Raw genomic sequence first — 72089 nt, forward strand, 5'->3', positions numbered from 1 at the left:
ATTACTGTTCCCGTCGTCAGAGCAGACCCTATGGGACACTTTCCTCCCTCTTCTCGGGCCTGTACGCTGCCCGGCTTCGTAGCACCGGCCGCGCCCTGTGTGCTCCACCCTCTCTCTCTCTCCTCTTCCCGACAACGCTGCTCGGCCCCGTTGAAAAGCCACCCGATCGAGCTCTAGCCCGCCACAGCCCAGGAAGGATCAGTGTACTACCTGCCACCAGCCCGATTTGCTGGAACACCATAGACTGGAGAACCAAGCCCAGCTCTCGACAGCCTCTCCTGCAAATCTTTGAATTCGATGAATCAGAGGGCGGTTGCCCACGGTCGACGCCCGTTTCTTCTGTTTTTTTTTCTTTTTGGATTTCTTTCTTCTGGCCTCGACCTCTAACAACTTCGCTTCAGGGATGGATCCACGTGAGGTGGTGCAGAACTGTAGGTAAGTTCGGATCTGTTCGTCGCCAATGTAACGTCCGTGTGTAATTGAGACACGGACTGCTGAAGTTGGTTATAACAGGTGTTTACTGAATGGAGACAAAACTGGAACTACTATACAAAGTCACTACACAGGCTTATATACAGGGGTGGTCACTACTGGTACTGCAGTATACAGGGGCTGCAGAATATAGTTCCTTCTTCAAGGTACATACACTACAGAAGGGTGGGAAAGTAAGAGGTGCATGCTTATATCATGTGTAGCTTATACATCAGAAGATATTGTGGGATGTGAGAAGGAGGATAACATATGAGGATACCAGCATCTTGTATTCTTTAAGCCCTGCTGCTGGCCAAGAGCTCAGCCATGCCCCTGCCAAGGATGGCCAGCACCATCTCCTCCAAGGGGGTGTGGTGAAGCTAGGAATGTGAGGTGTGCTTCGTGTTTGGTAGAGATTGTTGTTAGGTGATTGATTGCGGGGGGTGGTGTCATTAATTGAGAAGTGTGTGAGGCTAGTGATTCAGTTGATAGGAGGTGGCTTTTGAAGATGCATTCACTGACCTTGACCACTCATCTGAGGTCATGAAACTTCTTTGGTCACTGGAACCAGGTCCTCAGGCAATACTGCTGGCAGTAACGGCCTTGGCAATCTGGTCACACATCCTTCTTTCTGGAGGGCCTCCTTGTCCCCTGTGGGTAGAGGATCTTTCTTCCAGTGTTGGTCCCCTGCACAAAGCTAGAGTGCTGCATCCAAGGCCCTGGATGCCCTTTCTCTGGCCCGTTGAACCATTTGTGTTAGTGCTGAAACACTTTTAGCATTTTTAATGTGCAGAAGGCAGTTCAGCTCTAAAAGCTGCAGACTGCCTAGTTATGAAGGATTTTTAATGTTTTTGAAGAAGGCAGTTCAGCTTTCAAAGCTGCAGATTGCCCATTTTTGAAGGATTTTTTTCAGAAGGCAGTTCAGCTTTAAGGGCTAGAGACTGCATTGAAAAGGAACAGGCTAACTTTAAGTAAAGGCAGCCTCACTCCAGCGACACAAACTTGGGCCCTCTGCTGAGTGCACAGCCTGTCAGAAGCGCTTTAGTCGCTAGGCTATGCACTACAATCATGTAAAGTACCAGGCAGCACCAAATTGACTTACTGCCTAAGCTTTCTAAATGGGCACGGGCATATTTCGCATCGTGGTGCCCACGCCCATTTTTTGGGCTTAATCGAATTTCACCCCCAATATCTTTAGTGTCACAGAGACATGATGGAATGATTCCACAATGGGATACATATCTGGAAGTATTTAAATTGTTTAGAAGAAACCGTATCAGGAGAAAAGTAGGCAGTGTGACAGTATATATAAACATCAGCGAAGAGCCCCACCTCTGACCTTATGATGGAGGAAAGGTCACTGATGAAACAGGCGAAGATAGTTGGGTCTAAGACGCTGCCCTGAGGAACTCCTGAAGGGATATCCAGGCAGTGAAATGAATGGTCTCCAATGACCAAAACCATCTTCCTTTGTGTTAGGTATGACTCCAGCTAGTGGAGAGTTTTCCCCCCGATTCCCATTGACTTCAATTTTACTAGGGCTCTTTAATGCCACACTCGGTAAAATGCTGTCTTGATGTCAAGGGCAGTCACTCTCACCACACCTCTGGAATTCAGCTCTTTTATCCATGTTTGGACCAAGGCTGAGTGATCCTGGCGGAACCCAAACTGAGCATCGGTGAGCTGGTTATTGGTAAGTGCCTCTTGATAGCACTGTCACCGACACCTTCCTTCACTTTGCTGGTGATTGAGAGTAGGCTGATGGGGCGGTAATTGGCTGAATTGGATTTGTCCTGCTTTTTGTGGACAGGATACACCTGGGTAATTTTCCACATTGTTGGGTAAATGCCAGTGTTTTTGCTGTACTGCAACATCTTGGCTAGAGGTACAGCTAGTTCTGGAGCACAAGTCTTCACCACGACAGCCAGGATATTGTCAATGCCCATAGCCTTTGCTGTATGCAGTGCGCTCAGCTGTTTCTTGATATCACGTGGAGTGAATCGAATTGGCTGAAGACTGGCTTCTGTGATGGTGGGGACCTCAGGAGGAGGCTGAGATGGATCATCCACTTGGCACTTCTGGCTGAAAATGGTTGCAAATGCTTCAGACTTGTCTTTTGCACTCATGTGCTGGGCTCTGCCATCATTGAGGATGAGGATGTTCATGGAGCCTCCTCCTCCAGTTAGTTGTTTAATTGTCCACCACCATTCACAACTGGATGTGGCAGGACTGCAGCGCATTGATCTGATCCGTTGATTGTGGGATCACTTAGCTCTGTCTACAGCACGCTATTTCCGCTGTTTAGCATGTATGTAGTCCTGTGTTGTAACTTCGCCAGGTCGACACTTCATTTTTAGGTACACCTGCTGGTGCTCCTGACATGATCTTCTAAACTCCTCATTGAACCAGGATTGGTCCCCTGGCTTGATGGTAATGGTAGACTGAGGGATATGCCGGGCCATGAGGTTACAGATTGTGGTGGAATACAACTCTGCTGCTGCTGATGGCCCACTGCACCTCATGGATGCCCAGTTTTGAGCTGCAATTAAATGAGGAAGAGGAAAGGGCCAAGGATTGCCCGTCGGGTGATTCCGGAGATCACGGTGCGGGGGCAGGAAGAGAACATATTGCTAAATTTGCTTTGTCTACAATCAGATAGGTGAGGGTAGAACCAAGTGAGGATAGTCAATGACAACAAGAAGTTGCATTTGTATAGCACCTTTATAAAAAATGTTCCAAGGTGCTTCACAGAGACATAATCAGAAATAAATGGATGCCAAGTCCCACTAAGCTGGACAATGGAGGAGAGTAATTGAAGAAAGATGGTGTGGTTAGAGCATATCAAAGGCTATAGAGAGGTCAAGGAGGAATAATGCATTATGGTAACACTCAGAGTATATCATTTGTGACTTTGATTAGGGGCATTTTGGTGTCTTGGCAGGGATGGAAACCTGATTAGAGAGATTCAAGCAGAGAGTTGTGGGAAAGATGGGAACAGATTTAGGAGACATCAACACATTTGAGGACTTTGGAGAGGAAATAAAAGTTGCAGATGGGGCAGTACTTTGTAAAGACAGAGGGACTGAGGATGCTGAACACAAAACTATCCACTATCATCATCAGTGAGGGACTGAGTAGTTGTTATGGATCTTTCTGTGGAACATTTTGTTCTTTGATCATCCTGTCAGATTTTGGGAAAGCCCAATCTTCATCTGCTGAAACATTGGAGACTTGCTGAGAAGCCACTGAGAGCTGGGATATCATGGTCAGTTTTACTTTAGAAACCACAATGGGCTGCCATCATTGGACAAAGATACTGCTCCGCTATGATTCAGGTAGCCTTCTGTAGATGTCGGATGGCAAAAAAAGATTTTTGTAGCATTGCTAAAAAATGTTATGTGCTGCTAAGACTTCAACTGGGATTTCTCATAATTCACTAGGAAAACAAACTCTTCAAATGTGATGATGGTTTGCTGGACTGCTGCCTGAACTTTCTCTTGACAGGGAACTCTAATGAGCCAACTGTGTAAATAAGAATGCACTTACAAGATCTGTAACCTAAGTGGGCTGGAATAATGAGCAGATATTTTGTGAATACACTGAAGGCTGATGAAAGGCCACAGAGAAGTATTCTGTACTGGCAATTGTGTACTTGGAAGACTATTGATGATTAGATCAAATGACTATATGAAAATAGTTTAACACTGAGATCTCCCCTGGCTAGTCAGTCTCACAGACAAATGCTTGATTAATCTGAGGACATGCTACCATTTTGAATTTCTCTTCTGATAAATTTGTTTGAAGGTTCTGGGTTGCAAGATAGGGTGGAAACCCTGATGGTAACTTTCCTCGGAGCTTCTCTTACTAGCTCCGTAACTTCCGTGGAAACCCCGTTTAAGCATGTAAAAAAATTTACCCTTTAAATGTAACTAAAATCCACTATTTCCTGATCAATGTAAACTTCCTCTATTGTTGTGACTTCCTCTGTAATAAGGATACCTACTTAGGACCTCTCAGAGTATAAAATTCCATTGAAGGGTTTAGTTGATGATTCCTGCTGTTGGTTTTCCTAATCAAAGCAATTGATGTGGTCTCCTCTCATTTTGCCATAAGAATAAAGAATGTGCTAACATCTGTTTTAGGTGGCCACCAGAGACGTATCTACAATGCTCAAAAGAATACCAATTTTCACAGGAGCTCGAGGATCCTAAGTGCAAGAACAGAATCCTGTAGCAGTTGCCAAGACACAGCAAAATTAATAATGCAGGTTTGGTTTGACCCATCCCAAAGACAGGATGATTTTTGTCTGTGTACCGTCTTATTCACATGGGGCAATAGGCAGATGAAATTTTAAAAAATAACCTACTGCCTAAGCCTGAGGCCCCCTGGCTCAATTTTTGTGCGGGCCTCAAAATCGTCAGCCAGCGCTCCTGCCTGAACAGCAGGGAGGCTTATAAAAATATTTAAATTGGGGTCCCACGTCGGTTGTAGAACCCCAATGCAATTTTCATGTTCCACCTAGACAGAGCGCTTGCTCTGCGCACTCTGCCCATGTGGGACTGAATGCTGAGCAGCCTAACCAGCACGTCTTAAAAGGACCATCGCAGGCCTCTCCATGAAAAAACTAAAGAGACACAGTCTGTGGCACTGATTTCTGTTGGGTCAGAAGGTGCATTCACGCTCCTCTTGGTACCACAAAAATCTTTCAGCCCACTTCCGATTCCAACCTCCCACCCCTCCTCACACTAGGATTTTTTCTTCCCCTCTTTAAGCGACAACTTCCACATTGTTTTCAAGGAGCTGTCGGATTTCCCGTCTCATTGAGCATTGGCAGCTTGCCCAATAAATGAGACCCAACCATGATTTATGTCATTGGGCAGGCATTGCTCTACCTACTGTACACCCAATGTGCACTATATCTGAAAATTGGCCTCAGTGTTTCATAGTTGAATCCTCAGGTTGTCCCAAAACATTTGACAATCAGTGAATTTCTTCGTTTTGTACGTGAACGCAGAAGCCAATTTGCATTCAAGATCCAACAAATAGCAAATGAAATGAATGGCTAGATAATCTAAGGCCAGAATTTTCCTATTGCCGAGCGTACGGGTTTGGGGGCGGATCGGCAGTTAAATTTGTGGAAATTGCCAATGCGTTGGGAACCCGGCAACTTCCGCATTTAACTCGGGCGCGTTTTGAGGTGCGCTACGGACCTGCTCGGGAGAGGCGGGAAACCTCATTCAAGTACTTAAATGCTTGTTGAGAGACCCTTAAGAGGGTTTTTAACAGCAGCTTTTGGCTTTAACTTTTGGAGCACGGGATTCATGCACCTCCGGAACCTCGCCTGTGAAGGGGAGGAGGAAGATCAGTGGCCATTGTGTGAGTACATTAATTGAGAGCTGGGAAAAACACAAGAATACTCCGACAATAAAACTGATTACTTGGCTAATGGAAAGGCTCTTGCTGACTCTATTTTGTGCAGAGATTTAGCAGTTAGCAGTTTACAGGTCATTTCTGCAACCTTGGAAGCCACTCTCACCGCATTGCTAGTCATTATCACAACATTGAGGAATTGGCCCTCTGATCTCCACTTTACCTGCTATCTATTGCATCAGCATGGGTGCCCCTTATGTTGTCTCACCTAGGACCTCAGAATCAGACCAAGATGAGCCACACCACCAACAACATCAGCCACACCAGCAGCAACCACAACAGCAGCCTTCTCCTCAACGACCTGATGCTCCACAGGAGAGGGGGTCAGCACAGGGCTGCATCGCGCCGGAAGTGATACTCCCAACACCAGGAATATAGGCAGAGGATGAGCTTCCTGGACATGGCTGAACTGCAATGCTTCAGGAGGCTCAGGCTATCGTACCAGGTCAGGCAGACATTTGTAGCTTGTTGGAACAAGACCTGCTGCCCAGAGGACCTGGTGGACATGCCTTACCAGTGGCTGTCAAAGTCACCACCACCCTCAACTTCTTCACCTCAGGCTCTTTCCAGGGATCTGCAGCAGACATTTGCAGGATCTTGCAGCTGGCCACCCACAGATGCATCACCCAGGTGACTGATGCCATGTTTGACAAGTCAGCCACTTATGTCAACTTTGCCACTGATGAAGCCAGTGTTACTGAGCGGACGCTGGGCTTTGCAGCTCTGGCTGGCTTCCAATAGGTGCAGGGTGTCATCGACTGCACACATGCGGCCATCAAGGTTTCCACTCTCTCAATGTGCTGCTCGTCTGCAACCATAAATAGATCATCATGCATGTGTGCGCCAGATTCCCTGGCAGCTGTCATGACTCTTTCGTGCTGCGTCAGTCCACCCTCCCTCAGCTCTTCCTCCAAACTACCTTATTGGCTGGCTGCTTGGAGATGAGGGCTATCCACTGAAGACGTGGCTCTTGACACCCTTGAGGATGCCAAGTACTGAGGCCCAGGAGTGTTATAATGAGAGCCACGTGTCCACCAGATGTGTCATAGAGCAAGCATAGGTATGCTGAAGATGCACTTCAGATGCCTTAACTGATCTGGAGGAGCCCTTCAGTATGCACCAGCCAGGGTCTCCAGAATCATCGGCATTTGCTGCGTGCTTCACGATATAGCACAGCAGCGAGGATTGGAGCTTCAGGAGGAGCAAAGCGCAGAACCTCTTCAGAGGAGGACGAACCTGATGTGAAGATAGCACCAGCAGCGGCGCACATTGCTGCCTGGGAGGCCCGGGATGGCCTCATAATGGCCAGATTTACTTAACTTGTTCCAGTGCACCATATAGCTACCACATGCTGTACTAAGTCCCCCCACCCAACAACACCATAAAGCAGCCCTACACTGACCAAGCCATTCTTGTCACCCAAACCCCCATTGCTCGAGGTTAAGTAACATCTTACCATTCATTCCAAATGACAAAGCCACTTCCCAGGTAGCAGGTAAAAATGGACAAGACTGGAAAGTGATGCAAAGAAATACATTTATCTGTGTCCTAAAAATAACTGAAACTTATAACTAACATTTGTTCATACACCCATGTGCATCTAGAATTGTGTCTTCTTTTCTTTTCCGAGTGCTTCTACAAGGTGCAACCCCTGTGGCTTCAGCAGGGGTAGAGGTAGGCTGCAAACTTCCCTGCTGCGACTGCTTCGATACATTTGGGGTCGTCCTCTGAATTTTGGAGCCAAAGACTGCTCCTCCTGCAACTGTGCAAGGGCAGATTTGGCGATCGGCATTTGAGGACGCATGTGGAGCTCTGACTGAGCGGGAGGCAAGGGAGGAGAAGTGGGAGTGCTTTGAGAAGAGCCCCACTTCCATGTCACCTCTCACCATCATCCCTCTCATGAGCCACCCGCACTTCCCTGATAGCAAGGAGCTGGAGAGCACCTTGCTGCAAAGCAGTGGGGCAATGAACGCCCAAGTCTACATTTATATCCCTCCTCGAGATGAGGTCTATAAGCGTCTGCCATCTGTTGTCCTCAGCAAGCATATGCTTGTGTGACTGGCACATTTACTGCTCCATGCGGGTGGCCATCCTTTCCATGGAACAGCACATCCTCACACAAAAGCTGCCTTAGCCTCATGCAATTGTTGCGGCCCCTCCAAGACCACCCTCTTTTTCGATGGCCCCCGAGGCTCAGCATCTGCTTCCTGCACCCTCCGCAAAGGAGTGTCCACTGATGTCCCACTCAACACCATCTGCCCTTGCTCACTTGTGATGTGAGAGACACTAGGTGACACTACTCTATGTTGCACAGGACCCACCGAGGTGTGCGTATCTGCGCTGGTGCTGGCTGCGCTTAGTTCTGGTGATGCTGCACCCACAGAGGCTGGGGCTTCCTCTGAGGAGTTGTCTTCCTCCCCCGGCTGGATGGCGGAGTGGGGGGGGGGGCGCGGGGTGGGCACTTGATGGACCTGTGGGAGAGTAAAGAGATGAATTAGAAGTGCTATATTAATAGGTAACGTTACCATTATGCACATGATGAAAATTCACTGGCTGCTGATGTCAGTCACCAAATGAGTGACTGCTGTATGCCATGTGACTGTATGAGATGTAATTCTGTCACCAGGTTGCTGGGATGTCCCCCTCGCTCTGTCTCTCACTGCCAGCAGCTCTGCAACTCCAGAGATCTCCAGGGCCTCCTCCTCTGCTGGTGTCAACTGAGTGAAGACTGGAGGGCCACCTCCGGTTCTCTGCCTCTCCCTATTGTCGTGGGCTTTCTTCTGCAAGGAGGGAAAGAAGAGAACTTTGAGTGAGATTGATGGAATTAGTGTAAGGAATGGATGGGCTACATCTGTAGAGTGTGACTATGAGGGAATGGCGTGACATTGCCAAATGGCCTCCTTCTGTGGAGTTCCTTGCTGTGATTGCATTAGCATGAGGGTAAGTGTCAGAGCTGGTAAGTCAGATGGGGATGAAAGTATGTACATAGACAGAGAGGGATGGGTGGACCTGCAAGGTATGTTGGTGCGAGGAATGATGTGCTGGAGTAGCCTTGGGAAGGCAGAGTGATGGGGTTGTGGTGACAGGCAAATCAGGATGTAGGCAAGTGTGGCATTGAACTCACCTTTCCTGACCTCATGAGATCATTGAATATTTCTCAGCACTGGATCCACAACCTCCTGACCTCATCCCTGCTGCTGACCTCCTCTGCGATCTCCAACCATGCCTTTTTTGTGTCTTTGGGTGGTCTTTTGCGCATATCGCCAGGGAAGAGGACCTCCCTGCGTGCTTTTACTGCCTGCACTCGAGGGAGGTATCGATAAATCTTGGTGCAGCCCTCTGCCTTTGTATAGCCATGACCCACGCTTTTATGTGGCCGCAGACGTGGCTCCAGGATGGTATGTTGCCTCCCTGGTGCCAGGGTCAAGGATGTCACAGAGCGGCTGCAGGACATTCTGAAGGGGGAGGGTAAACAGCCAGAGGTCATAGTCCATATCAGTACCAACGACATAGGTAGAAAGAGGGACGATGTTCTGCAAGCAGAATATAGGGAGCTAGGAAATAAATTAAAAAGCAGGATCTCAAAGGTAGCAATCTCAGGATTATTCCCAGTGCCACGTGCTGGTGAGAGCAGAAATAGGAGAATAGGCCAGATGAATGCATGGCTGGAGAGATGGTGTAGGAGGGAGGGATTTAAATTCCTGAGGCATTGGGACCGATTCTGAGGAAGGTGGGACCTGTACAAGCTGGACAGATTACACTCGGCAGAACCGGGACCAATATCCTCGCAGGGGGGTTTGCTGGTGCTGTTGGGAAGGATTTAAACTAGTTTGTCAGGGGGCTGGGAACCTAAGTGTGGGCCCAGAATGGAGAGAAACAAAGCTGGAAGTGCAAGTTAGAAAAGTAGTCAGCAAAACTAGTAGGGAGCAGAAACAAAGGCCAACAATAAAGAGGGTCAAAGTGCAGAAAAATATTAAACAGGCAAAGTTGAAGGCACTTTATCTAAATGCACATAGCATTCACAACAAGGTGGATGAATTAATGGCACAAATAGAAGTAAATGGGTATGATGTAATTGCCATTACAGAGACATGGTTGCAGGGTAACCAAAGCTGGGAACTGAATGTTCCAGGGTACTCAACATTTAGGAAGGACAGACAAAAAGGAAAAGGAGGTGGCATAGTGCTGTTAATAAGGGATGAGATCGGTACGGTAGAGATAAAAGATCTTGGCTTGGCAGATCGTGATGTAGAACTGGAATCAGTTTGGGTGGAGCTAAGAAACAGCAAAGGGCGGAAAACATTGGTCGGAGTTGTATATAGGCCATCAAACAGTAGTGGTAATGTAGGGCACAGTATCAATCAACAAATTAGAAGTGCATGTAACAAGGACAATACAGTAATCATGGGGGACTTTAATCTACATATTGACTGTGCAAATCAAATTACCACTAATTGTGTGGAGGACGAATTCTTGGAATGCATGCGAGATGGTTCCTGGATCAGTATGTGGAGGAACCACTAGGGAACAGACTATTCTGGATCTGGTACTGTGTAATGAGAAAGGGCTAATCAATAATCTTGTGGTAAAGGGGCCTTTAGGGACAAGTGACCATAATATGATTGAATTTTACATTAAGTTTGGAAGTGATGTAGTCCAATCTGAAACGAAAGTCTTCAATCTAAACAGAGGAAACTACAAGGTTATGAGGAACAAGTTGACCATGGTAGATTGGGAGACTACACTAAAAGGTATGAAGGTGGACATACAATGTCTAATATTCAAGGAAATAATGCATAATTTGCAATGAACATATATTCCTCTAGGGCATAAAAACACAAAAGGAAAGGTGATCCAACCATGGCTAACAAAAGAAATTAAAGCTAGTATTAAGTCAAAGGAGGAAGCTTATAAAGTTGCCAGAAAAAGCGGTCAGCCTGAGGATTAGGATCTTTTTAGAAATCAGCAAAGGGGGTCCAAGAAATTGATAAAGGGAAACTGGAATATGAGCACAAACTAGCGAAAAATATAAAAAAGGATTGTAAAAGCTTCCATAGGTATGTGAAAAGGAAAAGACTGGCAAAGGTAAATGTAGGTCCTTTAAAGTCAGAGACGAGAGAATTTATAATGGGGAATTAGGAAATGGCTGAGAAATTAAATAAATACTTTGTTTCTGTCTTTACGGAGGAAGGCACAATAAACCTCCAGGAAATACGAGAAAACCAAGGGTGTGGCGAGAATGAGGAACTTAAAGAAATTATTATTAGTAAAAAAACAGTACTAGCAAAATTAATGGGACTAAAAGTCGATAAATCCCAAGGACCGGATTACCTACATCCTAGGGTTTTGAAAGAGGTGGCCATTGGGATAGTGGACGCATTGGTTGTCATCTTCCAAAATTCTATAGATTCTGGAGCGGTTCCTGCAGATTGGAGGATAGTAAATGTAACCCCGCTATTTAAGAAAGGAGGGAGAGAGAAAACGGGAAACTACAGACCTGTTAGCCTCACATCAGTAGTTGGGAAAATGCTGGAATCTATTATAAAGGATGCAATAACTGGGCACTTAGAAACTAGTAGTAAGATTGGGCAGAGTCAACATGGATTTATGAAAGGGAAATCCTGTTTTGACAAACCTATTGGAGTTCTTTGAGGATGTAACTAGTGAAGTAGACAAAGGGGAACCGGTAGATGTGGTGTATTTGGATTTTCAGAAGGCCTTCGATAAGGTCCCACACAAGATGGCAGGATGTGACTAGTGGGGTACCACAAGGGTCAGTGCTTGGGCCCCAGCTATTCACAATCTATATCAATGATTTGGATGAGGGGACTAAATGTAACATTTCCAAATTTGCTGATGATACAAAGCTAGGTGGCAGTGTTAGTTGTGAAGAGGATGTGAAGAGGCTTCAAAGGGATCTCAACAGGCTCAGTGAGTGGGCGAGAACATGGCAGATAGAATATAATGTGGATAAATGTGAAGTTATCCACTTTGGTAGAAAAAACAGAAAGGCAGAGTATTTTCTAAATGGTGAAAGATTGGGGAATGCAAGTGCTCAAAGGGACCTGGGTGTCCCTGTACACGAGTCACTGAAAATGAATGTGCAGGTGCAGCAAGCCATTAGGAAGGCAAATGGTATGCTGGCCTTCATTACAAGAGGATTTGAGGACAGAAGTATAGAAGTCTTACTCCAATTATATAGGGCCTTGGTGAGACCACACCAATTTTGGTCTCCTTACCTAAGGAAGGATATACTTGCCATAGCGGGAGTGCAACAAAGGTACACGAGATTGATTCCTGGGATGGCGGGACTGTTGTATGAGAAGAGATTGAGTAAACTAGGCCTGTATTCTCTTTAATTCAGAAGAATGAGAGGGGATCTCATTGAAGCATACAAAATTATTACAGAGCTTGATAGGTGGATGCTGGGAGAATGTTTCCCTTGGCTGGGGAGTCTAGAACCAGGGGCCACAGCTTCAGGATAAAGGGTAGGCCATTCAGGACTGAGATGAGAAGAAATTTCCTCACACAGAGGGTGGTGAATCTTTGGAATTTTCTACCCCAGAAGGCTGTGGAGGCTCAGTCACTGGGTATATTCAAAACAAAAGTCGATAGGTTTCTGACTAGTAAGGGCATCAAGGGACATGGCGATAGGGCCGGTGAATGGAGCTGAGGCAGAAGATCAGCCATGATCTCATTGAATGGCGGAGAAGGCTCGAAGGGCCGAATGGCTTACTCCTGCTCCTATTTCTTATGTTCTTGTCAGCATTATAATGCTACTCAAACCTCTGGAAATCACCTTAAACACTCCTACAGTAACCCTCAAATGTGATGTGTGCAAAGCTGCTTTAAATATCTGTGCTGGAAATGAGTCATCGCTGACGTCATCAGACCCGCTCCATTTAATTGGGCCGGGAAATGCGCATGACTGCTTTAATTGGGGCCATTAAGTAAAAGTCGCACTGAAGAACGCGCTGCTCACAATATCGGGTACCCGACCCGCTATGCAGCCCGCACGCACGCAACCCAACTCCAAGGGAAAGATTCCGGCCAGGTGTTCCTAATTTTTTTTAATTCCCTCTTGGGATATGGGCACCGCTAGCAAGGTCAGCATTTATTGCCTATCCCTAGTTGCCCTTGAGAAGTTGGTGGTGAGCCACCTTCTTGAACCGCTGCAGTCCATAAGATGAAGATACTCCCACAGTGCTGTTAGGTTGGGAGTGCCAGGATTTTGACCCAGCGACGAAGGGACGGCGATACATGTCCAAGTCAGGATGGTGTGTGACTTGAAAGGGAATGTGTGGGTGATGGTGTTCCTATGCATCTACTGCCCTTGTCCTTCTAGTTGGTAGAGGTCGCAGATTTTGGGAGGGGATGTCGAAGAAGCCTTGGTGAGGTGCTGTAGTGCATTCTATAGATAGTGCACCCTGCAGCCATGGTGGAGGAAGTGGATGTTTAAGGTGGTGGTTGGGCTGTCGATCAAGCGGACCGCTTTGTCCTGATAGTGTTGTTTGAGGGTGGAACGTTGGCCAGGACAGCAGAAGAACTGTCTGAACTTGCTATGGGGTCAGAGTAAGGAAAAATGGTGAAAAGACAAAATTAAAAGCTCTATATCAGAATGCATGCAGCATTCGTAACAAGATAGATGAGTTTACAGCACAAATAGAAATAAATGGGTGTGATCTGGTAGCCATACAGAAACATGGTTGCAAGGTGATCAAGGCTGGGAACTGAATATTCAGGGGTATTTGGCATTTTGTAAGGATAGGCAGAAAGGAAAAGGAAGAGTTGTAGCTCTGTTAATAAGGGATGAGATCAGTGCAGTAATGAGAAATGATATTGGCCTAATAGATCAAGACATAGAATCAGTTTGGGTGGAAATAAGAAATAATAAGGGTAAAAAGTCACTGGTGGGAGTGGTCTACAGGCCCCCAAACAGTAGCCACACTGTAAGACAGGGAATAAATCAAGAAATAATGATCAAGTGTCTGTGTGGAGTTTGCACATTCTCCCTGTGTCTGCGTGGGTTTTCTCCGGGTGCTCCGGTTTCCTCCCACAGTCCAAAGATGTGCGGGTTAGGTTGATTTGGCTATGATAAATTGACCCTTAGTGTTAGGGGATTAAATACGTGGGGTTACGGGGATAGGGTGGGATATGTGTCGGTGCAGGCTCGATGGGCCGAAATGGCCTCTATCTGCACTGTGGGGATTCTGTGATTCTGTGATAATAGAGGCTTGTAAGAAAGGTACGGCTATAATCATGGGAGATTTTAATCTTCATATTGATTGGACAAAGCAAAGGTAGACTTGAGGAAGAGTTCTTAGAGTGTATACGGGATGGTTTCTTGGAACAATATTTTGTGGAACCAACCAGGAAGACGACTATTTTAGATCTGGTAATGTGTAATGAGGCTGGATTAATTAATGATCTCGAAGTGAAGGATCCTCTTGGGAAGAGTGATCATAGCATGGTAGAATTTCAAATTCAGTTTGAGGGTGAGAAAGCTTGGTCTCAAACTAGTGTCCTGAACTTAAACAAAGGTAATTACAAAGGTATGAAGGCAGACTTGGTTAAAGTGGACTGGGAAAATATATTAAAGGGTAAGACTAGAAAAGCAGTGGCAAACATTTAAGGAGATATTTCATAACTCTCAGCAAAGGTATATTCCAGTGAGAAAGAAAGACTCTAAGAGAAAGATAAACCATCCGTGGCTAACTAAGGAAGTAAAGGATGGTATCAAATTGAAAACAAAAGAATACAATGTTGCGAAGAATAGTGAAAGGCCAGAGGATTGGGAAATTATTAAAAACCAGCAAAGGACGACTAAAAAAAATGATAAAGGGAGAGAAGATAGCTTATGAGAGTAAGCTAGCAAGAAATATAAAAAACAGACAGTAAGAGCTTCTACAGGTATATAAAAAGGAATAGAGTAGCTAAAGTAAACGTTGGTCCCCTAGAGGATGAGTCTGGGGAATTAATAATGGGAAACGGAAATGGCGGAGACTTTGAACAAATATTTTGCATCAGTCTCCATGGTGGAAGACACTAAAAGCACCCCAATAATGGATAATCAAGGGGCTATTGGGGTGGGGGGAGGAACTTAAAACAATCACTATCACTAGAGAAAAAGTACTAGGCAAACTAATGGGACTAAAGGTGAACAAGTCCCCTGGACCCGATGGCCTGCATCCTAGAGTCTTAAAAGAGGTGGCTGCAGAGATAGATACCAAAATTCCCTGGATTCTGGAGAGGTCCCAGCACACTGGAAAACCACAAATGTAATGCCCCTATTTAAGAAAGGAGGGAGACAGAAAGCAGGCAACTATCGACCAGTTAGCCTAACATCTGTCATTGGGAAAATGCTGGATTCCATCATTAAGGAAGTGATAGCAGGACATTTAGAAAATCATAATATAGTCAAGCAGAGTCAGCATGGTTTTATGAAAGAGAAATCATGTTTGACAAATTTGCTGGAGATCTTTGAGGATGTAACGAGCAGGGTGGATAAAGGGGAACCAGTGGACGTCGTGTATTTGGATTTCCAGAAGGCATTTGATAAGGTGCCACAAAAAAGGTTACTACACAAGATGAGAGCTCACAGGGTTGGGGGTAATATATTAGCATGGATAGAGAATTGGCTAACTAACAGAAAACAGAGAATTGGGATAAACGGGTCATTTTCAGGTTAGCAAACTGTAACTAGTGGGGTGCCGCAGGGATCAGTGCTGGGGGCCTCAACTATTTACAATCTATATTAATGACTTGGATGAAGGGACTGAATGTAATGTAGCCAAATTTGCTGACGATACAAAGATAGGTGGGAAAGCAAATTGTGTGGAGGATGCAAAGAATCTCCAAAGGGATACAGATAGGTTAACTGAGTGGGCAAAAATCTGGCAGATGGAGTTTAATGTGGGAAAATGTGAGGTTATCCACTTTGGTAGGAAAAATAAAAAAATGAATTATTATTTAAATGGGGAGAGATTACAAAATGCTGAGGTAGAGAGGGATCTGGGGGTCCTTGTACATGAATCACAAAAGGTTAGCATGCAGGTACAGCAAGTAATTAGGAAGGCAAATGGAATGTTGGCCTTTATTGCAAAGGGAATGGAGTATAAAAGTAGGGAAGTCCTGTTACAACTGTACAGGGCGTTGGTGAGACCACACCTGGAGTACTGTGTACAGTTTTGGGCTCCTTATTTAAGGAAGGATATACTTGCATTGGAGGCAGTTCAGAGAAGGTTCATGAGGTTGATTCTGGAGATGAAGGGGTTGTCTTATGAAGAAAGGTTGAGCAGGTTGGGCCTATACTCATTGGAGTTTAGAATGAGAGGGGATCTTATTGAACCATATGAGATTCTGAAGGGGCTTGACAGGGTAGATGCAGATAGGATGTTTCCCCTCGTGGGGGAATCTAGAACTAGGGGGCATAATTTCAGAATAAGGGGAAACCCTTTTAAATCGGAAATGAGGAGGAATTTCTTCTTTCAGAGGGTCGTGAATCTTTGGAATTCTCTTCCCCAGAGAGCTGTGGAGGCTGGGTCAGTGAATATATTTAAGGTGGAGATAGACAGATTTTTGAACAATAAGGGAGTCAAGGGTTATGGGGAGCGGGCAGGGAAGTGGAGTTGAGGCCAAGATCAGATCAGCCACGCTCTTATTGAATGACGGAGCAGGCTCGAGGGGCCAAATGACCTACTCCTGCTCCTACATCTTATGTTCTTATGTATGTGCTTATGCCAGCAACCACATCTGCTGGCCTCAGCACACATATTTACCAATGTCTGAGGCAAGCTGGTATGGAAGGTGGCACCATCAGAGCAGATGCGGTGGAGACAGAGAAACTGGGAGAATGGAATAGAGTCCTTACAGGAAGTGGGGTGGGAGGAAGTGTAGTCCAGGTAGCTGTGGGAGTCAGTGGGCTCATAGCGAATGTTTGTCAATAACCTATCCCCAGGGATGGAGCTGGAGAAGTCGAGGAAGGGAAGGGAAGAGTCGGAGATGGACCATGTGAAGGTGAGGGAAGGGTGGAAAGGACGCTTCCTGTAAGGACTATTCCATTCTCCCAGTTTCTCCGTCTCCGCCACATCTGCTCTGATGATGCCACCTTCCATACCAGTGCTTCCGACATGTATTCCTCTTTCCTCAACCGAGGATTCCCCTCTACTGTGGTTGACACGGACCTTGACCATGTCTGTTCTATCTCCCGCACTTCTGCCCTCACCACTGCCCTTCCCTCCCGGAACCACGAAAGGGTTCCCCTTGTCCTCACCTTTCACCCCACCAGCCTCCACATTCATCGGATCATCCTCTGCCATTTCCGTCGCCTCCAGCGTGATCCCACCACCAAACACGTCTTCCCCTCACTTCCCCTTTCAGCATTCCAAGGGACCGCTCCCTCCACGACACCTGGTCCACTCCTCTATCACCCCCAACACCCCTTCCCCTTCGTCCGGCACCTTCCCGTGCAAGTGCAGGAGATGCAACACATGCCCTTATATCTCCTCCCTTCCCACTGTCCAGGGCCCCAAACACCCCTTCCAGGTGAAACAGCGATTTACTTGTACTTCTTGCAATTTAGTATAATGTATTTGCTGCTCATGATGCGGTCTCCTCTACATTGGGGAGACCAAACGCAGATTGGGTGACTGCTTTGCGGAACACCTCCATTCAGTCTGTAAGGGGGACCCTGAGCTTCCGGTCACCTGTCACTTTAATTCTCTGCTCCACTCCCACTCAGACCTCACCGTCCTGGGCCTCTTACATTGTTCCACTGAAGCTCAACGTAAGCTTGAGGAACAGCACCTCATCTTTCGATTAGGCACTTTACAGCCTTCTGGACTCAACATAGAGTTCAACAATTTCAGATCATAACCTCAGCCCCTATCATATATATTTTTTCCACACTTTTTTTTGTGGTTTTTTTTGTTTATGTTTTCTTTTCTTCTCTCCCACATGGCAGCTGTCTTTCATTCTGCCAGCGCAATTTACGCTTCATCGAGAGCCATTTTTTGTTTCTTAACCTGTCCCATTACCATCTTCTTTTGCCTTGAATATCCGTTAATGTCTCTTAATGTCTCTTAACCTCTCCTGCCTTCTATCCTATCACAGACCTTCTCTTTTGTTCTTTCATCCCCTCCCCCCTTTCCCAGCTCCTACACTTGCTTAAAAATCTGTTCCATTTCCTGCTTTTTTCCAGTTCTGATGAAAGGTCATCGATCTGAAACGTTGGGCCAGAAATTCGGGTCCCCACGGGTGAGTATGCACTGTGTAATCACGCGTAGGGCCAACGAAAGTTACCGGTTTCGTGCATGCACTGCGCATGCGCTGGAAACCGGAACTTCCGTTCCCTTGAAGGAAGGGGTTCACAGGTCAAACGCGTGCGCCGGAGAGGCAGCGTGTATGCCTGGAACTTCCGTTTTATTTACAAGTTTCTCCGGGAGGGTAAGACTCTAGCAGCTGCGCGTTTAAAAAGCAGTCGCAAGGCCTGCTTTTAACAAGGTAAGTGGTGAATTAAGTCAAATTAAAACATTTTTTCCACAGGTTTATTATTTTTAAATACTTTAAAGAAAGGTAAGTTTATTTTTAGCCCCGTTAAAAACTGTAATTATTTTTTTCAAAAATGTAAATTATTGTTTAAAATAGTTATTTTATGTAATTTATAGTTATTTTAAAAATGTGATTTAAAAAAAATGTATTTGAAGTTTTAGTTAGGTTTTGGGACCGATCTCTATTCATAGATTTGACAGATCTTCCTGTCAAATCTATGAATAAAGATTCCCTGCTACGATTGGCTCTCCATGGCCCACATGATCCCAGGGTCGCTTCGAACTAACTGCGCCCCTGGGATACGCAAGCACTGCGCGCCGGCAGCTGGTGGAGGCCCAGGATCGGAATCCCACACAAGCCCACAACACAATGGCAGACGCGCTATGTAAGTGCAGGTCGGGGGCTTGCACCCGCGGGAAGCCTCCGACCCGAATTTCTGGGCCGTTAACTCTGTTTCTCTCTTCACAGATGCTGCCTGACCTGCTGAGTATTTCCAGCATTTTGTTTTTATTTCAGATTTCCAGCATCTGCAGTATTTTCTTTTTGTACTGAATTTTATTGCTCTGCTGCATTTCCCAAAGTACCAAGAGTCATTGTTAGACAGGTAGCCTTCCAGCAAGCAGATTTTTGCTATTCCTCTGCCTCCAGCACTTGCTCTTCCTCACCTGTGCTATCTCTTCAAGATCATTAAATGTGCATAACTGTGCTGATGCTTGGAAACTTTAGTGAGAAAGATACAGGATGTTGTAAGATGCTGTCTTATTCTTGTTCTGAACCATTGGGTGTGGTAGCAGGCTGCTCTTTCTGGGTCTACAATAGCAGAAAAAGAACAAATGTTAGAATCAGGTTCCAAGACACATGTTCGTATAGAGCTTGCATTGGAAGATACTGGTCTAGAAATTTGGTGACACCACTCGGTTCCCTCATGATAGCCCCCTCTCTCCGTCCCATATTTTCATCAAAGCAGAGGACTAATCTTGAGATGTTATAAATTGAAGGAGCATATACAAAGTAACACATATGTGCCCAACCTGCAGGCCAATTTGTGTGTTGCTGAATGACCATGTTTCACACAGCTAGGTTACTGTGATATTAAATATGAAATAATTGGAAGGTATTAAGTGTGCAAAGTCTATCAACTGCAAGTTGCAGTTTGAATATACACCCTGCTAAAGCATGAGTAAGCCTGGAATGCAATGAAAGAGCTGTAAGGCTGAGTGAGGGGTAGCAAGTGTCAGCAGTAAATGTGGAACAGGTTGACAGGCAACACTTCGTGGCAGGTAATCTTGGACTATCTACCTGGAAAATAGTATTTTTGACCTTACCAGATTCCATAAGGTGTGTCATCTATTTATTTATCTGTTCTCAGGTTCTACATGTAATGTACACAGGATTTACGCTGGTCACTTGCCCTGCCAGCTATACTGCACTGTTGTGCTCTGGGGACAGTGCACTGGAATGCAAAACAAGATGTCCAACATTAATTTCTGTGGGAGTTCTCCCAATCGTCCACTATAATTTTGGTGGAAGATCAGTGGGAACCCTAGAGAAATTATGTAAACAGGCAGTTACTTTGTTTCTCTGGGGTTTCCATTGACCTAATGCTAAAATTACAGCAGTAGATTGGAGAGCTCCCATGGAAATTCTACCCCATTGCATTTTGAGCCTTTTTTTGACATTTCTTCAGAGAGGATTTGAAAAAGAGTTACTATTCAAACATTGGGGTTTAAAGCAAAGTATATTCATATAAAGACATTAAAAAAAATAATTGAGACAATAGGTAGTTAAAATACTAATGGTCTAGGCATTGAAGTTGTTTCCCCAAATAATGAAAACAATTAGCAATTTGTTAGCCTGTCTTAGTAATCGATAAGTATCTTACACCCATTGTGTTGGGCAGTCCCTGGTCCCAGGTGCTCAGCAGAGGTTGTCGTCTAGCATAGGCCCTGCCCTTGAGTTGTGAATGCAGGAAGACAAAAACAGAGACAGAAACACTCACTAGCAGTCAGGTTTTTCAACAGATGCAGCAAGGACAAGCTTTCACCAGGCTCAGAAGTTTAGACAGAAGGAGTGCAGTTAGAAGTTATTGAGGTAGAAATTTGTTGAGTCCAGACTCGGCGCTGCGCAAGACTTAGAGGCCCAAGGTCTATGAAATTTGGTCCTCAGGTCTCATCAACATACTTGAGGTGAGCTGCCAGTGCTGGTCGCAGTTCCACAGCGGTTTGCCTGAGAGAAAACTTCAATTTTGGCAGCGACCCTCAGGTAAGTCCCAAGAAGGAAAGTTGGAGTGTGCTTCAGTGCAGAGGGATGGGGGAGGGTTGGTGGCGCGGGCGGGGGGGGGGCGGGTGATGGTGGGTGGGGGAGTGATTGAGATGCCTATGGAGTCAGAAGAGCACTTCACAGGAAACATTAAAAAATATATTTTTTTGAAGCTTACCTTTCGTTGGCGGCTGCTGTTGAAGAATCCTGAGAGAGGCAGGTCCGACACCTGCCCTGATCATCGCTGACTAACTTCACCAAGAGGTCCTTTAGCCAGCATTAGGTCCCAAATTAGCATATTCAAGGTGCATAGGATGCCTAAAAGATAAGCCCTACGAATTTAGCAGTGGGACCAGCACCTGCGCAGATTGGGCACATGCTATCTCACTGCTAAATTAGTATGTTTTGCACCCAAAAAACAGGCCCAATGCATACCAATTTCTATCCCATTTAGTTTAATTCAAGCAAGACAACCCACTGATGTTTGGGAAGTGTGGTGAATTTATTATTTTGTATTATTATGCAAACACAAATAGCACTGATTGAAATAAGTGAATTTGATCATAACATTTGCTCTGAATGTACACTTGCTGTGAAATAAAGAAACTTAACTATTTGTATGTGACCTTGATAAAGGTTCAAACAATATTTGCAACTACAGGGCGGATTTTAACCCTGCCTGCTTGAAGGGAATGGGGAAAATGGGTTGTTAAAATTATTGTGGAGTACCCACCCACTGCCATATTAACCGCACATTTTTTCAGTCATCTGAAGCATACGCAAAAGGCAGGCAGGGGCCTCATGAAGACATGTAAATCAGCGTCCTATTGACTAGGAATGTGGCACAATGGCTGCTGATGGACATGGTCCAGCCCCTACACATGTGGCTCTGCACCCCTCTGCAACCTCACTGCATCTGAGCAACACATGTATAATTAAAGCCAGGGGGCCATTAGGATGATTATTAAGCACACCATAGGACTGCTGAAGCAGAGATTCAGGTGTTTCAAGACATAGGGGGCTCCCTACAATATGTCCCAGAAAAAGTCTCATGCTTCATAATGGTATGCTGCATACTGCACAACCTAGCTATACAGAGAGGCCTGTATTTAGAGGAGCAGTCCTCATCGGATGAGGTGCTCCCATAGTGGCCTCAGTAAAGCTAGTGGAAGACTGCTGTTGCTCATGTGATGACTTTTGAGATGCTTGTAGCTGGTGACTTCTGTGTGCTCGAGCCTGTGAGGGGCCAGCTTCAGACTGCTTCACCTCAGCTGCTGCCGGGACAATCTGGTCCAGCTGTCTTCCTAGCACTATGGTGGGTATTGTTTGAGGGGTGGTGAAGGAACAGACTTTCTGACACCCTGAGGGAAGAAACATAGAAACATAGAAGATAGGAGCAGGAGTAGGCCATTCGGCCCTTCGAGCCTGCTCCGCCATTCAACGAGATCACGGCTGATCATCCAAACCCTAGCACCTGGTCCCTACACCGACAGCCATTCCACCCAAGCCCTCTCCCCGTAACCCCGTAACCCCACGTATTTAATCCCCCCTAACACTAAGGGCCAATTTTTATCATGGCCAATCAACCTAACCTGCACATCTTTGGACTGTGGGAGGAAACCGGAGCACCCGGAGGAAACCCACGCAAACACGGGGAGAATGTGCAAACTCCACACAGACAGTCACCCGAGGCCGGATTTGAACCCGGGTCCCTGGCGCTGCTCCCATTGCGTCACTGTCACTGTCACTCCTATGGGGCTGGGGCTCATCACTTCCACTGATCTGTGGGAGAGCAGACAGCAGGAGATGAATGGCATCTTAAAAACCCCTATCAATTTACTCCAGCAATCTCTCCAAGGTGGACGTCAGCCTCTGCAAGGTAGATGTTTCCCTCTCTAAGGCGAATCACAGGTTTCAGCCCAGAGTCTGCATGGCAGCTGTTTGAGTTTCCACCAAAGCTTCAAAGGCTGGTGACCAGTATTCCCACTAAGGTACGCTGCGCAGTAATCTGAAAGGTCCCGCGCAGGCCTCTCACCAGCTTTTACATTGTAAATACCGTGCATGCGCAGAAATTTAAAGGGACTGCACATTAAAATAGGGCGTGCAGAACAAAGTGCAGCTTACAGGGAACATTGCTGGTGACACTGACTCTCTTTGTGAGGGCCGGGCTGTAGTATCCCTGGAGGTGGCCACATTCTCCAAGGTAGATTGCAGAGTGCTAATGCTATGCAACATGACACCACACAGGTTGGAAGCGGAAGGAGTGCTGAGAGGAGTTGGTGGTTGTGAAAGTGCTAGGATGTGAGAAGAAAATGCTGTTAGTGTGCGGTCTGAAGTGAGCAAAGGAAAAGGTGAGTGTTTTTGGAATGAGAAAGATGTTGCATTGTGCCCTTGTGATGGTGCTAAAGGATGTAATAGAGGGGAGAGAATTATCGAGAATGGTGGGCGAGCAGGTAAAAGGAGTGTTGTCAGGTGTTGTAGAGAGAGATGGAGAGATGAAGAGCTATGCATACCCTTGCTGCTCTTGTGAGGTCATTGAACCTCTTCCTACATTGAAATTGCATTCTGGGGGTGATGCTGGTACCACTGACCCTGTCAGCCACCTCTGTCCAAGCCTGCTGAATATTGGCCCTGGGGATGCTCCTACGGGTGCTGGGGAACAGTACATCCCTCATTGCCCTGACTTCCTCCACGAGGACCTCCAGAGAGGTATTAAAAAACCTAGGGGCAGCCCTTCAACTCATTAGTCACAGCAGAATGGTGTACACAGTCAGAGAATGCAACCTCACTTTAAGAGGTGTATTCCCATTTTAAATAGACCTCGGTAAGCCCACTGAAATGAGGCCCAGGAGTTAAAATCACCTGGGCCTCACACTGGCAATGTCATGGAGGCTTCCTGCTTACCCATTTTGCAGCCTGAGTTAAAATTGGGGTTTATATACGGCTACTTATCTTAAATTGGCCACATCCCTTTAAGGGCTGCAATCTCATGTAATTCTACCTCTCTCCCCTTGAAGTACATACAGGCACAAGGATAGGAGTTTGCAGAATTTATGTAAATTGTACAACCTCACAAAATAGTGTGACATTGGACTTTGCAGCATCAATGAGTGCATCACTTACTGCAATCCAGTCCTGGCTCCTTTGCACCATGACTAGAAAGCTTAGCCATATATATCAAAAGAAATAAACTTAGAAATTGCTGTTGGCCAGGTTAATGGCCAAATGTTCAACACATTTGTATGACATCCCTCTTCTATTACTGTAGCATAGGTGTCAACCTATCTATATATATAAAACGGTATATCTCTCTGTCTGTCTTTCTGTCTCTCTGTCCGGCTATACAATCAAAAGTTATAGAGCGTACCTACACGTGTGTTACATCAAAAGAAAGCTTATGATTCCAGAATGGTTGTAAGCGTATTTACGTTTCGGTGAGACAAAAATTGTGCCCGCGGTAACCCAAAAAGTTCAAAATTCCGCTCATTATCTGCTCATTAGCATTGAGTGACGTCAAGGTCGACCAATCGTACGGTCGAGCGACCCGACGGTCGACCAATCACGATGTGGCGGGGGCGGGTTCCTGGCGCGTGCGGGCGGGCCCTCCTAGAGTCGAGCGATGGGACGATTGACCAATCCTACGCTTCGGTGACCTGACGGTCGACCAATCGGTGCGTGTGTGGGGCGGGCCTTATTGTTCTGAGCCGAGGTGAGTCGCCGCCATCTTGATTCCAAACTTTTCATTTCTTTTTCCCACTTTCTGCGTGTTTCTTTTCAAATCTACATTTCCACCAAAAAAAAAGTTGCTTTTAAAACACAAATTGTTTTTTAAAAAAGTGAATTAATTTGTACATCTTTTCTCTAACCTCTATAATTTTCCTACCTTTCACTGTTTTTGTAGGCCTCGAAGCCTGGGCCTCTCCTCCGCACCCACGCCCGAGCTAGGCACCTCCCGGCCCCAGTCAACAAGTGGCCCCCGATCGCCGCCATCTTTGTGAAGGCTGGAGGGGCGGGCCTCAGCTGAGCGTCGCTACCGCCGCCATCTTTGTAAAGGCTGGTGCGGCGGGTGGCGGCACGGAGCTCCACAGAGCAGATGCGCGGCGGCGTCTCACTCTCCCCCCCAGTCTCTCTCTCTCTCTCTCTCTTCCCCGCGCCTCCTGAATGCGCGGGGGAAGAGGCCCGGGGCACCGTGGCCGCTTTCGGAGACTTCAACTCCGTGACAGGTGAGGAGGGTGTTTGTTGTTCACGTTGGGTGGCGGGCGGGTTCCCCGGGCATTGATCCCTGGCGGTGTGGGTGTGGGGCCGGAGCACTGCTCTTACTTTGCCCCGGAGAGCGGGCGGACGGCGGGGCCTGGAGTAGCAGAGGGGAACAGTCAACAGACAGACGTCAGAGAGACAGAGAAATAGGGAAGGAGGAGAGGGAGAGGACAGGGAGAGGGGGAGGGAGAGGGAGAGTGAGGAGAGGGGCAGGGAGGGAGAGAGGAGGGGGGCAAGGAGGGAGAGGGGAGAGAGAGAGGGTGGGGGGAGGGGAGAGGGGGAGGGAGGGAGAGGACAAGGGGGGGGAGGGAGGGAGAGAGAGTAAAGCAGGGAGAGACAAGGGGAGGGAGAGAGAGAGGGTGATGGAGGGAGAGGGTGAGGAGAGGGAGAGGGTGAGGAGAGAGGGAGGGAGGGAGAGGAGAGGGGGAGGGAGAGAGAGTAAAGCAGGGAGAGACGGGGAGGGAGAGGGTGAGGGAGGGAAAGAGTGAGGGGGTGGGACAGGGAGGGAGAGCTTACCTTCTTCCTTCCTTCGCAGGGGTCCATCGGACCACCTTCCCCCCCCCGTCTCTCTCTCTCTTCCCCCCCCCCATCTCTCTCTCTCTTCCCCGCCATCGCTCCCTCTCTTCCCCGCCGTCGCTCTCTCTCTTCCCCCCCCAGTCGCTCTCTCTCTTCCCCCCCAGTCGCTCTCTCTCTTCCCCCCCAGTCGCTCTCTCTCTTCCCCCAGTCGCTCTCTCTCTTCCCCCCCAGTCGCTCTCTCTCTTCCCCCCCAGTTGCTATCTCTCTTCCCCCCCAGTCGCTCTCTCTCTTCCCCCCCAGTCGCTCTCTCTCGTCCCCCCCAGTCGCTCTCTCTCTTCCCCCCAGTCGCTCTCTCTTCCCCGCCAGTCGCTCTCTCTTCCCCGCCAGTCGCTCTCTCTCTTCCCCCCCAGTCGCTCTCTCTCTTCCCCACCAGTCGCTCTCTCTCTTCCCCCCAGTCGCTCTCTCTCTTCCCCCCCAGTTGCTCTCTCTCTTCCCCCCCAGTCGCTCTCTCTCTTCCCCCCAGTCGCTCTCTCTCTTCCCCCCCCAGTCGCTCGCTCTCTCTCTTCCCCCCCAGTCGCTCACTCTCTCTCTTCCCCCCAGTCGCTCGCTCTCTCTCTTCCCCCCCAGTCGCTCGCTCTCTCTCTTCCCCCGTCGCTCTCTCTCTCTTCCCCCCCAGTCGCTCTCTCGCTCTATTCCCCCCCCAATCGCTCTCTCTCTCTTCCCCCCAGTCACTCTCTCTCTCTTCCCCCCCGTCGCACTCTCTCTCTCTTCCCCCCCAGTCGCTCTCTCTCTCTCTTCCCCCCCAGTCGCTCACTCTCTCTCTTCCCCCCAGTCGCTCTCTCTCTCTCTTCCCCCCCAGTCGCTCTCTCTCTCTCTCTTCCAACAACAACATCCCCTCAAAAAAGCCTCGGCACCGCTGGGCACTCCAGCTAGTTTACAATAAATTGATTAATATCTGTGTTAAAGTAGCAAGCAGAGGAATGTCAGACAAACGCATTAAGTATTCGTCCTCTAAAATTGTCAACAGCAATTGTAAACCAATTGGTTAGATATTTACATCTGACTTCCCAATGTGCACCCTATGAAGATGCAATGAAAGGAAAGTTATGAAAATGGGTGATTTCCTTAAAATTACTGAGCTTTAAAGTTTAATCTTTCTTCTAAATATTTATTGCTCTAATACAAATTCTCAACCACAAGGTAGGAAAGCTTAAAATTTGCAGACTAACACTTACAATAAACCTCTTTGTTTTCAACAGGATATTTAAGTTTGTTAGAAATGCACTAAATGCTCTTAGCCCCAGGTAAGAGGTTAACTGCTCTCCATTTCATAGGCTTTGTTTGTCTCACATGTACAAAATGTAGTAATAAGTATATTGCTTTAAATTATATAAACCACTAACTAAAGATTTGCTCAATGATTTTGCTAAGTTCCCTTTCTATTTTTCTCAGGTACTGAGACAGTATCAGGAACCGTACCATTAGGAAACTACGCATATAATTCATCTCAATTATTAAAATAGGCTGGAATGTGCTAACCTCTCAAAACATCTTTGATGTCTAAAAGTGCCAACTGCCTGACAGAGGGCTAACAAATTGGTGGAACAGGGTTTTACTTTCTTGGCCTCCCCATTTGGTTCTACATATATATAAAACATATTGGCCTAGAAATTCAGTTGTTAGCGCCAGCCACTAGCGCCTTAGGAGCAGGAGAAGTGGGGCGCTAAGCGGCTAGCGCCCGGGCGCGGCGCGATCTGCACCTCTTGCGAACTTCACTTAAGATTTAGCGGTGGCGCAAAACCACAGCGCCCGCTCAGCTGCGCGCGCAGATCCTGACATCATTTCATGGTGCAATGCCCTTGGTGCGCCCCGAACCGGAACTTCAGTAGCGCCGCCCTTATGTGCACCTGGCGCCCCCAGCGACTGGTTGAGGGGAACGGTTCCCAGTCGCTGCGGGGCACGGGGGGCGATAATTAAAGGGGACTCCTCCTGCAGTATAAGTGGCAGCCATTTTGTTCCACTCCTTCTTTGTGAGAGACGGATATTTGGAGAGAGACAAAGGGAGAGGGCTTTCTGGTTTGACTCAATGCTGCACAGGTACTTGTGGCTTCAGGCCAGAGCTTTGCACTTGGATTTAACTTTCAGTGCCATAGCCTTGATTCGAAACATATAATGGGGGCTGCAATGGGTGGAAACGTTGGCTTACTGCATTGCATTCAAAGGGCTCAGAGACGCCATGACAGAGTGCCAGTCATGGCCAGATGGATAAGGGCCAACAGGCGTCAGCACAGGAGGCCTTACCCACCCAGGGTATACCGCCAGCAGTTCTCATGTCTGAACATGTCTGAGCAGTGTGTTCGGAGGCTGCGATTCAGAAGGGAGGTGGTCAATGAGATCTGCCACCTGCTTCGCAGAGATCTGCAGCCACAGCTGAGGTGCAGGACGTCTCAGTCGGTGGCAGTGAAGGTGACAGTGGCTCTCAACTTCTATGCCACCGGCTCCTTCCAATCCGCTACTGTGGACATTGCCAACATCTCCCAGTTCGCAGTATATTGCTGCATCTGTCAGGTGACCAATGCCCTTTTCAGAAGGAGACGTCAGTTCATCTCCTTCCCCATGACCCTGGACAAGCAGCAAGAGTGTGCAATGGGATTTGCAGCATTAGCGGGCTTCCCCATGGTGCAGGGTGCCATTGACTGCACGCATGTGGCTTTGCGGGCACCTCTAGAGCATGCCGAGGATTACCGCAACCGGAAGGGCTACCATTCGCTCAATGTGCAGTTGGCGTGTGACCACAGGCAGCTCATACTAGCTGTCAATGCCCGCTTTCCAGGCAGCAGCCACGATGCCTTCATCCTGGGCCAGACTTCTGTGGCAGACATTTTCGAAGCCCAGCCTCACCCACGAGGATGGCTTCTCGGGGACAAAGGCTATCCTTTGTGCACCTGGCTGATGACCCCGCTCCATGCGCCAAGCACCCCTGCTGAAGAGCGATACAATGACAGCCATCAAGCAACCAGGAATATCATTGAGCACACAATCGGCGTGCTCAAGCAACGGTTCCGATGTCTGGATCATTCCAGGGGAGCCCTACAGTACTCGCCTGAGCGAGTCTCCCATTTCGTTGTAGTGTGCTGCATGCTGCACAACCTGGCTATCCGCAGGACTCAGCCACTGCTAGCAGACATTGGAGGACCACCAGAGGAGGAGGAGGAGCACCAGCATGGGAGGGACGCACAAAGTGCAAGGGCCGTCCGTCGGTGGCTTATTGCAACTCGGTTCTAGGCCCCCTCTCAGGGAATGGCTTGTGCCAATGAAAGAAAATGAATGTAACTGCTCCGCAAGCCCTCAGCCGGTCAAGGCAACAAATACTTCCAAAAGCAAACATGGACAATGCGATTAAAGAAAATTTTTTACTGTGCAAACTCTGTGCCCTTCCCACATGACAAACTAATTCAGAGAAACCCCCCAAAAAACAGTCAGAGACATAATTGGCTCTCACAACCTTCAGAAAATGCAAAAAGCAGTTAAACAAAAATGACCATGATCCTGGGCCTTTATAAAAAACAAACACAACAGTCTTGGCCATCATATATAAAAGAACACAACAGTCTCGGCCTTCATATATAAAAGAACACAACAGTCTCGGCCTTCATATATAAAAGAACACAACAGTCTCGGCCTTCATATATAAAAGAACACAACAGTCTCGGCCTTCATATATAAAAAAAACCCTCTCGGCCTCACATATAAAAAAATCATTTGGCCACACCTTCTACTTTTTCCCCTGCAAGGGTGATCCGTCTCGCTTCCGCGAGTGGCCCCTTCCCGCCCTGCAGCTCCTCCTCAATGGGACCCCAGTGGCTGCAGCAAGGCTGGGGGAAGGCTGCTGAGGGTCAGATGGTGAGATGGCAGATGCCCTTGGGGGTCGGCCTGGACCAGCTCTGGGCCTGGAGGGGCCGGCTGCTGATTGCTCCAACTCTGCTTGGGTGGCAGCAGTCTGTCCTACGGGTGGTGGCAGCTGCAGTGGAGGAGTGACAGTGTTGGCTGCAGGAATGCTGGCAACCTGACAGAGCACAGGCACTCCCTGGTCGGCTGATACACTGGCACTCACACGGGCCAGCACTGCAGCATGCGCAGCAATCTGCTGAAGCACAGACTGCTGGGCTGCTGCGGCGCGGCAAGTGCCCCGGCGATGCCTGGCCGATCCAGCGAGGGTGGCAGCAGTTAGTGCCCGTGTGGCCCTGGTCTGTGTCTGCATCACACCAGCCAGTGAATGCACGGCATGACTGAGCACTTGGCTGGAAGCCACCTGTGATGCAGCGAAGTCCTGCTGACTCTTAGCCTGTGCTGCCGCAAAGTCCTGCAGACTCCTGGCCTGTGCTGCACTGAATTCTTGCAGACTCCTGGCCTGTGCTGCCCTGAATTCCTGTACACTCCTTGCCAGTGACTCTATGGAGTCAGGCATCCTTGCCACTGCAGCCCTGAGCTCAGTGTGCCTGCGCTCAGCCTGGGCGCCCATTTCAGCAAGGAGCCGCACCTCCTCTGCAATCACCGTAGCAGGACTGGAGGCCGCACTCACCCTCCGGGGAGAAGGCCGCCGAGCTTCCCCACCCCTCCCGCGTTGTTGCAGCCCGCTGGGTCCTGGAGCTTCACTCTCCTCAGACCCTTCCCCCCTGCTCCACTCCAGGGAAGACGTGTCCCCATCATGGCCATGGGCTGCCTCGGCTGAGGGTGTCACTGATGGGCCGGCTTCCTCTTCCTCCTCCTCGATTTCCGATTCAGACACAGTGCCAGCTTGAGGGCCCGCCTCCTCACCTGGCGATTCACCATCTGAAAGCAGGGAGGCACAAGAGTTGCTTTAGAGTGAGGACAGGGCGGCAGTGAGGGAGGCATGAGTGCTGCTATGCACTGCATTGGTTCGATAGTGGCAAAGGATGCTGGTGTGAGGCGCAAGTGGAAAGAGAGAGGTCAAAAAAGTGATGCCCTTACCATTGGGGCCCAGAACAGGGTCGGCATCTCCACTGGCGACGGGGCCAATCAGCCGGCCTGACATAATGCGCTCCACACGCTGCTCCAGGTCACTGAGCTGTTTGAGGTCAGGACGGCCTCCCCCCGGTCTGTCGCTGCTGCCTTCGGTTGTGGGCCAGCTTGCCCTGCAAGAGAAAGGACGGCCTCTAAGTACAGTGTGAAGCCCTGATCTTGCCTGCACTGCCTCCCATGGTGGAATAGCCCTGACAGTGTGAAGCCCTAATCTTGCCTGCACTGCCTCCCATGGTAGAATAGCCCTGACAGTGTGAAGCCCTCATCTTGCCTGCACTGCCTCCCATGGTGGAATAGCCCTGACAGTGTGAAGCCCTCATCTTGCCTGCACTGCCTCCCATGGTGGAATAGCCCTGACAGTGTGAAGCCCTGATCTTGCCTGCACTGCCTCCCATGGTGGAATAGCCCTGACAGTGTGAAGCCCTCATCTTGCCTGCACTGCCTCCCATTGTGGAATAGCCCTGACAGTGTGAAGCCCTGATCTTGCCTGTACTGCTTCCCATGGTGGAATAGCCCTGACAGTGTGAAGCCCTGATCTTGCCTGCACTGCCTCCCATGGTGGAATAGCCCTGACAGTGTGAAGCCCTCATCTTGCCTGCACTGCCTCCCATGGTAGAATAGCCCTGACAGTGTGAAGCCCTCATCTTGCCTGCACTGCCTCCCATGGTGGAATAGCCCTGACAGTGTGAAGCCCTGATCTTGCCTGCACTGCCTTCCATGGTGGAATAGCCCTGACAGTGTGAAGCCCTCATCTTGCCTGCACTGCCTCCCATGGTGGAATAGCCCTGACAGTGTGAAGCCCTCATCTTGCTTGCACTGCCTCCCATGGTGGAATAGCCCTGACAGTGTGTAAAGTCCTGAATGTGCAAGTGATTTTCATGACAATCCCATAGCTGCTGGATGAGGGCTGGGCATTAGGGCTTTCAGGTCCCTTTGGCCATAAAGTGAGGTGCACATGTAGGGATGGGGAGGATACTGGAAAGGGTACTCACCCTTTCAACCCGAGTGAGGTCGTTGAACTTTTTTCTGCATTGGACAGGAGTCCTGCCAACCATGCTGTTGGAGGTCATCCTGTTTGCCACCTCCCTCCAGGCTTTTCGATACTCGTTGGGCAGCGGCCTCCTGCCACCTTCAGGGAAGAGGACAAGGCGCCTGCGCTCCACTGCGCCAACCAATACCTTCAGGTCACCCTCGCTGAAGCGCTGCGCTCTCTCCCTGGCCTTCTCCATTGTCCTGGGCGTTGAACTGGTCAAGCAGCAATGGTCAGGCCTTGCTTCAGGGCTGCAGTGTGCAGGGCGTGGCAGCCAAACAAATCCACCCTCCCCCTTTAAAAGCTGACCGGCGCCAGCGTGTCTGCCTTCAATCAGCAACTTGCTGCACCTGCGCTGCGCCCGCCCTCGGTGGTAGCGCCCCAGCTCGCCGGCTTAGCGCCTTATGATAGTCGTGCATCGCCTGCTTTAGCGCAGCAGCAACCTCTTGGGGCGATGCAACTGAATAACGGCGAAGGTGGCGCTAAGTTGCGCCGGGCGCAAAATTTAGCGACCGCCTGGCTGTAGCACCCCAAACGTGGCTATGCTGAATTTCTAGGCCATTATCTCTGTGTTCAGTTAATAGCCAGCTTTGCTAGAAGTGCTAAAAGTTAAAATGCAACATGTGTCTTTGGTGCTCAGTGGAATTCAAAAATCCTTCACTAATGAGCCTGCATGGGATTTACATTTGATTCAACAGTCTAGACTATCTAACAGATGCTTAACTGAGAAGTTAAAAGTGTATCCCAAGGTTGGGTCCTTTTTTAGTGATTTAATTGGGCAAAATATGTAGTCATCTTTGTTCTTATTCCAGTAATTTGAATTGTGGTTATTATTCCCAATACCTTTTAAATAGTACATAGTTAATTTCTTTAAAAATCACATAATAAAATATTTTCTAACTTAAGAGACTACTATATGATCAGTTTTGGCAAAATTAAAACTGCAATGGGAAGGAAACTGTTTAAATTTATACCAGATGAAGTTTGTTTTAACTTATTACATTTTGTTATGTTAAATTTAACAGACTACAACAGACTATACTACCTTTGGAGATATTTGAAACTATCCTGTTCCAATTCACTGACGGACATTTTGGCTTTGCTTTGTTTATTCAGAGATTATGTATTATGTAAACTACAAAGCTATGTTTTAGTACTTAATAACAGCTATAATACACCAAGGCAATTCCACAGCTTGACTCATTTCAGTGAGGGCAGACATGGGGAAGTGGGGTGGGGAATTCTCCTTCATTATCCCATCTGAAATCAAGCAGGACTGCAGTGGAAAAAAGGGAAAAATTGGGTCATGAGACCTACTGCACCTCTCCGCCCCAACCAGGATTTAACTCCTCTTACCCCACCAGGACTGCTGTTGGCTACCCCTTCCCCATCTGCCGCATGTAAATGGCAATAGGAGGTGGGGCTTGCCACTTTCTGGGAATGCTATGGGGAAGGTGACAAAAAATAAAAATTATTATGGGCAGTGAACATCCAAATTTCCATGGCTCACCAATGCCAGGGCAGACTTGCAAAATTACCTCATATATTGATGTTAATAGTGTCTAAATCAGCAAGGTCAGCCAACAATGGGGCCTTGTGTACATTCTGATTAATTCATCTGTTGTGGACAATTTAACATTTACACAAATATAATTATATTGTGTGATATTAGCACATTAATTCTTAATGAGTTCATTAAAAATTCTTTGTCTGCAATCCTGTTCATTTTAAGGAGTTAATACCTTTGTTAAAATAAACAATTGTTAGTTCAAATAACATTTAGTACTGATAGCCCAGAATAAGAATTATTCAAAACAAGGCCAAATTGGGGGTGAAATTGGTCTTCCGCGGCCACGCCAATGAAAAAGAAAATTGGGCAGTTTATAAAACAGTCGGTTGATTCAGTGTTTCCATTTTACACTACTGCGGAAGACCAATTTCACCCCATCATCTTTAAATAGCTCCCAAAACTGCAAAACAGACAATTTCAAATAGATTTCTTGATAAACACACATTGCAAAATCAGTTACATAAAGTTAGGTCCAGTATTTTTATTATATTAGAACAGTTGTCCAACTTACTGTGTTTATTTCTTTGAGTCCTTTCATTGAATATTTAAAAAAATTATCAGTTATTGAACTCCAACAGAGTAAAGAAGTCAATACCTGTAAATAACAGAAAATATACACAGATATACTCACTCATGCAGAAAAAAACATTGGCAGGTACAATTCATACAGACAAGTTTTATTTAACAAATTGGAACTTTTCTTAGTCACTCACTAGTTTTTTAATAAACATTTGGTTTCTGTTTCCTTGCATTGTCGCTGCACTTTGAAGTAATTCATTGTATTAGAAGTATTTTGAAACATTTCTGAGCTGTGATAAGGTGTTGTATATAAATGTGAGTTTTTCTTTTTCAACATCACAGCTTTGATCTAGGTATGAGTGCAAAAACTGAATGCCAGACCAGAGATGAGTAGCTGCCCATGATCTCAAGACTTCATTTGACCAAGTATGGCACCAAGGAGTTATAGCCAAACTGAGGTCAATGGGGGTGGGTCAAAGGGAATTCCCTCTAATGTTTGGAGTTATACCTAACACAAAGGAAGATTATTATGGTTGTCAAGAGGTCATTCATTGCAGCCCAGGACATCACTGCAGGGGTTTCTCAGGGAAGCAGCTCCAGCCCAATCATTTTCAGTTGCTTCATACATAACCTTCCCTTCTTAATGCGGTCAGGAGTAAGGCTGGTCACTGATGATTCCACAGCATTCAACTCCATTCACAACTTCTCTGATAATGAAGCAGCCTTGCCAGCCTACAGCAGGACCTGGATAATATCCAGGGTTGGGCGGTCAAGTGACAGGTAACATTCATACCATATATGTGCCAGGTAATTACGATCTCAAACAAGAGAAAGCCCAGGCACCTCCCCCTGATCTTCAACATGTCACCATTATCTTTCCCTCATCTAGGTGGTCACCATTGACCAGAAGCTTAACTGGATTCATGACTGTGTCTACAGGAGCAGGGCAGAAGCTGGACACTCTGCAACAAGTGGCTTAGCTCCTCAACCCTGAAAGATTATCCACTATCTATAAGGCTCAAGCCAGGAACTGTGATGGAATATGTAGTGTCCGTGTGTTGATAGAGACACTGAAGACAGGAGTTGGTTCATAGGTGTTTACTAAGCAAAGTCTGGGGGGGGGTACTAACGGATATAACACAATATACAGGCTTATATAGCCCGAGTGGCCATTACCGGCATTACAGCACACATGGGGCTCTTAAAGGCATATACACTACAATTCCTCCCCTTTTAGCTAACCAGTACATCATATTTTAAGTAATTATTAATTACATGTTATAAGAAAAATAATATACACATGCTGTAGTTAATTAATTATAAGTCAGTCTCTCAGGAGGCTTCCTGACTCGGTCTGGATAACGCCTCGGTGGTGTAGTAGTTTCTGGTGGTGTAGTAGGTTCTTTTGGCAAGGCTGATTCGGCTTGAATGCCAGTGTCGGGTTCATCGGGTTCCAGTATCACCGGATCGGAGGTAGATATGGGTATCTCTACTTCATCGTCAGGCGTATAGAGTTGTGGTGTAGGTTGTCCCTTTTCGGATGACTCTATGATTTGGTCAGCATGGCGCCTTATTATGCTTTCTCCGATGTCCACGGTATACATCAGTGGTCCTAGTCGTGTGCAGATAGTTCCAGGCTGCCATTTCTCGGTACGGTAGTCCCGGGCCAAAACTTGTTGACCTATCTGGAAGGTTCTAGTTGGCCTTTCATTCATGCCTTGAAACTGCCGGTTCTCCACGTCCCTTCTGATGTTGGGCTTGACCAAATCCAGCCGGCATCTTAGGTTTCTATTGAAGAACATCATGGCGGGAGTTTGGTTGGTAACCATATGTGTTGCATTCCTGTATGCGAACAAGAAGTTATCCACCTTGTGCTGAAGTTTTATGTCTTCATTACCCATGGCCTTTATGGCCTTCTTGAAGGTCTGGACAAACCTTTCAGCCAATCCATTGGTGGCGGGATGGTATTGGGCGGACGTGTAGTGCTTAACCCCATTGTTTTTTAAGAACTTCCTGAATTCTTCGGACACAAATTGCGGTCCATTATCAGAACAGATCTGTTCCGGCAGCCCATTCCTGGCAAATATGGTCCTTAATACTGTGATGGTTTTTTCCGTGGTGGTGGAGGACATCTTTATTACCTCCGGCCACTTGGAGTGTGCATCAACCGCGATTAAGAACATTGAGTCCATAAATGGACCAGCAAAGTCGATGTGTACCCTTTGCCAGGGAGATGAGAGCCACTCCCATGGATGTAGAGGGGCTTGTGGTGGAGCGTTTTGGACCTTCTGGCATCCTAGGCAGCTCTTGGTCATTTCTTCGATGTCTCCATCGATACCTGGCCACCATACAAATGCCCTGGCTAGGTTCTTCATTTTCACTCCACCCAGATGCCCCTCGTGAAGCTCCTTTAGCACTTTATCCTGGAGTTTGGGTGGAATCACCACTCTGGATCCACACATCAAGGTTTCTCGGCACACTGACAGCTGTTCTCTTCTTTGCGAGAATGCTGGCAACAGTGGTTCGCCATGTGCTGGCCATCCCTTCACTGTTAAATCGTAGACCCGTGAGAGAGTTGGGTCATTTCTTGTCTCCCTTTCAATGGCAGAATTTGTTACTGGTAGACATTCCACTATGGTAGAGTGGAACATCTCCACTGGGTCTACTGTAGGTGCCTCTTCTACCGTTGGCAACGGTAGGCGCGATAAACCGTCAGCATTACCATGCTGTTTTGATCCTTTGTATTCTATGTTGTATTGGTGTGCCCCTAGTAAAAGGGACCACCACTGTAGCCTTTGCGCTGTCATAATGGGAACACCCTTTTTAGGGTTGAATATGGAGATGAGGTGTTGATGGTCAGTCAACAAGGTAAATTTTTGTCCGTGTAGGTAATGGTTGAATTTCTTCACTCCCCATACCAGGCTGAGTGCTTCCCTGTCGAGTTGGGCATAGTTACGCTCAGCTGAGTTCAATGAGCGTGACGCAAAAGCTATCGGCCATTCCGAGCCATCAGGGAATTTATGCGATAATACTGCTCCTATGCCGTAAGGGGATGCATCGCACGCCAGTCTGATTGGCAGTGATGGGTTGTAATGCGCCAAAACTTCTTCGGACGTGATTCAGTCTTTGCATTTATGGAAGGCACGTTTACAGTCTTCGTTCCATTTCCAAATTACTCCTGTTTGTAGTAATTCATTAAGAGGGTGTAGAAGAGTTGATAAGTTCGGTAAAAATTTATGATAGTAATTTATTAATCCCAGGAGCGACCTTAATTGTGAAACATTTTCAGGTGCTGGGGCTTTTATGACCGCTTCAATTTTTTCAGGTGACTTATGCAACCCTTCCTTATTTATTATGTGGCCACAATATGATATTTGATTTCGGAAAAATTCGCACTTGGGGCGATTTGCTCTTAGTTCTCTCAGCCTAGTGAGCACCTGCTCCAAATTGGCAAGGTGCTCGTTGTCATTTTCTCCTGTTACAAGGATGTCGTCCAGGTAGAATTGAGTAACCGGAATCCCTTGGCCGACTTGCTCCATAGCTCTTTGCCAGATAGCTGGAGCGGATGCTACTCCGAAAACTAGTCGATTGTACTGGTACAGACCTTTGTGTGTATTTATCGTGAGATATTTTTTTAGAGGCCTCTTCAACCTCCATCTGTAGATATGCCTGTGCCAAGTCAATTTTGGTGAAACGTTTCCCTTTGGATAGTGAGGCGAAAATATCTTCTATCCTCGGAAGAGGATACTGTACCGTGTGAAGGATCGGGTTTACCGTCACCTTGAAGTCTCCACAGATGCGAATTTTTCTCTGTTCTTCAGATTTATTATTATTCAATGCTTTCTTCATGACTGGAACGATGGGTGTTGCCCACTCGCTCCAATCTATTTTGGATAATACGCCTGCATTTTCCAAATTCTCCAGCTCTGCCTCGACTGCTGGACGAATTGCGTATGGCACTGGTCTTGCTTTAAAAAACTTGGGAATTGCCGCATCTTCCACTTTTATTGAGGCGGTGGTGCCCTTCAAGGTTCCTAGTTTCTCTTGAAACACTTCTTTGGCGTTGGCCAAGATGTCTTTTAATCGTTCTGGTATGATGTCATCATCGTTTTTTTCCTTACTGGTCACCGTCAGTGCCTGAATGGAGTGCCAGTCTAAACGTATTTTCCTGATCCATTCACGTCCTAACAGCAGTGGGCCACCATCTTGTCGAATGTATAAATACAACTTTTGTATTTTCTTGCCGTTGTATACAACAGGCACCCTTATTTTTCCTTTGGGGTATACCTTCTGCCCCGTATATGTTTTTAAGATAATGGATGTGTCTTTTAAAGGTATATGCGGAAATAGCCTCTCGTAATCCCGTCGATTTATTACGGTCAGAGCTGATCCTGTATCTAGCTCCATTTTAACTGGAGACCCTGCTATCGTGAGGGTAACCCAAATGGTCTGGTAATCATCTTTGGCAAGTACATTATGTAATTTGAGACAGCTTAGTCTCTTGTTTTCGGAGTCGCTATCGCTCTTCTGGTCTTCGGAGCTACTGTCCGTCATCATTTGTACCTTTCTGTACTTTTCTTTATTGATTTTTTTTTTCCTGTCTGTGGATTTATTTTGTCCAGATCGGCATACCCGTGCAATGTGTCCAATCTTTCCGCATTGCCTGCATGCTTTGTCCTTGAACCAGCAGTCCCTCTGGTTATGGGTGGATCTGCCGCAGCGATAACATCTTTCGAAACCCTGTGTCATTTCATGGGTGCCGAAGTCCTGTGTCTTTTGTTGTATCTCTGCAGCTCCTCTTGCTGCTGCTTCGTATGATACAGCCATACTGAAAGCCTTGTCCAGTGTTAAATCTTTTTCAGAAAGCAGCCATTTTTGTGTTCCTTCACTTAAGAGACCGCAGACAAATTTGTCTCGAAGATAATCTGCTAGTCCTGCCCCGAATTGGCAGTATTTTGATAGCTTTCTTAATTCGGTGAGGTAATCAGCCTTACTTTCATTCTTGTGTTGATTTCTCTTGAAGAATTTGAATCGTTCCGCTATCAGCAGCGGTGTTGGGTTTAAGTGCTCCTGCAGGGTATCAACAATTTCTTTAAAATCCTTGTCCTTTGGTTTGGCTGGAGTGATTAAATTTTGTAACAGCCCGTATGCCTTTGCGCCCATTAGATTCAACAGTACTGAAGCTTTTTTTTCATCTTCTATTCCATTTGCAGTGCAATATACCTCTACTCTTTCCACATATGTGGTCCAATCCTCTATTTCACTATCAAAAGCATCAATATTGCCAGACTTAGGCATCTTAGAAAAGATATGGCGCTTCCCGCGCTTTTCCGCCGCTGCTGCCGATGACAACGCTGTTTACCGCGGTTTTCGTTCTTTTTTTATTTGTTTATTTATTTACATTTGGAGACTCGTTCCCACTGGACTTTCTCTCTAGGTCTGAACGCCGACCTGCTTGCAGCGCCGGCCGTCTCCCGAGTGCTCCCTCCCCGTCTGTTATTGCTTGCCTCTGATTTCGCTGCTTGTCCCAGCTGTAGAGCCAGCCGCTGGAGCCCCAGCCTGACGCCCAGGAAGGATTAGCGCAGTACCTGCCACCAGCTTGGCTAGCTGGTGAAACCACAGCTTCTTTCACTTTCTTGAGTCTTCTGAGGTCCTTGAGGTGCTGCCGAATTGCAGGTAAGTCCATTTCCACTTCGTCGCCACTGTAGTGTCTGTGTGTTGATAGAGTCACTGAAGACAGGAGTTGGTTCATAGGTGTTTACTAAGCAAAGTCTGGGGGGGTACTAACGGATATAACACAATATACAGGCTGATATAGCCCGAGTGGCCATTACTGGCATTACAGCACACATGGGGCTCTTAAAGGCACATACACTACAGGATACTCATCACTCACCCAGATGAGTGCAACTACAACACTCAAAAACATCAACATCATCCAGGATAGAGCAGTTCACTTGCTTGGCACTCCTGCCAACAGGCTCAATATCCACCATCTCAATCACTAACATACTGGTCCCAATATTAACGTGAAGGCGGTATCCGAGCTGGGGGGGGGGGGATTATAGGTAGAATTGCGTGGGCAAAACCCCGAAGTCAAGTCAGTGCGTCAGCTTCTCCAAATTGAGCTTGACTGAGGCAATAAATTTTGACATCCAGGTTTCGCGTCTCCAAGCTGCGCAGTGGGCGTGATGCACTCCCGGATGTCAAGATCTCAACTCTATTTAAAGGGACAGTGTAGAAATGGAATTTGGAGGAGCCGGGAGGTGTTCAGGATGGATGCACGGAGAGCAAGGGCAGCACCCAGATTTAATGACTCATCCTGGAATTACTGCTGGGTGCAGTCAGGAACAGAAGGGATATACTTTTCCCCAGCAGTGAGAGGAAGAAACCTGCGGCTCTCACCAAGAAGGTGTGGTTGGAGGTAGCTGAAGAGAACATAACATAAGAATATAAGAAGTAAGAGCAGGAGTAGCCTGCTCCACCATTCGATAAGATCATGGCTGATCATCAACCTCAACTCCACTTTCCCGCCCGATCTCCATATCCCTTGATTCCCCTAAAGTCCAAAAATCTATCTATCTCAGCCTTGAATATACTCAAACACTCAGCATTCACAGCCTTCTGGGACAGAGAATTCCAAAGATTCACAACCCTCTGAGTGAAGAAATTTCTCCTCATCTCAGTCTTAAATGGCCTACCCCTTATCCTGAGACTATGCCCCCTAGTTCTAGACACTCCAGCCAGGGGAAACAACCTCTCAGCATCTACCCTGTCAATCCCCTTCAGAATATTATATGTTTCAATGAGATCACCGCTCATTCTTCTAAACTCCAGAGAGTATCGTCCCATTCTACACAATCTCTCATCATAGGACAGCCCGCTCATCCCAGGAATCAATCTAGTGAACCTTCGTTGCACTGCCTCCAAGGCAAGTATATCCTTCCTTAAATAAGGAGACCAAAACTGTGCACAGTACTCCAGGTGTGGTCTCACCAAGGCACTATACAATTGTAGCAAGACTTCCTCACTCTTATATTCCAACCCCCTTGCAATAAATGCCAACATGCCATTTACCTTCCTTATTGCTTGCTGTACCTGCATGCTAGCTTTCTGTGTTTCTTGCACGAGGACACACAAATCTCTCTGAACACCAACATTTGAATGTTTCTCACCATTTAAAAAATATTGTTTTTCTATTCTTCCTACCAAAGTGAATAACTTCACATTTCCATACATTATATTCCATCTGCCACCTTACTGCCCACTCACTTAGTCTATCTATATCCCTTTGCAGACTCTTTGTGTTCTCCTCACATCTAGCTTTGTATCATCAGAAAACTTGGATACATTACACTCGGCCCCTTCATCTGGGTCATTAATATAGATTGTAAATAGTTGAGGCCCCAACACTGATCCTTGCGGCACACCACCAGTTACAGCCTGTCAACCTGAAAAAGATTTGTTTATCCCTACTCTCTGTTTTCTGTCCGTTAACCAATCCTCTATCCATGCTACTATATTACCCCCAACCCCATGGGCCCTAATCTTGTGTAATAACCTTTTACGTGGCACTTTATCGAATGCCTTTTGGAAATCCAAATCCAAATATACTACATCTACTGGTTCCCCTTTATCTACCCTGCTGGTTACATCCTCAAAAAAACTCTAATAAATTTGTCAAACACGATTTCCCTTTCATAAAACCATGCTGACTCTGCCTAATCATGTTATGATTTTCTAAGTGACTTGATACCACTTCCTTAAAAATGGATTCCAGCATTTTCCCGACGACTGATGTCAGGCTAACTGGCCTGTAGTTCCCTGTTTTTTCTCTCCCTCCTTTCTTGAATAGCGGTGTTACATTTGCAACCTTCCAATCCGCTGGGACCATTCCAGAATCTAGGGAATTTTGGAAGATCAAAACCAATGCATCCACTATCTCTTCAGCTACCTCTTTTGGAACTCTAGGATGTAGGCCATCAGGTCCTGGGGGTTTGTCGGCTTTTAGTCCCACTAGTTTCTCTAGTACTTTTTCTCTACTTATATTAATTACGTTAAGCTCCGGGTAAGCAACACAGCCTTCAGGATTCTCTTTCGCGGCTGCAGAGAACAGTATCTATCCCCCTGACTATACTGTCCCCTACTACTACAACATTCCTTTCTTCTCCCCCCACTTGGATGGCCCCCTGTACCACAGTGCCATAGTCAGTTTGCCCATCCTCCCTGCAGTCCTTTTCCTCATCCATACAGGTAGAAAGTACCTTGTACCTGTTGGACAAGGTCCAGGGCTGAGGCTCCTCCATCACTATATCCTGGTTCCCCATACCTTCCTGACTCACAGTCACACTCTCCTGTCCCTGACCACTGACAAACTCTAAAGTACTACTTAACCTAAAGGGTGTGACTGCCTCCTGGAACAAAGTGTCCAGGTAACTCTCCCCCTCCCTGATGCATCACAATGTCTGCAGCTCGTACTCCAACTCAACAATTCTGAGCCAAAGTTCCTCGAGTTGCAGACACTTACTGCAGATGTGGTTGCTCGGGAACGTGATGCTCTCCACAGACTCCCACATGCTGCAGTTACAACACACCACCTGCCCTGCCATCTCTAACCTTGTTTTATTTATTAATTAATTAATTAAAGATTTTATTCAATCGATATTTTAGGTTTATTGTTTGATTACTTTTAGTTTACGCTATTAATTTAATAAGTACTGGCAAATTACTGTTTCTCAGCTCTTAATTTAACCCCCTTTCCTAATTTGGAGAGCAAAATGGGCTGTAATATTCACCTACCAATCACCTACCTGCTCTCCTGTGATGTTACTCTTTGATGTTGTTTTTGAATCGGAGCCTCGCGCTTCCGCTGCTTTAATTCAGGTCTGCTCTCGGGCTGCTCTTTATCCGCTCACAGCTGCTGCAGCTTTAGTTCATGTCTGCTCCCAGGCCACTCTTTATTCTCTCACCACCACCGCTGGTTTAATTCAGGGCCACTCTTGGGCCGCTCTTTATTCTCTCACCACCACCGCTGCTTTAATTCAGCTCCACTCCTGGGCCGCGGAAGCATTGGTGAGCAGCAGAAGCATTGTGCCCCAGTCTTGGATGCCGTGCAGGATGCGATTTAATGACCTAATCTAGTCAGGAAAAGTGACTATATTTGATGATGCACCTACAATTGAATCCCTTCCAGAGGGATTGAATTGAAAAGTAGAGAAGTTATGCTAAACTTGTATCGAACCTTGGTTAGACTACAGTTCCAGAGTACTGCGTACAATTCCAGTCACCATATTATAAAAAGGATATAGAGGCACTGGAGAGGGTGCAAACAAGGATGATACCAGAAATGAAAGGCTATACCTATCAGGAAAGGATGAACAGGCTGGGTCTCTTTTCTCTTGAAAAGAGAAGGCTGAGGGGTGACCTAATAGAGGTCTTTAAAATTATGACTGGAGGTGGGAAGTCACAAATAATCTAGCTCACAGATGCACAGGAGGATGCCAGGGAGAAAAGTAACACATTTGCATCCCTCTCAATTGGAGATGGAAAGTCAGGGAACTCACAGACAGCTGGAGAAAGAATTACAAATATCTCTGACATACATGCTGACCTTATTTCATCAATAACGGAACTATGAGAAGACGGAGTAAGGTGAATGTCAAGATTGTTACTTTGCTGTGACTAATTTATATCCCTTTCTTTTGTCTTCCAGGGCCTTCAAGCATACAACAAGTGTCACTGGACATGCATGAGGACAATTTCTCAGAGGACCTCATTCCTTCCAGGTTTCACTGACACAGGACTGTGAAGGATTAAGCCATATAACCTATTCAGAAAATTACACTGTAAGGGGTTTTCCTCGAGAGGTTTCCTTGAGGTTTCTCTCTCTAGAGGCCTCTCTCTCTTGCACAGTAAAACCTTGAGTGGTTCGACCCACTCGCCCCTTAGATTCTATACTCTGGATTTAGGTGCAGGAACTACAATGTAGAGAAAGCTCTTGTAGACCAAGTTTGATGAAACAAAATGAAATTTTATTGCATAAGGAAAAATATCAAATCAAATGCAAGCAGATAAGGGAGTACATGGGAGGGAAAAACACACAAACAAATCATAACGACACAGTACTAACTAAAGCAAATACAGGCATCTTATACTCTACAAAGATCATCATGAAATAAGGAAACACACGGAACATCGAGGGACAACAACTCATGTTAATTGTACCCTTAAATCCACCCCCTTATTAAACCTATCTAGATCTGATTATGAAGGGCCAGAAACATGCTCACCAATCCCACTAGGAAGTGCAAGGTTTTGAAATCGAGTCTGTGTTTGGTCCTTTCAGGCGTTTCGTCTCCACATGGATTGTGGAGCCCTTGCGAGCTGCACCACACCTCTCTCCTGAGGTGGGGGTCGGGGGCGGCTTAAACGGCTGGTAAAGGCCCATCTCTGGTCTGGAATTACCTTCATTGTTTTTAATGTCCTGCTGATCTTGTTATCTAGTCCTGGGTGCTGTTCTCATGAATATGAAATTGTCTCCTTTTGTCTGGGTCAACATTTTGATGGCCTCTGTCTCCAGGCCGATCTTGACTAGATCTGCATCTAATCCATATGCATATGTGTGGGTCTGGTTTCGTTCTCTCAGAAACGGCTTCCAGAAGTTGCTGTAGGTTGAATCCACAAAGCTGTCCGAGGTTGCGCAGGAACCATTTTAAAGTGTCCCAATAAGCTGGTCACATGGTATGGTGACCATTTTGTATGCCCCTTTTTCTGGGCTTCTATTAAAACAGTCTTTAAAATCATGGCCTCTTCTGCCATTTGACCCTTATTAATATAAAGTCCAATTTTGCGAATCCTACACTCCCCCCTGATGATACTGTAACTTGCTTGAAGTATCATAATTCTGGGTGAGCAAAATTTTCTGACTTTCCACAATCTAACCATCCCCAGTATTTACCTATCCATGACCCCACGAAACATGCACTTCCCATTTCAGAAAATTCTAGTGTACATTAAGCATCTATAGATGGCAATACCTTGGAGTTAAAATCTAACAATTTACTTCCAGGCATGGAGGGGGTCCTTATACCCCTACAGCACCTAGTGCATACACATTACCTTCTAATAATATCACATCTAATAAAGTACGCACACGAAAAATTCAAGAGTACATGAGTACATATCAAAAATAATAGAGGGAGGGAAAATTTTAACTTTATACAAAGCAGCAAAATCTAAACAGGTGTCTCTTCTTCTACCCACACTTAATGCTCCCTCCATTCCCCTCTATTCTCCTACTTCTGTGAATGTTTGACCTTTTTACAGTGTACAAACAGTAAATAAACTACAATAACACTACAAGAATGTGGGAGGCTATCCTAATCCAGGAAGGGACTTCTATATTAGTGAACAGGTCCCACCACGGTGGGGTCACTATGTCCAATATGTCTGCCCCTAGCTCTAAAGTTTTCTGCTCCAGTGTGTAGAAGTGTTTCTGTGAAACAACAACGGCTTTTAATATCTTGGTGAGGTGTTCAGGGAGAGGGGGAATGATATATCCAAAATGTGCAACGAATCGCTGCTAATCGGTGAAATTCTCTTTCACAGTGATGTGAACAGTGAAAGGTTCAAGAATGGGGACAATTCGCTCTTGGGCCATTTGAACTTCTGCCCTGGGCTTGAAACAGAAGCTGCTGTCACTAACTGGACACCCACCGTGCTGTCCATGCTGGTAGTGGGGCGCTGCAGTGGTGACACAGTATGTCCCACCTCCTATATATGCCACCTGCGGGGGCACATGGCCTTGTGCCATTGCTTCCATGGTGCAATTTATAGGCTTCGCGCCAGCAGTTCTGAACCCGCACTGTGGTTTTGAATGGGCATTCAAGTGCTGGGGACACAGGATGATGTGTGCTCCCCGGCTCTGGCACCCTGAGAGGTCGGTACCCGTCATTGCATACTCCCATCGAATGACATAAGGTGGGACCCCCGTGTAGCGAATGTGTGCACCCCCCTGAATGACTCCAATGTTCTCCACCCTGTATACCGGGGCGGGTTTTGCTGTCTTTCCCATCACCGGCATTCTTACCACTATACCCATAATGGTGTGATTAGACCGTCCACAGTCCACTGGGACTGGGTAGGCCTCTGAAGCTAGTCTGAGCTGGCACGGACTCAATGTATTCTCAAAAGGGTGGAGGGCTGCGAGGTGCTTGTTGCTGATCCAGGAGGGGACTAAACCTTGCTTTAAATCCTCCAGATTACTGTGACCCTCGCCCAGTAACCACGCCCCGTATAGCACACAAGCTTCGTTCTGCGCCGCCTGATCAGATGCATTCCGATCCTCCCCGATGAGAGCATTTACCGTTTTGGCGTGTTTCTCCAGCTCAGCTATAATCTCTTTTAAGTGTAGTGTCATGGCCTGGTCCTCATGTAACTCAGAACCCACTACCTTATTCTCATCAGTCAGTATCTTTCTTAACTGTGTTTTCAAACCATTGATCTGGGTTTGCAGCTCCACATCATCCAGTGTGTTGATGACGGAAGTTCCTGTGTTAAAAGCTGTGAAAATATCATTTACTGCACCCCTTCTTTGCCCTCCTACTCTGTCCAAGACCTCATGTGGTGTGGTGTACAATTCGGCTCTGTCGACATCGGCAAAGTCGAATTCGTAAAACTGTTTAAACATGTTTGTTAACAGGACCTGGTATAATTGCTCCATTTCCTTGGGGCACCACGCGGGCAATCGTACCTCGGTAAGGTTTAAAATCACCGAAGCCACCGCGCAGTGGACCCCTTGGTACAGTACCTGACCTGTGGGTACCAATACCAATCCATTCCCGGGTCCCTTTGTCGTGGTGGGGCACCCTTCCTTGAGGGCTTTGGCTACCGCAATTGTGGGCAGGGGCTTGCGGGGTCGGGTGATAAGCTCGGTGGCGTTTACTGGGATCTGAGAGTATGGGACTCCGCACGCCCATGTGCTGACGTCCCACCTCATTCATTGTCCAGCATCCTGCCACTGTCTTTGGAAAAAGATGGAGACACCTGTGGGGCAAGCGAGTTCTGAACCCCACATACAGATGTAGATCCCCTCATCTGGTTCCCACCATTTGTCCCAACAGACACTCAACCCCCCGTGAGTTCCCGTTATTGTCCGATGGGTGTTATTACCCAATCTCTCCCATTCCACCGTCGAGTTCTTCATGGTGCTGCTCAACTTGCGCAGCCACTACCAGCGGTCCAAAGGTACATGTCCCAAACAGTTCAAGCAAATCTTCTTGCCCACGGTGACGCTTATCCTGGGTGCAATGATCCGCACCCTGGGGCACATCAGAGACGTTTCTCTGTACGCAAACCCCGTCTGGCTGGAGTATTCAGTAGAGTTCGACCCCAACCAGCCTGGCCATCTCCCTTCATGGAAGTAGGCAGCAGTCTCTTCAGCGTCCCGTGAGCCGGTTCCGTCGGTCGCGATGGGGCCTCTATTTCCAGAGCACTCGTAGATGGTGGAGTCCTTAGTGCGGCCCCGATAGGCCCAGCTCCATCCGATTATCACGAACGCGACGAGGATCCCTCTCATCTTTCTTCTGGTTCCTGCAATAAATCAAACAATAAAGCCAGGCTCCCGAGAGATTCTGGCTTAGGTGACGGCATGATCGGGTCTTTCGACCTCGATCCCAAAAAACAAACACATACAGGGCAGATTTAAAACTACTTAAACTCTAAACCCCTTTAATATTTACACACCTTAAACTTAAACCTAAACTTAACTTATGTACAGCGCCGCCCATCTCCAGGCGGTTTGCCTAATCCCTGATCGGACTGCAGCTTGCCGCTCCCTGTGGCGGGGCTGCAGTGACCTGTGGCTCTGGTTCCCCGCAGCCTTTTGCTGCTAATCGGGGACTGTGTTTTTTCATGGATTTCTGAAGTCGGCGTCTACTGGGAGCGGGGGACTCGGGCCAAGGTTTTACTGGCTGAGGCGTACGAGTCGACCTGCGAAAAGGTAGTTTGGGCGTGGCTCCCTTAGCGAGTGGACCTTCAGGTGGGACCTTAGCTCTCACAGCCTGTGGCTCTTCCACGACTGTAGGCTTCGGCTCCCTTCCCTCAGGCTCCGCTCCTTTGGGATTCGGGCAGGCTCCCTTGGTGAGTGGACCTTCGGGTGGGACTTCAGCTCTCACAGCCCGTGGCTCTTCCACGACTGTGGGCTTCGGCTCCCTTCCCTCAGGCTCCGCCCCTTCGGGAATTGGGCCTGTGGCAGACGGCTCCTCCTCACCTGTCCCTACAGGTGGAGAATCTCTGCCCCCAATTTCTACCTCTCCCACGCTCGAGTCGAGGGCGGGATCTCCGTCCTCCGACTCCACCTCCTCCAGAATCGTGTCGAGGGCGGGACCTTGTTGTTCGGGCCCCTCCTCGTCCGAGTCCCAGGCCATAGGGGAAGCCTCCCCCCAGGTGAGCGGGACAGCTTCTCCTTCCAAGCAGGCTACAACGCCAGCTTGTGTGGTCTGTGACTCATCGCACGCCTCAGGCTGAGGATCTTTATCCTCAGACCTGGCTTCGGTTGCTGGTACTCTTGCACCCGGCTTAAACAGTTTGCACTGATTGATGTGAAACCATTTAAAAGCCCTTAGCTGACCCTCTAAACTGCCAGCCCTCGCTGTTAACCTAGCGTTCTCCTCCCTTAAAGCCTGCTCAACTAACTTAGCCTCCCCAACCTGGCACCGCAGGTATTCCTCCATTTTACAGGAGGTCTCTTCCTGTGCGTGTCTTTCTGGGGGACACAGGTCGACAGGCTGCGCTGGCTCTAGTCATTTGAGCACAGCGGTCGGGGTTTCGGGAACGACAAGGCCAGTGGTGACAGTTATCTTCCCCTGCGCGATCATAAGAGACCGCATTGTCTCTATAATTGATTCTATCGCAGCGGGATCCATAGCTACACTGACTCCTTGTGCTGGGGCAGGAGCTATGGCTTGGGTTTGGGCTGGTGCTGGGGCGGTAGTCTGGGCTTGGGCTTGGGCTGCGGGAAATTTCCCTTTACTATCCTTCCACAGATTTCTACAGTCCTTGCGCCAATGTCCATCCTTCCCACACCAGTAGCAATTGAGCTTGGCTTGGACAGGGCGATTCCCCTCCTGACGCCACTCCTTCTTGCTTGGGGCTGCGGGTTTTGCCTCATGCACCTTTCCTTTCTGGGGAGGTGTTTCCTGACCTCTGCAATTCCTGTATGCTACATTAAGCTGACGGAGTACCGTCTCCTCCGTGACACCGGGACCTTGGGGATCAAACCATAACCTGGCTAGGGCCCGTATCTCTGGCAAGCTGTTGGTAACCAAGCAATGGAGCCAATGAACCCGCTGTTCGTTGCTCATTAAAGCCCGTTCAGGCATACCCGGACAGCTGCGTCGATATACTGGCCACAGCCTTTCTGTGAAAATCCGTGGGGGTTCTCCAGATAGCTGCACGGTCCCTTCTACACGGTCGAACGGACTACCGTCGTCCACTCCCATTACTTCTAAAACTTCCTCCCTGAGATCCGCATACCCTTTCCGTCCCCTCTTACCATCCTCTGAGAGGTACTGAACGATTGTGGAATCCAGGGAAAAAAGCAACAGTTTCACCTGTTCCTGATCATCACAGTCATTGATTGCTGCTGTTTCCTCTATCTCTCTGAAATGAATCGAGGGATCTCCCTTCACTGTGAGTCATGTGGGGTGGCTCACCATGGACCTTAATTGCGGGCCAGCGTAGGGCACCACGAGCTGGTTCTGGTGGGGTCCGACACTGCCATCGACAGCATTGGGACTGAACCTCTGGTGCCAAGCGGGACACATCGGTGCCGGTCCCGGCTTTGCGACCAGTGGCTCCTCCTCACTCTCCACCTCGGCTACCTCCTCTTTCACTACCCCCGCCTCTTCCGGCCAAGTCTCACTATAGCTCGGCGGTGCTGAGGGCTCGGTGGCTGGTACCACAATTACCTCAGCTGGAATTGGCTGTTTTGATTCCTTCAAAAAGTCCGTGTGACTGGCTTTCAGGCTGATGAGACACACCATGCCTCTTGCCTTAACCAGGGCCGTTCTTAGGTCCTCTATGGTCATTTGGCAGGGGCCGTGGTCCGTGCTCTCAAACCCATGCTCGAGGGCTAGCTTGTAAGCTGCCTTAACCTCCACTACTCTCTCCTCCTGCGCTCTTAGCTGTTGTGCGAGGCGGGCGCTTTTCTCCCGTATCCTCGTTTCATTAATCTTTGCCTCAGTAACCTGGCACTCCAGGTACTCTATCCTAGCCTGATGTTGACTAGCTACCACTTGGCATTCCTGATTCAGCACGTGAAGTGCTGTGATGAGTTTTTCCCCATCCATGGCCTTTTCCTCTATCTCTGCTGCCTGGGTTGTGATCTTGGCTGACTGTGCTGTGATGACCCGGTCCAAGATCTGGACCTGCTTCTTGTAACACATCAGCCACACTGCCTTTTCCACTGACTTCTTATGCTCTTTGCTCTCTGTCCACCTGGTGGCTGCGTCCACCGGACGCCCATCCAGCAAGCGATCGGAAATCCACTGTTTAGTGAGATTTACCTTGCCAAAGACATAATCCGCCATCCTCTCATCCATTGCACTTTGACCATTCAAACTTGGATCTACTACATTGCAATCCTGCTGCCAGAGTCCTGCCGCGGTCGCCATTTTCTGTAAGGGGTTTTCCTCGAGAGGTTTCCTTGAGGTTTCTCTCTCTAGAGGCCTCTCTCTCTTGCACAGTAAAACCTTGAGTGGTTCAACCCACTCGCCCCTTAGATTCTGTACTCTGGACCTAGGCGCAGGAACTACAATGTACAGAAAGCTCTTGTAGACCAAGTTTGATGAAACAAAATGAAATTTTATTGCATAAGGAAAAATATCAAATCAAATGCAAGCAGATAAGGGAGTACATGGGAGGGAAAAACACACAAACAAATCATAACGACACAGTACTAACTAAAGCAAATACAGGCATCTTATACTCTACAAAGATCATCATGAAATAAGGAAACACACGGAACATCGAGGGACAACAACTCATGTTAATTGTACCCTTAAATCCACCCCCTTATTAAACCTATCTAGATCTGATTGTGAAGGGCCAGAAAAATGCTCACCAATCCCACTAGGAAGTGCAAGGTTTTGAAATCGAGTCTGTGTTTGGTCCTTTCAGGCATTTCGTCTTCACGTGAATCGTGGAGCCCCTGCGAGCTGCGCCACACCTCTCTCCTGAGGTGGGGGTCGGGGGTGGCTGGACACCGGTGGGCCTGGATGTCGGTGGGTTCAAGGATTGTCAGCTCGACCCTGGTTAGAGGAGCCTTGGGCTGGCTCCCATCGCTTCTTCAGTTTTCTTTTCTCTCTTCTCCCAAGCCGGGGTGGCTGGAAGGTTTCTCCTCTTGGGTTTTTATTTTTTTGTCTCTTCTCCCAAGTTGGGTCGATGGCCTCTCGTTCCGGCAACGGCCCGGGGATGGTCGATGATTTCCCGATGTTTTTCCCCGGGGCGGGACGCCGGCTTCGAGACGGCCTTCTCGATGTTGGCTTTCTTCTTCCTCCTGCGAGTGCCTCTTTCTTCTTCTGGCTGTCCGGATTCAAACTCGACACAAGCTGCAACTGTCTCCAAGCTTGCAACTGTGTTCCAGCTCGACAGCCTGTCACCCCCCTCCAACTGTAACTCCAGTTATACCTTTTCTTCAGAGGCTTCACTTCCCGCCCAAAATCAGGTTAGTCTTTGTTTTATTTTTGGCGGGCTGGGAGCACAGCGGGGTAGTTATTATATTTTAAAATGTCTTAAATGGCTGGTAAAGGCCCATCTCTGGTCTGGAATTACCTTCATTGTTTTTAATGTCCTGCTGATCTTGTTATCTAGTCCTGGGTGCTGTTCTCATGAATATGAAATTGTCTCCTTTTGTCTGGGTCAACATTTTGATGGCCTCTGTCTCCAGGCTGATCTTGACTAGATCTGCATCTAATCCATATGCATACGTGTGGGTCTGGTTTCGTTCTCTCAGAAACGGCTTCCAGAACTTGCTGTAGGTTGAATCCACAAAGATGTCTGAGGTTGCGCAGGAACCATTTTAAAGTGTCCCAATAAGCTGGTCACATGGTATGGCGGCCATTTTGTATGCCCCCTTTTCTGGGCTTCTTTTAAAACAGTCTTTAAAATCATGGCCTCTTCTGCCATTTGACCCTTATTAATATAAAGTCCAATTTTGCAAATCCTACAACACCATTCTATGAAAGAATTCTGGCCTTATTAAAACATGACAAACTGGGTTTGGAAATCTAGAAACCTAACGATGAAAAAGCTGTGAAAGCATTCTGGCTATAGAGATAAGATAGTTGTTGACACTGAATCAATAACCTTATTGAAACAGAAGGTTAAAGGCTCCAGCAGGCTGAACCTTTCGGAATGAAACAATGGTTCACCTTGGATAAGGTGTTCTAATTTACACTTCATAAAGCACATGAAAGTAAGAAACATCTGCCTTTGTAAAAATAACATCAAGTAAAAAACACACCTGCTGTAACAGCATTTTTTATGGTAAACTTAGAACACCTAGAGAAGAGACATAATTCTGTAATGCTACTAGCTGAGGTGACTGTAAGAATTGCAGGGCTCAGCAGATAATTAGCTTACATCAGCAGAAAACCTCAAAGTAAATACCACTGGAAAAGGGTATAAATATTGAACTCTCAAATGGGATAACAGACTCACTTTAAAGGGGCAAAGCGATTCTAGGCTTCAGAGGCAGCTCTGTAAGTCTCCAAGTCTTTGTACCTTGGGGATCAAAGGTATTTGATTTTGGTGGATATCCTGAATAGAACTTTAAGAACTGTAAAACTGTAGTGAAGTTAAGATTTGAGAGTAAGGTTCTCTGATAATAAGATTGTAAGCTTTCTCTTTTTGGAACTGTTAATGTTGTGATTGGCTCACCAACTGTAAATTACATGTCGGTTCTGTAATAAATCTATATATTTTTAGAATTGTCTCACATAAGACTTCTGTATCAAACTCGCAAACTCAATTTCTGTACACTCTTTGGTGAGGAATTGCAGAATTCTGGGGAAGTTTTCCAGACCCTCATAATATCTGGAACGTTACGGTTTAGCTAAACTTATTAAAAGTGCTATCTGGAGGACGGTAACATTTTCAGGTTGTTCCTTTCCTTTAGGGAGAGATAGTCCAGACCTTTAGACCCAATTAAGCATCTTTAGGTTTTGGCTACCTCAAACTTTAGTTGAAAGTGAACGTCTGAGGAATACGCCTGATCCGGGGTAACCCTAAAGGGGCTAGGACTAGTAATTATCCCTTCAGGACATACAGCCATGCACTAATGCAAATACTCACACTTTGGTGGATCCAGTTAGAGTTAGTTGGATATTTACCCAGTAATCCACAAGTGAGCACGAGCAGACGCCGGTGACAGGGACTGTTGTGGAGAGTCCGCATCAATGGGGACAGCACAATCCTCTCCAAGTGCGGCTCAGCTGGACACTTATGCTGAACCACTGGGGCTATTGTTGAGAAGGAGAATGCTAGATGTGCATCAGCAACTTAGCCAGGTACTGACAGAAGTGCCACGCACACCCTCCACAATGATAGAGAGGATGGAGGAGCCAACGCGATCACGAGTGGATTGGTGGTGCAGGTAATTGCAAAAATGTCTGCAATAGAGAGTGGCCGCCTCCATGGAGCTTCAAGCACGGCTATCATATAAGATTCTGAGAGGGCTTAATGGGGTAGATGCTGAGAGGCTGTTTCCCCTGGCTGGAGAGTTTAGAACTAGGAGGCATAGTCTCAGGTTAAGAGGTTAACCATTTGGGACTAATATGAGGAGAAATTTCTTCACTCAGAGAATCTTTGGAATTCTCTACCCCAGAGGGCTGTGGATGCTCAGTTGTTGAGTATATTCAAGGCTGAGACAGATAGATTTTTAAGGGGGAAAAATTCAATTGCTTTGCACCTCCCGTTAGTGCCCTAAGCAACTCGACCCGGGCACGGCGCCACCAATGCCTCCCACGAAATTCAACATTGTGCTGCAATATTCGGCTGGAGCACCCCAAGAGGGAAGGGGAGCGCTTCCAGTAGCACCCCGCCTCCTGCTTGGGGCGCTACCATCGAATTTCGGGTGCAGTAGCGCTAACTTTTTCGGGGCGCTAAAAGCAGCTCCCCGGCGAAGTTAGCGCCCCTAAAGCCTTGAACTAATGATCTGGAGACATGAGTTCAAATCCAACCACAGCAGCTGGGAAATTTAAATTCAGTTAATTAAATAAATCTGGAACCCATCTGGTTTACACATGTCCTTTAGGGAAGGAAATCTGCTGTCCTTACCTGGTCTGGCCTATATGTGCCTCGATACTCACAGCTATATTGTTTACTCTTAACTGCCCTCTGGAATGGCCCAGCAAGCCACTCAGATATATCAAAGGGCAATTAGGGATGGGCAAAACGCCCATATCCTGTGAATGAATTTAAAAAAGCATTATCAGTCAGAAAATAACTTTAGAAATGTTTGTTGCCTACTCCTAACCAAATAATGGCCTCAGTGATAAAGTCTCACTCTCCTCAGCACCCACTTTATAGGGGCAACTACTTCATACTTACACATTGACCAAAATTTTTACATTGAACAGAGTGCGGGCTCACGAGCGGGTCGCCAGTTAAAAGTGCTGAAATTGACAGCACGTCAGGAGCTCGCATTCATCCCACTGACTTCCGCCTTTAACTCAGACATGTTTCCCAGCACACCACAGACCCACTCAGGAAAGGTGGGCGACCTCATTAAAGTATTTAACAGCTCGTTGACAGACCCTTAGGGGGGGAGTTCTAGGATTTTGACCCAGCGACAATGAATGAACTGTGATATATTTCCAAGTCAGGATGATGTGTGATCTGGAGGGGAACTTGAAGGTGATGGTGTTGCCATGCACCTACTGCCCTTGTGCATCTTGGCAGTAGAGGTCGCGTGTTTGGGAGGTGCTGTCGAAGAAGCCTTGGTGAGTTGCTGCAGTGCATCTTGTAGATGGTACAAACTGCAGCCCCGGTGAGCCAATGGTGGAGGGAGTCAACATTTAACGTTGTGGATGGGGTGCCAATCAAGCAGGCTGCTTTGTCCTGGATGGTGTCAAGCTTCTTGAGTGTTGTTGGAGCTGCACTCATCCAAACAAGTGGAGAGTATTCCATCACACTCCTGACTTGTGCCTTTTAGATGGTGGAAAGGCTTTGGGGAGACAGGTGAGACACTCGCCACAGAATACCCAGCCTCTGACCTGCTCTTGTAGCCACAGTATTTATGTGGCTGGTCCAATTAAATTTCTGGTCGATGGTCACCCCCAAAATGTTGATGGTGGGGATTCAGCAATGGTAATGCTGTTGAATATCAAGGGGCGGTGGTTATATTCTCTCTCATTGGAGATAGTCATTGTCTAGCACTTGTGTGGCGCAAATGTCACTTGCCACTTAGCAGCCCAAGCCTGAATGTTGTCCAGGTCTTGCTGCATGCGGGCATGGACTGCTTCATTATCTGGGGAGTTGCAAATGGAACTGAATACTGTGCAATCATCAGCAAATGTCCCTATTTCTGACCTTATGATGGAGGGAAGGTCATTGATGAAGCAGCTGAAGATGGTTGGGCCTAGGACACGGCCCTGAGGAAGTTCTGCAGTGATGATCTGAGGTTGAGATGATTGGCCTCCAACAACCACAACCATCTTCCTTTGTGCTAGGTATGATTCCAGCTAGTGGAGGGTTTCCCCCGATTCCAATTGACTTCATTTTTATTAGGGCTCCTTGATGCTACAGTTGATCAAATGCTGCCTTGATCTCAAGGGCAGTCACTCTCACTTCACCTCTAGAATTCAGCTTTTTTCCATGTTTGAACCAAGACTGTAATGAGGTCTGAAGCAGAGTGGATCTGGCAGAAACCAAACTGAGCATTAGTGAGCAGGTTATTGGTAAGTGCCACTTGATAGCACTGTCGACGACACCTTCCATCACTTTGCTGATGATTGAGAGTAGACTGATGGGGTGGTAATTGGCTGGATTGGATTTGCCCTGCTTTTTGTGGATAGGAAATACCTGGGCAATTTTCCACTTTATCGGGTAGATATAAGTGTTGTCACTGTACTGGAACAGCTTGGCTAGAGGTGAAACTAGTTCTAGAGCATAAATCTTCAGCACAGCAGCCAGGATGTTGTCGGGCCCATAGTCTTTGCTATATGCAGTGCGATCAGCTGTTTCTTGATGTCAGGTGGAGTGAATCAAATGGGCTGAAGACTGGTTTCTGTGATGATGAGGACCTCAGGAGGAAGCTGAGATGGATCATCCACTCGGCACTTCTGGCTGAAGATGGTTGTGAACGCTTCAGCCTTGTCTTTAGCACTCATAGGCTCTGCCTACATTGAGGATGGAAAGGTTCATGGAGCCTCCTCCTCCCATTCGTTGTTTAATTGTCCACCACCATTCACGACTGGATGTGGTACGGCTGCAGAGTTTTGATCTGATCCGTTGGTTGTGGGATTGCTTAGTTCCATCTATAGCATGTGGCTTCCGCTATTTAGCATGTATGTAGTCCTGTTTTGTAGCTTCAGCAGGTTGACAACTAATTTTTAGGTATGCCTGGTGCTACTCCTGGCATGTTCTTCTACACTTCTCGTTGAAACAGGGTTGGTACCCGGGCTTGATGATAATGGTAGAGATGGGAATATGCTGGCCCATGAGGTTACAGATTATGCTGGAATACAATTCTGCTGCTCATGATGCCCCACAGCGCCTCATGGATGCCCAGTTTTGAGCTGCTAAATCTGTTCTGAATCTATCCCATTTAGCACGGTGGTAGTGCCACACAACACGATGGAGAGTGTCCTCAGTGTGAAGACAGGAATTCATCTCCACAAGGACCGTGCGGTGGTCACTCCTACCAATACTGTCATGGACAGATGCACCTGCAACAGGTAGATTGGTGAGAATGAGGTGAAGTAGGTTTTTCGCTTGTATTGTTTCTACCACCACCTGCCGCAGGCCCAGTCTGGCAGCTATGTCCTTCAGGACTCAGCCAGCTCGGTCAGTAGTGGTGCTACCAAGCCACTCTTGGTATTGGACATTGAAGTCCCCCACCCAGAGTACATTCTGTGCCCTTGCTACCTTCAGTGCTTCTTCCAAGTGGTGTTCAACATGGAGGAGTACTGATTCATCAGCTGAGGGAGGGTGGTAGCAGGAGGTTTCCTTGCCCATGTTTAACCTGATGCCATGAGACTTCCGGAGTCAATGTTGAGGACTCCCAGGCAATGTTCCCCCTAATTTTTTTTTGGGAGCAGCAACGGCCCATTCAGTTTTACATATGCATGAAACTAAACATTGAAAAAGCCGGTCCTGGACTGGCAGAGAGCTGCGCGGCCACGCAACTTAGAGAAAAAGTTGCTTCCCAGGCCACTCCATCCAGACCGTATACCACTGTGCCGCCACCTCTGGTGGGTCTGTCCTGCCAGTAGGTCAGGACATACCCAGGGATTGTGATGGAGGAGTCTGGGATGGTGGACATTGAATCTGCTTCCACCACCCTTTCAGGCAGTGCATTCCAGATCACAACAACTCGCAGTGTTAAAAATGTTTCCTGTCTCCTCTGGTTCTTTTGCCAATCACCTGAAATCTGTGTCTTCTGGTTATCGACCCTTCTACCACTGCAATTTCTCCTTACTCTATCAAAACCATTCATGAATTTGAGCGCCTCTATCAAATCTCCTCTTAACCTTTTCTGTTCAAAGGAGAACAACCCCAGCTTCTCCATATAACTGAAGTCCATCATCCCTAGTAACATTCTAGTAAATCTCTTCTGCATCCTCGCTAAGGCCTTGATATACTTACTAAAATATGGTATCCAGACTTGGCCAAAAAACTCCAACAGAGGCTCAACTAGTGTTTTATAAAGGTTTAGTATAACCACCTTCTTTTGTATTCTAAGCCTCTCCAATCTACTCCAATCCAATCCCCCAGGTCCTTCCACTATTTCCTTTTATGTTCTTCCTTTTCAAATGCTTATCTAATTCCCATTCAAGCCTTTCAGAGAGCCTGTGTAATGGACCAAATGGCTTCCTTCTGTAAAATAATGATTTTAAATGTCTTTTTTTATTAATTCATGGGATGTGGGAGTCACTGGCAAGGCTAGCATTTATTGTCCATCCCTAATTGCCCTTGAGAAGGTGGTGGTGAGCTGACTTCATGAACCGCTGCAGTCTGAGAGGTGAAGGTACTCCCACAGTGCTGTTAGGGAGTTCCAGGATTTTGACCCAGTGATGAAGGAATGGCGATATATTTCCAAGTCAGGACGGTGTTTCACTTGGAGGGGAACTTGCAGGTGGTGGTGTTCCCATGCGCCTGCTACCCTTGTCCTTCTAGATGGTTTGGAAGGTGCTGCTGAATGCTGAAGAAGTCTTGGCGAGCTGCTGCAGTGCATCTTGTAGATGGTACACACTGCAGACATGGTGTACCAGTGGTGGAGAGGGTGAATGTTTAAGGTGGTAGATGAGGTGCCAATCAAGCAAACTGCTTCGTCCTGGATGGTGTCAAGCTTCTTGAGTGTTGTTGGAGCTGCACTCATCCAGGCAAGTGGAGAGTGTACCATCACACTCTTGACTTGTGTCTTGTAGATGGTGAAAAGACTTTGGGGAGTCAGGAGGCGAGTCACTCGCTGCAGAATATCCAGCCTCTGACCTGCTCTTGTAGCCACAGTATTTATGTGGCTGGTCCAGTTAAGTTTCTGGTCAATGGTGACCCCCCAGGATGTTGATGGTGGGGGTTTTGGCAATGGTAATCTCGTTGAATGTCAAGGGACAGTGGCTAGACTCTCTCTTGTTGGAGATGGTCATTGCCTGGCACTTGTATGGCGCGAATATTACTTGCCCAAGCCTGAATGTGTTCCAAGTCTTGCTGCATGCGGGCATGAACTGCTTCATTATCTGAGGAGTTGCAAATGGAACTGAACACTGCAATCATCAGCGAACATCCCCACTTCTGACCTTATGATGGAGGGAAGGTCATTGATGACGCAGGTTGAAGATGGTTGGGCCTAGGACACTGCCCTGAGGCACTCCTGCAGCAATGTCCTGGGGCGTTGGTCCAAACATGGACAAAAGAGCTGAATTCCAGAGGTGAGGTGAGAGTGACTGCCCTTGAGAACAAGACAGCATTTGACCGAGTGTGGCATCAAGGAGCCCTAGTAAAAATGAAGTCAATGGGAATCAGGGGGAAAACTCTCCACTGGCTGGCGCCATACCTAGCACAAAGGAAGATGGTTGTGGTTGCCCAACCTCTGGAATTCAGCTCTTTTGTCCATGTTTGGACTGACGCTATAATGAGTTCTGGTGCAGAATGGTCCTAGCGGAACCCAAACTTAGCACTCGTGAGTAGGCTTTTGATGAGTATGTGCTGTTTAATAGCACTGTCGCCGACACCTTCCATCGCTTTACTAATGATTGAAAGTAGGCTGATGGGATGGTAATTGGCCGGATTGGATTTGTCCAGCTTTTTGTGGACAGGACATACCTGAACAATTTTACACTTTGTCGGGTAGATGCCAGTGTTGTAGTTGTACTGGAACAGCTTGGCTAGAAGTGTGGCTAGTTCTGGAGCACTAGTTCTGGATGCAGGGTTTTTATACTACATGGGTTGGTGTTACCCATCAGAAACATCTTAAATGGCTCCGTTACATGTTTCCCCAGGGTATGACCCAGATCTGGTAACTCAATAATGACAAAGGATTGAATCTGAACCTTCCTGGTCTGTGCAACATTGAGCAATACATTTACTCAATGAGCCATAGGGGAGCAGGTAAAAGCTTTGACTTGATATTTTTAATAACAGTTAACAATAAGTATACTTGTCACAGAAATAATAAGGAAACCTCAAACACAAAGAAGAAATATTAAACATAGATCAATTTACAATCCAGTAAGTGTTGCTTTTTTCAACTGTATCTTTCATTTATCCAGGTGAAAATATCAGGCATTTGACAAAAGAGGCCTATTTTGCATTTTTAAAAAGCACCATGAATCTATAATTCAATAGGCAATTACATACACTGTCATAGGGCAGGCCATTTGAGGTAATACTGAATCATGATTGAGAGTCAACTGCATTTTTGGAAGGGTAACACCCCCTATCATTTTTTGCCTGACTTGGGAGAAACAGAATAAAATCTTGATGCATAGCTTGTGATGGAATTATGCACTGTGTTGGCCAAGGTTCTTGAACAAAAGAGAACAATTCAGTATGAATGGCTCGTCACGGAGGATGCACGGTGGATGGAAGGATACTCCTTCCAAAGCAACATTTATTTTTATTCACGAGTTCCTGTGCAATAATTTTGTTAACTGTCAAAACAGTTCATTTCCTCAATATTTTAATGTAAGATTCATTCTTACTTCCCTGAAGGTTTTACAGTTTACCCAACACAAATTAAGAATTCGATTAAACAATTTATTCTACTGCTGTTGTAGCAACAGTAGCAGTAGTCTTATCAACACCACGAAACGGTTCGCCTTTCGGATCTCTTCTTCCTCGCCCTTCGTGTATTTGTTCTCTTCCAATATATCGTTAAATTAAAAATCAGACCATTATTGTTTCAAATTTAAATCTAACAGGTATATCCTATAATCCTTCATTTTATAATGTGCTGAGATGGATGCTATCCCAGAAGTAGTAAGGTAAACCGGTGTGATCACAGGTAGTTTCTCAGCACACAAGGTAACAGTGGGTGGGGAAAGTTCATTAGCAGAAACCCGCCGATTGTACAAGGGGACAAAGTCACTCTGGTCACCAGGGTGAGTACAACTGTGAGAGTTAAAGTAACCAGACAGATCACAGCAAGATCCTCCTCTATTAAACTGGAAACAGTTTGACCTGCAGATAATAAATACCTCGATGGACAACACCTCGGCCGCGCCCTTTCACTTTAGTCACCGAGGGTGAAGAGCGCGCAACTAACTCTCTGACCCGCTTCCTGCTCAAATCTCCGCCGCTGCGAGTGGGCAAGGAATACGAGTTTGGCCCGAAATAATCACGCTTTCCCCAGCACGAGCCTCCGTATCCCCAGGGGCTGCTTTCATCTTCACGTGAGGGAAATATTTATGAACTCTGATGGGGAAGGACAAAACTCGGTCTCCGACGTTGGAGCCGGATTGAGTTTCACAACAGCACAGTCGCTGCAGCGTGTCCGTGAGGCTCCTCGGGAAAACAGTGAATATACAGCAAGTGTACTTTTATACTTACTTCGCCCATCTTGACAGGAACAGAGTGCCACAGAGAGGGGAAAAGGCCTTAAAAATAAGGAACAGAATTAGAGTAAGCAGCTGAGTATAGGGATGGTTTTTTTCAGGTTTAGAAAACGTCTCGAGTACTTGCTGAGAACGCGCACACCGGCGCGCGCTCACAGCCGGGCTTCACTCGTCATGCGCAGGCGCCAGCCGCGCGCCAACTGACGAGACTCGCGCGAGCGAGATCGATCCCGCCAGAACCCAGCACTCGGTTCCCAGGATGTGTGTCCCTCAGTGGCAGGGTTCATGCGTGAGCGCCATTGCTCCAGCTGACAGGATTGGCCGTGACAAGCCACAGCCGGAGGTGACAGCTGCGCACCCAAGTGACAACTTTCGCATATACGGATCATTGCCATCCGCTGACAAGATTTCACACCCAAGCAGGAACCATTGCCCAAGCCGTCTGCCCACCTACCAGGGTTCATCACCCCTGCCACGTTCCTTACTAGCAGGGGTCACACTGCCAAAGCCCAATAACAGGGTTGACAGGCGCCGCGAACCAGTTCTCGAACAACGGGCCCAATTGGCAGATTCCTGTGCGTGAACGAGCCGTCATTGCGGGTTCGCGGAAGGAAACCACTGCCTCGACGATGCGACCAACTGACGAAGGATTGGAGCGCGTTCATGGGTGGGCGCGCGCGCAGTGTGCCGGTAATTGAACTTGCACAATGTGGGTGGTTGCACTCAAAGCTCTTGAGAGGCGCGCACCCAGAAACTCCACAGCCCCGTGTGGGCGCGCTGTCGGCATGAGCATCGTTCCTTGAGAGCGAGCCATTACTTGCAATACATTCGCTGTTGGGATGTATACATACACATAATAAAACTGTTACTATCACAATCACACTACTACCGATATAAACAAGCATTAAAAAGATTTACACAAAGTGTATTTTTACGAGTGTTCTTTATGGGTTTATGCGTGTGTTTGTTGGGAGACTGCGCCTACACACGTGATAAAGTCGTCAGCCTCTGACCCAGATCGCGGCACCGCAGGCTTTTTTGCGGAATGTACGGCGTAAGTACATTTTCTGTTCATTCGCCCAATCAGCCATCAAAAGAAATGGTGTGGCGTCCCACTTTGGATAAAAGCCCTCTAGAGTTTGTTTTCTCATGTCTTCTATATTGCAGTCAAAATAATGCGCTCGGAGTTCAATACGTATATTTCTGAATTGTTCAAAATTCAGCGTGAACTCATTAAAAATTAGCAAGAAAAATATATTTTAAAAATGCAGTCTTGCTGTGCTTGTTTGTTAAAAACATCGTTTTCTTGGCAGCCATCTGCCATTGCCAGTAGATTCAAAGGAGCAGATGAAACGGAATAAAGATTTAACGTTGTGCGTGTGGATTGTTTGAATAATCACACAGTAAGAATGTATTAAAGTATAGGATATACTTGAATTAACAATTCTAAATATCCATATGAATTATTGTGCAGATCGGGAGCGCCTGAACAAATCTGTTTCTTTCACTCCTTGCAACATTTCAATATTACGCGGTGGTGTTAGAATCAGTATACTGTACAATAGATGATTCATTCACGCATTCAATCTTACAAACTGTGAAGTAAACACACACGCGTTTGTAATTCCAATAGGTCCATGTTATTTATGGGTATATGCCCAGTGTAATTCTTAAATATTGAGGGGAATGTTTTTAGATTTTAATACATGACTATTAGCCTGCGTTTTTGAGTCCATTTCCGAAGAGACGAAGAACGTGTCTCTGGTTTTCAGCATCCTGACCTGTTTAGTTGCTGCAGCGTCAATTCGCAAAGAAATAATTTCAACTCGGAAAAACAGTTTCATTGGCAACTGACATATTTAGACTGTATTCATAAAGTAAAGAAATACAAAAAAAATATTCAAACGGCATATCTTATTTTATACATGAACGCAGCCCGGTCTCACTGGATGTATTGCTTTATTTAGTGGGCATCTTTATAACATTGACAACATTCTGCTGCAATAAGCCTGTTCTTTGAGTCCTGGTAGTTCTGAAAGCATAAAAAGTGAAGTTACAGAGTGAGCGGTTTTTAATTTAGAGAATAAACACGGGTTCTGCGCGCAGTGAATACACACAAATTTCGTGAAACAAACTTGCCTTTGTTTCACGACGCCATCCTATTTAAAAACAGTGCGAAGTGGAAGTGGCATCTACAAATAATCGGCTGCCGATCTCCAACCACTGATTGTGAATTACAGTAATATTTACTTCGATGGTTTACAAGTATATAAAACCTTATCGATAAGCACCTTTGTGTTCGCAGTTATTCATACTACCCATCATGGTTACCGTTTGCTGTGCGAAAGTAACAAACTCAAGTTTGATAGATCATCATTGTTATATCTAAGCACTTTCCAGTGTTAAAACAATCATGTAGCCATTACAGCAATACAATTGCGTTTTAATTATTTAAATATTTTCAAATCACTTAAACTAAGTTTATATTGTAGGCTGAAATATCGATTCTTCGTGTTTCACGTGTCTGCTGCTAACTTTTAATATCGATTGTTACAACAGAAATGTATGCTTTTCAGGTGCGTGCGTGTGGCGGAGGCTCACTAATCTGTATTTGAATGCGTCATGTCAGAGTATAATCCTGGTTTTTACAATGATATATATGTCGGTTTTGATTTGTTTCTTATGTCCCCCCCCACCCCCCCCAAGGTCTCATGTTCTTACACTCTATCGCCTGGAACGCCAGGATACTCTGGATGGTTTTGCAGTGTGTAGAATACAATAAAATGTTCAATAATAGGAAACAGCACAATTACGGCGTTATTACGTACATGTGGCCAATCTGTATAAAACATGTTTGAAAAGCACAGTTCATTACATAAATAATCAATCCCTCAGGGTAGAATGTTTATAATTTGTGTTCACAGATTTCGTTGAGACATTCGCCACAGTGAAGGTGGATGATGCTCATTCAGATCATCATTTCTACCAGAACCCTATAGCGAATTATACTCTCTCTAGTTTTCGGAAGCAGTTGGTGGCCTCAATCTGATAGAATTACACAATTTAATTATAAGTTATTTTAATGTTCGTTCTATAGCGTCAACACAATAAGAAAACGTCTATGGTACAACTTACAATAAACTATAGCTTGTTTGCTGTAACGTAGCGACATTGGTTCGCTGCATCTGCGGTTATTATCTGATCGCTTTTTGCAGTTTGATGCGCGCATAGTTGAACAATGTTTATATATTGATAAGATAGCTGATAACTCTGCATGGAAAAGCATCATTAGTGATTTTATGAGATAGTTTCTCATTCTGGTTAAGATTTGTAGTCGTTAATAGACAATCTAAATTTGTCCTTTAAGACTTAATAAATAAATGTATTTTCTACGTATACAGTTTAGAGGAGAGATTGTAAAATACGGTGCATCCTAGTTCATACTTTAAATTTTCACCTTAGCAAGCCAAAATATGTAAGGAATTTTCAATAAAATATTTTTTATTTTGGGAGGCAAATGCCACACACAACCAGATCACAACGTACAATAAGTAGCAGAAACATATCTTAACGGTTTTAACACCGGGTAAGGATCTTTTGATGTTTGATAGGTTACTCTTGTTAATTGGAAAATTTTAGTTGTTACTGTTGTCGTTATTTTCAAATATTTTAAGAGTGTATTTAAAAATGGATTATACGGCTCACCAAATGCTGCCAGCTGATTACATAACTGATTTAGTCCTACAAAATGCGATAACATACATATAACATTATTTAATATTGCATTTGCCTTATTTAGAATTGAAAGACAATATTTTCAGTACAAATCTTTCATTAGGTCGATCAGAAAGTCTTCATAATAGTTTCAGTATTATTCAGATTTATCTTCAATTCAGAATACATGGCAAAATACACCTGGCCGCGACTACAAAAGGACAAATGAATGATGAATTTCTGACCATACCGTTACATTAACTAGCCAATTAAACGTCTCAGGCAAAGGATTCCCAGCTGATTGAAACTTTTCCCCCTATTCATATTTTGGAGTGAAATACATAACTTAAAATGCCACTAATTACTGACGATTATTTTCATAATGAATAAAATGTGTCATTTAATTGAACGTAGGTTGTTCGTGCATGCACATATCTTTAAAATTGTTACAGTAGAAATGTTTTAATCTTAATGAGAACAGTCTCGTGATAAGAAACACTTCCTGTAATATTATTATTAGTTAGGTAAACGTGTGCAGATTATATTAGAATGTATAGTTGAGTCCTACTTTCGGATTTCCATGTACATAAATTATATTAATTCGATGTTTATTAAATGATTCTATTGTATTCGATAATTTTACCAAACTTGATAACATGTTTATTCCGAAATAACCGAGGAACGCTCGAATCCAATATAGGTTTACCGCTTAACCGAATGATGCTGCAAAGAAAATCGATACATGGAGAAGGCATATATTTCCAATGATATAGCAAAAGAGCTATATAGAGTAGCACTGGATATTGCTTCAGTCGGAAATTACTCAAATATATCTAAGATGGAGTGATACTCCCTAAAATTATACAGAAATAATATTGCAGTACTCAGCGAGTTAAAGATCTACAGTAATATTACCTTAATTTCTTCCGGAAACAGATTTAAACTTGCAATAACAGTATCAAAATGGTTAATTATTTTTTTTAAAGCGTAATATTTCGAAGCAAACTGTTATTTCGTCCTACATTTGTAGGCGACTGAGCTGTATTAGCAACGTAAGAACACTTTTATGATGCTTTGTTAGCAACAGCAAAGACAATCTTTAGTATTAATTTTGAATAAATATTCCACGGCTGTTTTCTTTGGTACAAAATGCATCTTCGGGCACAGTGGATATGCTTTGCAAGTTGATTTTGATGACTTTATACTTTTAAATATTTATGCCATGATTTATCCCGAGAGATCAGTACTTTGTGGGTAATTTGGGATGAGGCAGTCAATTTGTATGGAATGGTTAAGGTTTGCGGGAGTCAACTTTTGATGTGTCAAAAACGTTATTCACTGTTTTAATGTTTCTCCATCCTATAAATTAAATTATATTTATCGATGATTAAAATCAATTTGTAGGAACTACCGCTGTAATTATGACACGGAATTTGCTTTGTTGAAAATAAATTGATTTAATAAAATTACCTCTGTCAACAGCATTGCATCCTATTTTGTGTCAACTTGTTTTGTTAGTTCAGACCTTAGAGGGAGCAACGCCACCGTATAGGATTATCTTGTTTATAAAGATAATAATAATTCGCACTTTGCATTTATTTCTGATTGACAACAAAGCCATCACATATATATCTTTAGACTTCTCTAGCTATAGATTTATAACAGAAGTAAACAATACAATTGTTCAACAGGGATTAGACTTGTACTCTGGATCAGTGAATTCTCAGCTTACCCTATGAGGGAAAAGTAACAAAAAACTGTTCCCGGGTTGAACAGTTCAAGTGTGTACTTCACAAGTCTATTTGCTTGGTTTAAAACTATGTGCAAAAATGATACGCATTTTAATTATTGATTAATGCAGAATCGTTTCTCAGCACAAAACACTAGAGTTTGTGCATGCGTTGGTAGTATGCCCTGATGATGTTAAACCTTGCAATTCTAATCAGGGCTCGTGTCGCCTCGGGGGCCTCTATCCAGAAAGGATGGTGTGGGGACATGGGTGGATGTCTGCAACAAAATACCTGTAGAAGCATGCCCGTTTGAATACAGCACCCTAGGCAATTGCGTGGGTGTGGAAGGATCGTTTGCAACCTGAAGGTTCATATAATTCTAATTTCTAGCAGTGAAAAGAACCCTACCTCATCACGTTGTGGCCTCCTTCTCTCCCCACCGTCACTATTAAGAAATGAACAAAACAGCTGTGGGACATCTGCTAGACGGAATGGATATTGCATGGGCTGTGTCCGGCTCACATGTACTCCTGTAAGATTTGCAACATTTCTGCATTTCCCCAAAGTCTGTTATTAATAAACGGGACCCTGTGTGGACATCTTAAATCAAAAAGGGTACCCAAGATGGCGTCCGTGCCTCGTGGCAGAAAGCCTGTGAGATTTTAAAATGGACTCTGCAACGCAGACAGCTTGTGGAGAAATCGAAACCAAGCTGCAGGCTTCTGTGAACAGAGACTTTGTATTTTGGAACCAGACAGGACCCTGAATTATGCATTAGACTGAATTGGAGACAAATCTAAATTCAGTTTAGGCCTATAGTTAAGGCCATCAAGCAGTCTACATATATTATCAGAAACAGATTAACAGAGCCATCGAGGCCGGACAGGTCCATCAAGGAACTTTCAGGACAATACAAGTCAATTATCGGGCCGGTAGATGCGATTACCGGCCATCTAAAACCAGTTAGTATGGATTGCTACCATTATTTACAATAGCCCGGCAAGATTAAAACAAAGAATTAGCCTGATTTGGCGCGCAGATAAGGGTTTTCGACGAAGGTATAATTGAAGGCCCCCAGGTAGCAATCGGTGTCTTCAGTGCGCTGTGCTGTCCTGGTGCTGCTGCTCTTCGGCCCCTCGCCCTTGTGGCTGCCGCTCTTTCCCCGTCCCACGCTTACCCCCTGGCCTTTGCCCGTGCCCTTTTCCCAATCCATCTGGAACTAGCCCCGGCACTGGGTATGGTGGACACGGACAATTCAGGCCAGGCAAGGCGGGACATGACGAGGGGAGGAGGGAAGACCACCAGAGGGAAGGCCACCTGAGGAAGACCGGCTGAAGGAGACCAACTGAGGAGATGAACTGAGGGGAGGCTTCGAATTATCGGGCCTTCAGCCTCAGCCGACCTTCGAATATCTGCACACCAACTCAATCTGGCGGCTGTCGACGAAGAATCATCCCTGCAAGGTAAAGTACCCAAACAGAGACTTTAACTTTGGGGTACTCGAACCTGGACAATGCCCTTGCAGCGCCTGGAGACCACGTGACGATGGCAGGCTCCAGAGAGCACCAAGAGCGAACCCCGAACCCAACCACTGTTTTGAGTCTAACAAACATTTTGATTGGTGAGCATGAAGTTCTGACCCCTCATAGCTTAATCTAGTTAGGTATAGGGGGTGGGATAAGGATAAGGGGATTGTTAAGGTTGTTGTTTTCCCTCAATATGCCGTGTGTTCTCCATTCCCTGCATAAGTATAGTTATTATTCTTCTTTTGTATTTTTTCACCTGTAGAAGTGTACACTAGTAATTTTTCCATGAGATTGTATGAAGTTTTTCCTCTTCAATAAAATCTTGGCTTTTGTTTACATCTAACCACCTGTCTATTCAAGTCTTCTCTGTACCGCCGCCTTGTACCTAAGTCCGGTGTCTAGAACGCAGGGGCGTGGGAGCGATTCGAACCGCTCACAAAACAGTCAGGGGCATAACTGACTGGGCGTACGTACGCGCCAAACAACACCACCCCCTACAGAAATGGCGACCGTGGCAGGACACCGGCAACAAGGCTGCGATACAGTAGACAGTGGTTCGGATGAGCGAACCATGATGGAGGAAAGGATTTCTGATTATGTGTTTAGCAAGGTGAATATCACTAAGAAGTGGATCACCACTCTGTTAAGGGCTGGGCATCCGATAGATGCAGCAGCTAAGTGGACAGAGGGAAAGGAACACAAGAAGTCCTTAGAGAAGGCAGTTTGGCTGATGTGCTTTAAAAAGCAGGTCCTGCTCTTGGACAGGCTCGTTGCAGCACAGGCAGTCGAGTTAAGGGAGTCAGCCTGGAAATCCAGGATAAGGCTCTCGCAGGGGAGAAGTTATTAGTAGATTTGCAGGCTTTGAACCAAGAGAGAGTACATTTAGTAGGAGAACACAAGGGCCAGTTGGAATACCTACGGTGCCAAGTCACTGAGGCCAAGAGAAATGAGTTCAGGTTGTGGGAGAAAAATGCCCACTTGGCAAGGCAGATCAGGGAACAGGGAGAGAAAGTACAGGAGGTAAAAGCCGCTTACAAGCTAGCGAGTGAACAGGGGTTTGAGGAGGCAGACCACGGCCCCTGTGAAGAGAGGATAGAAAATCTGAGCTGGGCCTGCCGGAAGGCAAAAGGCATGGTAAGCCTCATAAGCCCAAAGGCAGGCCAGGCAGATTTTATGGGGAACGAGGGGAGGACAGTTCCAACGTCACCGGCGGTGCCCAGGGACGACCCGGTTGAGAGAGAGGAGACTTCACGGCCACCACCCGTAGCGCCAAGTTTCAGTGAGGTTTGGCAGCAAGGGGGGGTGAAACCGGGGGTGGAACCCGAAGTGGAGCCAGAGGTGGAGGCAGAGGTAGAGCCACCCCCGCCCGAGAGGCCGGAGCCGGGACCGATGTGTGGCAATGAGGGACCCCTCCAAAACCAGTTCGTATTATCCTTCGACATCCAACAGCTCAGGGTTATGGTCAACCATATCCTGAAGCTTTCCGCAAAGGGAGACCCCTCGATCCACTTCAGGGAAATAGAGCAGACCGCCAGCATCAACGACTGCGATGATGCTGAGAAGGCCAAAATACTGCTATTCTACCTGGAGAGTAGTCTCCTCCAATCCCCCTCTGATGAGTGTAAAAGGGGGCAGAGCGGGTACGAGGAGCTTAGAGATGCGGTTTGGAGGCCACGGGGATGGATGAAGGAAGTCCCTTCTCCCGTGTGGAGAAGACGATCCAGCTTTCTAGGGAAACCCCGCAGGCTTTGGGGGACCGGCTATGGCCGATACCGGAAAACTTGCCCGGGGGCGCCAGGCCGGATGTTCCTGAACAGGGATTCCCTGACGCATTGGCTCCGTTGCATGGTGGCGAACAGCTTGCCACAGGTCCGGGCCAAGGCAGAAGCCTGGTTGGACCCCAAAGATCCTCAGACCACAGAGCTCACGGTAATTAGGCAGCTAACCCTAGTCTACAAAAATGGCAGGGCAACCGATGAACACCCACCCAAGGGGAAGGTGCATGAGATAAAACCAGGAGTGCAGACTGGAAAGGAGTGGCACCAGGAAGGGAGTAACCCCCCCAACACAAAGACAAATTGTTACAGGTGTGGGAAGGATGGTCACTGGCGGAAGGAGTGCAAAAACCCTTGGAAGGATAACAAGGGAAAGCATCCCACAGCCCCAACCCAAAAGGCAGGGGTAGGGACCCCTTCTGCAGAGGTCGAGTCACTTTTGGACACCATGAGGTCCTTACTGACTGGCCAGGGGAGAGTAGCAGCCGCCACCGGTGCTCTCACCCCATCAGCGTCATCCAACCCACAGCCATGACTAGAGCCAGCGCAGCCTGTTTATCTGTGTTCACTCCGATATGATGAGTGGAGGAGACCCCTTTTGGAGATGGAGGTGGAAGAGGTGACAGGGACCTATCTGTTGGACACGGGGGCATCGCGCACCATGATCTACTCAGCTTACCCCATCACCTCACCTCTCTCCAGCGGGGTCCCATACAGTCTATTGGGGTTCACGGGTAGGGAACAGGCCGGCTCAGTTTCCATCCCGCTCACCATTCGGATAGGACCGCTCTGCTCCAAGTGGACATGTGTCCTGATGAAATGGGACATGGAGGATGGAAGAGGGGTCCTGGGAGCCGACTTTATTGTGGGCCATGGGTTCCTGGTGGATTTGAGGAATCACTGCCTTTGGGGGGCAGGAAAAGTAAAGCGGTGAGATCGTAGTTATCCCGGGTAAGGAAGGGAAGGGGACCCTCTGCATCATGAAGCCCAAAGAGGATTATAACCTCAGGCTCATGGTCAGCAACGCCCCACCAGAGTTCCAGGCATTTGTGCAGACCCACCTGGCCACATTTTCCACTCACAAACACGACTGCGGGAGGGTCACCGGGTTTGAGGTCAGCATAGACGGGGATCCCATGGCCCGACCACAGAAACAGTATAACTTCCCCAGGGAAGCAGAGCCGGACATGGAAGCAGCGATGTCCTCATTAGTGCAGCAGGGAGTTCTGAGACCAATAGCTACCCACGTGAATTCTCCGTTATGGCTGGTCAGAAAGCCGGACAATTCCTGGAGGGCCACAGTGGACTATCGGGTGCTCAATAGCAACATCCCAGCCTGCGCATCCACAGTAGCAGCAGTTGCCGACCTCATCGGGAGTATTCCAGCTTCCGCGACCACTTTCACGGTGCTGGATATTTCAAATGGGTTTTGGTCCATCCCTGTAAGGAGGGAGGATCAGTACAAGTTTGCCTTTATGTTTAAAGGGCAACAGTACACGTGGAATTGTTTGCCACAGGGCTTCCACAACAGCCCCAGCATTTGCCATCCGTGCATGGCCAACAGTTTGAAGGATTTTAGCCAGCACAGACAGTTGATTCAATATGTGGATGACCTGCTCCTGTTCACTGATTCGAAAGAGGAGCATGGCCCACTATTGGCCGAACTGCTGGAGCTATTAGGACAGAAGGGTTGCAAGGTAAATCCCAAGAAGGCGCAGATCGGCCAGCAGGAGGTGAAATTCCTTGGTTTGACCGTGCGCGCTGGAGAAAGGGCCATAGATAAGGCTGGGGAAAGAGAGTCCCGGGACTCCTATCGGGCAGGTCCGGAAGCCGCAGTCCGGGACAAGGGAGGCACACGGGGGGTAGTTTTGGCCCCGGACCTAAAGCGGGTCCGGGCCCAAGATCCCGTCTGTAAGATCGTCCCGGTGAGGAAAGAGAAAGGGGAGCCCCTAGAAGGTCCGTTCGGGGCAGCGAGCGAGCCTTCAGCACAGGTTTTAAAACAGGCCACTGGTTATATCAACCAGTGTAAGCTGTTTGCCCCTGAAAGGGGAAAACAGCCAGTTGGAAAAAGGTCTGAGGATAAAGATCCTCAGCCTGCAGCAGGAGCGAGTTCACAGGCTGCACAGGCAGGCGCTGTGGCTTGTTTGAAGGGAGGGACCATCCCGCCCATCGGTTGGGACACGCCCCCACTCTTCTGGGATCCAGACGAGGGGGAGGGACCTGAGGGCGAAAACCCCGCCCCTAACCCAGGTGTAGAGAGGGAGGGACCTGAGGTCGAAAACCCTGCCTCAGACCCAGCCATGGGACCTGGGGGCAGAGACTCTCAGCTCGCAGCAGCAGGCTGCGAAAAGTTACCTGCCCCCAACCCAGGTTCAGGAGGGGCAAAGCTTGGGGGAGCAGCGGGTCGGGTAATAGGCCCAGCGGC

This window comes from Somniosus microcephalus, chromosome 7, assembly GCF_052327205.1.
Source record: "Somniosus microcephalus isolate GS21.2 chromosome 7, FLI_Smic_1.0, whole genome shotgun sequence".
In the NCBI taxonomy this organism is placed as follows: Eukaryota; Metazoa; Chordata; class Chondrichthyes; order Squaliformes; family Somniosidae; genus Somniosus; species Somniosus microcephalus.